Here is a 72,089-nt window from a genome sequence, read left to right as displayed (position 1 = left end):
AGTCTCCAGCTATTAATTTGCAAACTGCCGGATTTGTCAGGACGTTGAAATTGTTCTCGTAATTTAAGCTTTGATTCCAATCTGTATCCATAATACCTATGTTTGTACTAATGTCATTTCAAAATTTCAAATTCAGTTGTTGCGAAACTCTTCCTATACTTGATAATGAATGAAGTTGCATTCGAAACGTCGTAAAATTATAATAAAATGTCCCTTGGAAACCTGATATTTAGATTTTCACTTCCTATCAAGAGCCTAATTCGCCGAATCGAGGAAAATAATAAGAAAATTGTCAATAAGAAATACTCTCTGGTCTTCAATGAAACCTGAATATTAGTACATAAACGTACGAACGTAATGTTTATCGCGTTACGAATATTAGGACGCGAACGTAATTTTCGTCGCGTCACGAATATTAGTACACGAACGTGATGTTTATCGCGTAACGAATATTAGTACACAAACGTACGGACGTAATGTTTGTCGCGTTACGAATATTAGGACACGAACGTAATTTTCGTCGCGTCGCGAATATTATAGTACACGAACGTAATGTTTATCGCGTAACGAATATTAGGACACGAACGTAATTTTCGTCGCGTAACGAATATTAGGACACGAATGTACGAACGTAATGTTTGTCGCGTTATGAATATTAGTACACGAAGGTATGAACGTAATGTTTATCGCGTTACGAATATTAGGACACGAAGGTATGAACGTAATGTTTGTCGCGTTACGAATATTAGTACACGAACGTACCAATTACAAACCAATAAACACAACGCTGCAGAACACTACACTCAGAGCAATAAGCGAGACCTTGTCCTTGTCCTTTTTAGTGAAGCCATGGGCGTTTCGTGCGGATGCAGAAACGCCATTTACCGCATTGCTTCATTATTCATTGACATTTTTGTTGTTTTTAAAATCAATTTTTAGTGTTACCCGGTTAGCTTGGGATTATTTTCATTGTCATTTGTCATGAAACTTTTACATGGAATTTCTTTACTTGTTATTTGCCTGCGAGGTTTGGGCCAAGTTCGCTATTGCTGAAACGATGCCAATCTCATCGACTTGGCGAACGTCTACGTCTTGTCTTATTATTTTTGAAACTGTTCGAAGGTTTTCGATTATTCTAATAAAGTTTATATTTGTATTATACGTAGCTAATGTTTTACACATTTTTACACATGTTTACTTCACCTTTCGAAAAATCTCATCGTCTTTGAGTTGGTGTAGTGAAATGCTATCATTCAGGAATGAATATCATTCATTAGGATAATTAAGCGTATTCATATCAGTATTTAAAGAGCAATAAATCTAGGGAGACTAGCACTCCTGTGGATATATTTTTTTCTCAAGTTTACTGATTCCATGAATTAAAAACTTACGAAATTTCCGGAATATGCAGCATAACATTGGTATGATGTTATTTGCAAGCTATGGTTGCACAGTATTTAATGTCATAGATGAAAATATAACCTCGTGTATTCTAACTTTTTATTAATCATTTCTAAATTTAAATATTGCACGAAGTATGAATTAATACACTCATAAACCCTTTTAGCCTCATCATGGACTGTTTAACTCTTTTCCTTGGGATGATTGCTGTTTATATATAGATTTTATAAGTGTTGCACTTAGTTGGATTTTCAAGCTTAGCCAATTTATCTGGCCGTAGTTTTGTTTCTTTCTATTCGTTTTTTGTTTAACTAAATGAAGTGCTTGAGCTGCCAGGTTAATGTCTAACCTTTACCTTGGGGCAGGGTGGCCCAGTGGTAACAGTTCAGAGTATCAGGATTGTAGCAGAAGGCGCGGGTTCGATCCCAGCTACCTGCGAGAGTTTCTGGTCAAATCGGCGAGGAGGCCGGGCGGTACGTTAAGCACAGCAGAAAATTTTGAATAGTGAGTTGCGAATTCGAGACCCGCAACAAGCTGTGAATGTTCTGCGTTGTTAAGAATCGGCGACTGGCCAACGGCCTAATAAACACTGAATTATTATTATTAATAATAATATTATTAATATTATTACCGGCAGGTGACCTTAAAATGTTTCACATTCAATTGCTAAGAATTAATTCAACATTGTTTAATGGTAATTCATCATTTGCTGATTTATCTTTTATGGAGCAGAATGTTTTAGCTTGACTTTTCTGAGTCTGAAACGGTTGAGAATTTGGCCAGTTACAATCCGCAACATTTCCTACAATTCGATGTAGGCAACCTTCATCATTTCTTCAATTCAGACTTTGGAGATCAAGGTCATCTCAGATTTAAACTCAGTCCCAAGACAGAACGCCCGATGGTCACCGTTTTACAATCACCGGAGCACCACTTTGCCGCTTTCATCGATTTAGTCGAAGTTCAATCCCCTCCAGATTATCGCCGTCACTCTAATAAGTGAAGCATAGGAAGGGCAGCTTGATATTATAGGCGGATTCTGGCGTAACGTCGCCTTCAATTTTGCGTACAGGGTCTGGTCAATGTAAAAACTTTCGTAGGAACGATGGGCGTGGGCTGCGTTGAGGCGTTAGGGTCGGCTGCGGCTAGTTTCGCCGGACCCTAGAAGAGCTGGCTCAGCTTTCGACCCTACCTGGGGCTGGCTCGGCCGTTGAGGGGCTCTGAAGGTGCTGGCCTGAGGCGCTTGGGCCGATAGAAGCTTTCGTAGGACCGGCTGCCCGACACTCATCCGCGAACATATTCTGCAAATGTTTACGCATGTTAGGGTTGCTAACTCCCCTGCTTGTCAAAATTTAAAATCTTCATTTTTTAAAAAATAGAATCTTAGATATGACGATCGCTGGGCCTGTGGTGCCGTTATAAAAATGTCAGTTACTTCAAGCGAGGGCGGCGGAAGCGAGTACAGGCCGCCGGCAGAGCACAGGCTCTGGCTGCCGCAATTCTCTTCATGATGAATGCATCGGCCGCACAACGGACATCGTGGGCGCGATTGTCGTGCGAATTCATCGATGCCTTGTTCGCCATATTGGTTTCTAAACTAAATCCTAGTTGAAAGAATCTAGTGGTAGGGTATGAAGATAATGATGATTGTGAACTGCTAGGAATGATCAATGAGGGATTAACTCTGTTGTTGACACAATATAGGTCAAGAATACATAAGTTAATAAATATGGCTACACTTGTTCAAGATGTGTTAGAATCTATCTGATCGTATCAGACTGAATGTACAAGCGTCTCGCAAGGCGTCCACTAGAGCGTCCACTCGGTGCCGACATATCTGTGTAGTTTGCACAGTTTTGTGCGATCTTGTCATGGAAGAGGCAGTACTCTGGTCAATTTTGGCATTATGCCTTGTTAATGAAAGATTAGATCATTTAAGAAATGCAAGGAATCAAAGTACAATATGGCTTGTAGATGTCATATTCTCCAGCTCCAAATCTATTAATTATTATTAAATCGAATCTATTTATTAATCTTTCCCAATTATTTACGGTACACACTCCTCAAATTATTAGTTTCCTTTTCTCGCGCCTCCATCAATTTCTTTGAATTTTTCTACTAAACTCTCGTATGCTGATATGACTCCACCTTTTTGTCCCTATTCCTATAGTCCCTGGATTTTACTCGCCAAATGCAAGGAAAAATTTCGTGTAGAGTAATATATTGCTGTATAAATTCCTGAGAACATTACCTACCGAAGGTCCGCCATAGTCGCCAGACCAATTAAAACCGGGCACACATTGAATCGGGAAAATGTGCTACCGTCTACACGTTCCGACGTATTTTCGCAGTTCATGGAAATATAGGCTCTCGAGCTCAGATAACGCTGCAAGTCAGAATCTCCCAAAACTGCGACGTTTTCCCGTCCAAACTTAACGCTTTATCTGCACCGTATTGAACTGCGCAGGCAAATAGTTGAGTAAAACTAAGCATGTAGACCAGCCTTAATTAGAGTCATTGGCTATGCTCGTAGTGTACGGCAGGTCACAGTCGGACTATATTTGGGATCGCAATTCCTTCTCGTTCAGTTTTGTTGTGATCGCTCTGCTTCTTCAGCTCTCGTCGTTCCAGAGTAGAATTATGTTCTTGCCACTTCTAATTCCGCTTAGAGACGAGGATTAATCAGGTCAAAATCTAGGCAGACTTGCAAATATTTTTGCGTTGTTGACGAATATGAAAGTTGTATTGTATTCTTCTTGTCCCCTCTTCACTGCACCACTCTTCGAGACAACCAATTCGAACTCTGACGTGCAGACGTATTACCAGCAAGAAGAATAAGCTCAAAAGAAGCAGACGAGGCTCGACTCGCGTCATTCCTATCAGAGCTCTGCACAACGTCCATGCAGCGCTTCAGAAAATCTTGAAACTCAACAGGACTATAATTCCAGCGTTTGAGCTTAGAGGGATTATCTCGCTAGCCTTGTTGGGCAATTTTCTTATTTGATTTTTCCTGTGCAATGAGCTTGTATCTCGTTCTCTACGTCGATTACCTCTTTTTGAGGAGCTTGTCTTCTTCAGTGCGTTGTTCCAGTTTGCACTGAACCACAAATCAGGGCTCTGCAACAATTCATGTACCGTACTAGATCACCAAATGGTATGGTACCAAAGCGACAAAAGCTTGCTAAAATTAACGGTGTCTGGAATTTCCGTCAACACCGGTTCCAGAATTTCGGTAAGAGAAATACTTTCTTCCATCTTAAGTTGGTCCAATGTTGTCTGAATACCCTTGGCCAACTTCGGAACAACTAGCAAGATCCCGTGAAGTCTGCACGCTAAAAAAAGAAACCAACCCAAGATAAACACGAGCAGACAAAAATTAGAACTTTGTGTAATGGGGCTCAACTAAATCTGCAGGGAAGTCGGCACGTCCTCGCAAAGCTTCCGCTCCACTTCGTAAATAACCTTGAATCCCTTGCATAGGATGACTAGAATAAACTTTGCGAGGTCTCTTATACGTCTCCCTATTCAGCTTTACTGAACTCTATGGTGTCAGACAGAAATTCCTCTGCACAGCAAATTGATCACATCAATTTGGCTTTTCAGTCTTCTAGGCTTATTTTGTGGCTGCTGAAGAGGGTCGTCTAATGCAGCAAACCGTATGTATGTGCGTGCTCTAGTTTTTGCATAGAGCAATTTCAAAATTATACAAAATAAAGATTGTTATTCACGGTAAACTAGAGAAGAAAAGGTCTACAGGTGGGTACTGGTACCCTAATTGTAACTAAATGGCAATAAAAAAGCCTGGGTTACAATACCAAGCAATATTTTGGCATATTTTTGGCAGATTTCTGTTCACTCATTTCTAAATAATCCGTCCGTAAGAAAAACTGTTTTTCACCCAGTTTCTCCCCTTGAAGAAGACTACATCGGGGTGAACAGTAAGTAGTGCATGACGTAAAATGAATTTTTTATAATATCCTTTAAATAAATAGTTTAGAGCTGGAAGAACTGTCAAAAAATTTTGTCCGCCCTCTATGTCTAACTTCCTGCACTAAAGAAGTAAAGCATTCAGACAGTAATTCGGTTTCGATTGAATTAACAATTCGCTACACGTGTGACGCATTGAGGTAACGATATTTATCCTTGAGTTTGTTCCTTGCCAGTTTGCCTCTCAGAGACAAGCTCCTGGTTGAGCTGGTGTACTTCTTTTCTAGATAAGCGGTTGTCTTCCTTTAAATTGTTGAGCTCTTGCTGGAAGCGCAAAAGCTCGACGTTTTTGAAATTACTGACTATGTCTCGTGTCAGGTTTGCGTCGCACTGCAATTTGTGCAAGAAATGCCTGGCCCTATTCAGGCAAGGGATGTCGAATGGAGTGAAGGAATCTTGTAAGGAATGGAGTGAAGCAAGAACTTTTCGCTTGGTCATCTAATTTCGTCCCTTTCACACACTAAGTTTCCTGAGCTCTGTCCTTAAAAAGACCTAATCATTTAGTTGAATAATTATCGGCAGGTTCATGACCTGTTGGCAAAGAGTCGAGGAAAACGGCATTACAGTGGGTCGCCTGCCGAAGACCACCACTATTCTGGATGTAATGGACCATCATGATTCCTGCCTTCCGTAACGTAGCCTTCAACACGTCAGGGCAATCCTATCTAGGCAGTGCGTCGAACCAGCCCTCGGTCGAACGGCCACTCGTCGAAGGACGATAAATTTAGATGCGGTGAACGTAAAATTACGTAATTTAACGATGCCCGGAAGTCATATTCGATCCGCGGTCTGGCGGTGCACGGCAGGTTGGGTACGCAGCCGTGCACCAACAAATTTGTGCACCAATCAGCCTTGAAAGGAACGCCTAGCATATTTCAGGATGACCACCAATCAGCCGCGGATTAAGCAAACCGTCGGTAACCAGCCCGTGACATCGTCTTGCTTTAAATATTATGAGCTTTACGCCACCATATTCTGAAACGAATAGCCCAGAAAGTAATGGTTATGCACCACTGAACGTTGCATCGAATCATCACTTAATACCCTGACTTTAGCTCGAATTGTAACTTGCGGACAAAGGACTGTGACCAACCAGCCCAGGTCGCCAGTGGAACTGTGTGCATCCTGCCGTGCTCCACCAGACCATCACTTTTAGCTCACAGCATTGAGGTTAGGTTTCAGAAAGCATAGTTCTGTTCCAAAATCTATCGTCCTTCGACGAGCGACTTCTACAGCTTCGCTAAATTACGTGACTTATAGCTCACAGCATCTGGGGTTAGGTTCGAGATAGCATAGTTCTGTTCCAAAATGTATCGTCGTACGACGCGTGGCCGTTCGACCGTGGGCTGGTTCGACACCCGGGACAGATACGGACGGCTCCTGCGCGCTCCGTCCGGGTGGTGTAAAATTTTTTCGCGTGTTGGCAGACGACGCTGGGCCATACGACGCCAGGCTTATTTTCCTGTGAGCTGATTGATCTAATTCAATGGATGTGATCTGTCTGGTAGCGTGCGGCTGATAACGTTAGTCAAGATCTGTTGTAGGCTGCGTTCTTCAGGGAAGGTATCATGATAGTCCACTCGAAGCACGGCAGTGGTGGTCTCCGACAGGCGTCCCGGCAGGCAGGTTTTATGCAAGGCCGGAGGAGGACAGAGCCGAGTGGTTCACGGCTGATTGCATGATGTACGGATAGATCCGATGTGTTCGATTCAGGGCGAATTGGTGCACAAAAAGGGTGGTGCACGGTTGCGCTCCCAAGTGTGCCACTATTTGTACAGTATGACCCATTCATTTTACCGACTGTAGGTAGACCACCACGCGGCTTTTTGTCATAAGGAATATAAGTTCTGGTCTAAGCTGCGTATTTGTAAGAGAATATTATTTAGTCCTTCTTAAATTTCCCGTTTTACATTTGAAACGTTAATACCCTGCATGTCGTTATCAACTTATAATAATAATAATACCTTGATTCCTCCTTACATCGTGCCAATCTATATGCGTGTAAATTGCTGCTATCTTTTCTTATTGAATTGAAATCAAAAGCATTGGTTTCGTTTTCTGTGTTAGGTTCACTCAGGTTTTGAAGAGAATTAATCAAGAATTAAATAGAAGAAAAAATGCTTTACCACCGTCTTTTTAAAAACGTTTTCAATAAAAATATGGATCATTTACTTGCCATTATCTTAATTGCTTCTGAAAACTTACATTGGGATATATCATCTTATACAACTTCTTTTTTGTTAATCCTCATTATTGCAGCCGGCCTACATTAATCAGTCAATGAGTCCTACCTTATTTTAGACTCTGAGAAATATATCCTCCTGATTTCGTTTATATGTCGCACCGAAAACGTGGAATTGCCGATTCTAGGGAATCTGCAGCCAGTTTACCGAAACTGTAGAATCAGCATTTCGTTGCTGATTCAGAAAATCGGAGGTTAGAGTAAGAGTTAGAACATTGATCGACAGTTAGAGATAGAAAAGGTTAGGTCAAGTTGAGTCAAGTTCCTTTATATTTAAACATTGAAAAAAAGAGCTTGCCTGACCTAGCCCCCCACTTGACTGACCCAATCCCAGATTCATATAGTATTGAAATGCTGATTCTTCAGATTCAGCAAACTTGCTGCCGATTCCATGGAATTGGCAATTCCGCGATTTCGGCACGACATACATTTAGCTCTTGATTCATATCATATCAAAATATGAGACCGACATGCCTGAAGCCGGGAGACACATTTTATTCTTAGGTGCATCATTGAAGGAAACGCTCGTGCTGAATTTTAAGTGTTCCTAATTTCAGTTAGTTAGGTACATACATTATTATTCGTTATAATTTTGGCAATATTACCTATGATGCATCTTCATATACGATCGATTGGTTTTGAAATATAATTTTATGAAAATTCCCACCTTTCTTGTGATCTCAACTTGTTTTGATGCAGCTTTTTCCTTTGTTAGCGCGACATAAATCAAGGTTACTAATATAAACAAGTACGATTGTCATTGAGAATTCCCCTTGCCGTTTAGATTTTGTATCTATTTTGTTGGTGTTCTCTGCTACAATTTTATCGTTAAATTAGTGTATGATAATTATCAAATAAATTGAACTGGCGATTCCGCTGTCATATTCGTGTTATCATAATTGTTCTCAATTTGTCGTAACTTCCGCTGGAATTTACTAACTCTGATACGTAAATTTTATGGGAAGTTGGATGTTTTTTTAATCATATTAAAAAGTTAAGTGAAATATTACAGTCAGACTTGTATTAATATAATCGACTAAATTAAATAATTAAATATATAAATTAATTTAATTAAATGTTTCATTTTGAGTATGATAATTAATTTCGGTCTAGCGAATGATGCGATGCGATCCCTCTAAAATGATGATCATAGTCGACGCAGATTATGAAAACCTCGGTTGAGAGTTTTGCTGAAGACAATCCTTTTCAATTTGTCAGCAATTTTTTTTATAAGATTATTATAGATTATTGCTACCCTCCAAAGCAAGGTAAACATGAGTAGCTTAGAGTAGGAGCGTTCCTATAGGAGCCTATATATAGCCCTCATGATGACTGCATTCGTGAAATATATAGGATTTCTCCATTTCGTAGGTTTCAGTAACTCCAAATGAATCCATGATAATCGGAGAATTTCTTAGCAATTTTATTCCGGCGAATTATTTGCAATTGGTCAGCGTTAACATTAAATTTTAATGCTTCGTAACAATACTTATCACGAGGGAAAGATTTGCGCGTTACTATTCATACATTTTTTTACTAAATATTTTCAAACATAGGTGTAGTATATTTTTACTTCAAACTGACACTTGCGTTACCGTCAATAGTCCTTACACATCGGTGAACCAGACAGAATTATATTAGCAATCAACATATATTCAATCAACAATAGTTAAAATCGAATACTTTCTAACAAGGAGTGCCAATCCCTATTGCATGCAGAGGAAACTGCCATATAAATAATGTGTAAAAAACTGTCGTGAATCCCACTGATGTCGCATGAGGGGAAGTCTTCGTATCACAGAGGTTAATGTAGGCTTGTACGACGCCATTTTGACTGAGTATAGTGCAAAGACAGTGATTGACATCTGACTTTTAAATGAAGGTATAAAATAATTAAAGCGAAATAAATCATCCAGTGCAAAAAGAATGCATTACCCATGCGGCATTTTTGTCCACGAGAACATTAGTACACTTGACATGAGTACACGTGACAACTTATACAAATTTTAAATTTGTCAGCGTATTTGCAATCAAATTTGTATTTTTCGGATCGACATCAATATCCATAACAACATAAAACTAATTCCTTGAGATGTATTAACACAAGCTGATCAAACGGGCCCTCACTGCGTTAGTGAAGAAAGCACTTAAATGTATATACATGAGCCCTCCGCTTCTGCCACAGCCGAGTTATGCTATGCACTTCACCGTTGACAATTGCATTTTTTTCATGTATCCGTAATTATCTATAAGGTCTAGAACTTAAAATTTTTAGGTTCATGTGAAATATAAAAATTCCTTGATTTCGTACCGCTCCACTGGAATTATTTAAACGTTAAACGTGAAACAAGAACCAACACCAGGGGCCACGGCTATAAACTAAAAAAAATTGCGCTGCAACTTCTCCATTTCTTCTCGCTTCGAATCACCGACATGTGGAACAGCCTCCCCGATGACATCGTTGGACTCCAAGTATGAACGCGTTCAAGAACAGACTAGATAAAGCTACGGAAAAATATATGTCCAGCTTTGAAATGCCTAGTACAATATCGAACCCGGTGGAAGTCGAGTAGCTATCTCAAACTATCGTCAGTCATGAATAACTCCGGTCAAATGACACGATTTTAGATCTGTGAAAGAGGCACGAAAAGGAAAAAATCGGCGACAGGCCACATCAGGCCTACTCTTCCGCGCCGAGATCACTATGTTATGTTATGCTAATAATTATAATGGACGACAAATCTTTACTTACCATTCACGATACCCACGCTAATGTGCAGGAAGTATCGGGACTGGCCGAAGGCTGATCCAAGGTACCCAAGAGCAGATGCTATACCTGACATGAACAAGGTCTTCCTAAGCCCTATTTTGCGGATGATGACACCGGCCAGCGAAACGGCAAGTTGGTGGACAGCAGAATTGATGGAAAAGGCCCAAGCTGTCCGGGCTCGGGATTCACCTAAGGGACCGATCACCGATGCAGCGTTCAGTGGTGTATAACCATCACTCTCTGGGATATTCGCTTCAGAATGTGGTGGCGTAAAGCTCCTAATATTTAAAGCAAGATGATGACATGATGTCACGGGCTGGTTACCGACGGATGGCTTAATCCGCGGCTGATTGGTGGTCATCCATCCGGAAATATGCTAGGCGTTCCTTTCAGTTTCAAGGCTGATTGGTGCACAAATTTAGTGGTGCACGGCTGCGTACCCACTGGAACTAACCACTCCTAGAATCTGTGGGATACTAAGTGATTATTACTAACACAACCAGCGTATTCACGTTCACCTATGAATCAGCATTATTATAAAATATAAATGCTCACTTTGAGAAATTGAGACCAGCGTCCAGCAGTGAGCAGTATCAATCTATATTTTAGGAAATTAGGATCAATATGAGTTCATAATTTCAGGCACCAAGACTGCCTTGTAATTTGTAAAGACTGTTACTGCTTGCCATTAAATTGATTTTGATAGGCCTAGGGTAAACGCGGTATATTCCGACATCGTACTAGTATGGAATATATCTACTTGGCGAGCCGCGACTGAATTTTTCGAGCCGTGGTTTTATGGATTTGCCAGCCGTGATTCCATTTCTACGAGCCGTGATTTTCCACGGGGCTGTCCCACAGTGAGGAGACGCTGAGAGACGTGGGGAAGGTCAGCATAGTGACAAACCAGAGATTTTTTAGAATCAGTTCATTTTTAATTTCCTCATTTACTCAAGATTTTAACCAATTTCTCAAGTATGATAATGCTGGTATGATGGTACCGGTATCCATGATACTTTACTCTTACTGGTCTACTTATAGGGCTCAAAAATGAACTTGAGACAAGATTCTAAAAAACTCTCTGCTTTGCCACTATGGGAAGGCAGGGCAGACAAAGAGGTGCTGAATGGATTGGAGGGGATCCCCGCACTCCGGGCAGGTGGAGCTTGGGGAGCGTCCAAATCCAATCCTGGCAGAATAGGACGCCAGGGAGCTGCAGTATCCCGAGCGGAGCTGGGATAACGCTGAGCGGTAGGGGCAAGGGAGTGAGGTCTCCACTGAAGCAATCGGCGGTGGCGGGGCAGCAAGGACAGCGTTTATGGCTGCAGTCACTGCCACGCGGGAGGTAATCTCCCTGCGGAGAGACCGCTTGCTTCTCCGTATGTCCCGGCAGGCCGAATACCATTTGTCAAGAGTGGTGTGACAAGATGGCCGAACCTCGACTGTATCAAGGCTTTCATAGGGTGGTCACCCAGAGGGGCAGAAACCATGCGAAACGAAGCATGGGAGGGCGTTGGCGAGGAACTGGGTGCAGGCCAGGTCCAGGTGCTCGGGCAAAGGGAGGACGCCGGTCTCCTGGTGCAGATGGGAGATCCGGGCCATTTTGAGGCAGCCGGTGGCTAGTCTCAATGCAGTATTCTGTATGATCTGCAGGCTGGCAACTGCTGAACGAGAGGCAACAGGGTACCAGATGGGGGCCGTGTAGTTGAGAATTGGGTGCGTGATGGCACGGTAGGTGGCAACTATGTCCTCCTTGGAGAAGCCCCAGTTGGTGCCAGCAAGGGCTTTTAATATGCGGAGAGAAGAAAGAGGCCTCCAGCCTAGGTTGCCCCACCTGGCTGGACCTTCAGTAACTTGTACAATGTACATACTTGTGTCGCCATCTCTCTGAGGAGGTCCATGTGTATATAGATTATGATATAGGGTAAATGCAGTATATTCTGACATCGTGGGTAATTCCGACACTTCTCAACTTTTTTCCTTTATATTAAGCTTTGTCTTAGTTCCACGCATTTGTTGATGGTTGAAATAGTGATGTCATACTATTGTGCACCATACTATTACCAAAACGGTAGGTCTGGCCCATCTTGGCCGTGCCATCTGGCGGGAAAATGTTGAGATCCAAAGAGAAACAGTGTGCATCACCCAGTGAGAACATCGAAAAACATGTCAAAGTTGATAGTTGACCTTGCTCTACCAAATAGTGATAGGGGACCTAAACTGTTTGTGTAGAAAAAATATTATGGTTTGAGACTTTTAAATAAGTTTGTAAATATATTAGGAAGTTTTTAAGTAGGTATACTTGTATTTGCTGATTTCAAGTGTTAAATAAATTAATAGATGAATAAGTTAAGAGATGGTTTTAGACACATAAAAACTAATTCCGACCCAGCTTGGAATTAGACATTGATGCATTGTTTAAAGCTAAATTGCCTCTAGAGTGAAGTGAAATATTTTTTTTTTTTTTGATTTTCCATGGGTAAAGTTAAGAGTTCTTAATTTTTTCCTGGGTTTTGTTTCATACCTATCTATCATTTAAAAATATGAATCCATTAGGATTCATATTATATTCAAAATATAAAAATAAATCCATTAGGTACAGTTTGAAGTTTGTCTTCCATATCTTACAAGATGAATTAATAACTTTATGACTAAATTTCATTGTTTATGATTTTTTCACTAATTCATGGAAAATTGAGAAACTTGCAGAGCCAGCAAAACACTTGTCATGAAAATTATACATACGTACCATCAAGCGGGGTAAAAAGGGACGGTTTTGAGCATTTTTTGTTAATAACTTCTCACCATGAAACGTTTCCCAAACAAGTTTAGGCTCATTTTATAGCTCTTTCCGAGGGCCATCAAATGGCATCATCAAATAAATTCCATGTGCTATTTGTAAGGTGCTAGATGCAATATAAAAGGCTCCTGAATTTATCTGGTAACGGGATAAAAAGGGACACTTGAAATAAAACTCAATTTTAAATGTTTGAAGCGTGCAGAATGTACTCGCCTATTACCAGCAGTACTCCAAAGTCCTCCTTTTCCTTCTAGATGTAACATAACAACAAGGAGCTCAACAAGCTTCTTTAGGGAGTGACCACTGCATTGAGTGACCTGGATGTTAGGAGTTCTGCCTAACATTCCAGGCAGTTTGCTCCCCAATAAGATTTTATTTAAATTGAGATTTTTGCTTGAATTTAAAATTTAAGCAAAAATCTTTGTGATTAACTCATATTTATCTTAACTGTGGCCTTTTCTAACAGAGGATCTGCTGTAAATGTGTTTTAGGGGTTGTTCCTAATTACTCCGGGGATTGTCCATAATTACCCCAAGGGGTGTCCCTTTTTACCCCATTGCGCAGAAATGGCTGCCATTTTTTTTTTTGGAATGAGATAGGCAAATTCCATCAATTATGCTTTCAAGCCAACTCCTGTGTGCAACTTTTATGTAAGTAAAATTTTTTAATACGGCAAATATTTTTTTGCTCCAGACCTTAGTAGAAGTACTTTTCCAAAATCGCACTTTTCACACTTTTTTTCAGTGAGTTTGTAGAGATAGTAAACGTTTGATTTCTTGACTAGCTTTATACATAATATATGCTAGTAAAAATGTTGAAGTTTACACCACTATTTTTAGTTTTGCAATACTTTGATCAGTTTAGCTGCTGCAACATTCCTACGTAATGTGGGATGCGCATCCTTTTTTACCCCGTTTGACGGTACATATTTTACACACCTTGGACAAGACATATTGTTTTAACAAATATGTCTGTATTACAGCTTCCGTAATAGGAGAAAAATATGTATACCTAACAGTAAAGTGATTTATTTTAATGTACGGTAGTCATTAAATTGAAATTCTTTTCTGTTTATCCTCTTGCACTATTTTTATGTCAATTCCCTAATCATCCAGTTTCATTTCCAGGTCTTTGTAGATGATCAGTAAAAGAAGTTGGCTTAAAGATTGTTCTTGGCATCCCAGTAGAAGGCTGATACTAGCTATAATTTATGGTGAAGCATCTCATAACTGAAGGTTAGTATTTATTAATCTTCTACAGTGCTGCTGCCAGAATAATATATTGTGCACATTTATAATTTATATACGTTTATTTTGTATGTTTAGGACTTTTTTGGGTGGTTTCCACAAATTGTCAGTGAAAATTTTATGTATTGATTTACTTTTATAATATTATGTGAAGACATAGCTGTGTGGTGTTGCAGTCTATTTGCAGTTGGCTTCTACCTAATATCTTCATCCAGAACCAGAGGCCCTGATCTTGGGAGGGTGACATTTACAGTAGGTATCAAAAAAATATCCCATATGGGGGACATACCCTAAATGTGCTTCAAAAGACTAATAAATGGAAACATTTAGTAAACCATGTGGATGATCGATCCTAAGAGGATTCTAAATATTTGAATATTTGTCAGGTAGTTAGAGTAATTTTAGGAGCAAATGAAGCAGCATTATAGGGTTCATATAAAATTATTATACCAACCATATAAATTTTGTTTGGAGGGTGCAGAAGATATATATACATGTTTTAAAGGCTCATAAAATGCAGTTATTGCTATAAAAAAAGAACTATTTATTATGAGTGTGATGTGAGAAGTGCAGCAGATATAATAATATCTTTTTGAGAAGTAGTTTTTCATATTATTGTGGTTGGCCTAAGAATAACCTCTCAATTTCTGGAGGTTGGCTTGGTCTTGGGTAGAAATATGCCCAGCAATTGCACTGGGATGAATTTCTCTCATCAATAACTTGAGCTAATAAGCTACCAGAAAAATTGTTTTTGTGAGGGTGGTGGTGGCTATCAACGTGTGATTCAACTTGTCCATCAAACTAGTGTTTTGTATTGGAAACTTCAAAATAGGGATTGATAGAATTATGCTAGTATAATAATTTTGTTCAGTTCATGATAGTTCCTGTCTCATTTATTGATGATTTTCAGACTTGTATAAAGGTTTAGCTGAGGAGGTTTTGCAGAACTGCATGCTGGTGGAAAAAATGCATATGATGATGAAAAGGAATGTGTAAATACATTGTTAAAAAGGAATTAAAGTTTGCTCAAAATATATACATTGCAAATTGTTTATCAGTAGAGTAATAGTTATAAAAAGATATAAGATGGTATCCATGGTACCAGGCTCACTTGTTTTCATAGGGAATTCAATTAGATAGAATTTTATTCTACCCATAATGCCCTTGCACTACTACTAGGGCTTCACATGTAGAAATTATTAAATATGACTAAAAATTAATTTGAAATTCTCAAACATAATTCTTAATTATAAAATTGTCCTTTCTTTTCTGCATTCCATGGAATAATGGTCTTTTATCATATATTATGTAAGTATTTATCATAGTAAAATTTATACCCAGCTAATGATTTTTTGCTTGATCATCAGTAATGAATTTTTATACATGTTATATGTAGTATTAATTCAACTAATATAGGTACTATTACTTAATTACATTATCTACTCAGTTAGATATGTTATTCAATGAACATTTTTGAATGTAATTTTGTATTATATTATCTTCTAAATTCAAGATACATATAATACTGAACTATTGAAGCCATGCATTCATGTATTGCTTCTTTCTTTTGGTTTAGTTGACTTCTTTTACTATAATATTGAATGGGTCATTTTGTTGGTAATATTTAAATTAGTAGAATAGTAGTCAATAGGATCCCATGTAAAGTTCCTTGATAAAAGTTGTATACCTACAGACTCCTTGAAATTTTCATAATATTAAATGGGTCATTTTGTTGGTAATATTTAAATTAGTAGTCAATAGGATCCCATGTAAAGTTCCTTGATAAAAGTTGTATATCCTCTTTTTGAACTTTTCAGGCGGTCATGGAGAAAGGTCCTTTAAAACTGAAATTGAAGCTTGGCTCAACCCCTGAGCCTCCAGCCATGGAAATTGATTCCTACAATGCTGATGATGATGTTAGTCCAGCCAGCATTATTCCATAAGTATATTAATAATGTTGGATAATTGTCACAAATTTTGAAATATCATGCATCATTATGAATTATTTTTATATATATATTTAAGGAAGCTAGTGTTTATATAAGTTACTATTTTATGGTGCACAGTATTGCAGAAGTTGATTTGGGCTATGCAAAATATTCAACTTCAATACTATTATCATATCAAGTCCGAAATAAGCTTAATTCTTACTTTTTTTATAAATGTATTAAATTTTAAGAAAATATTCTGGTAATGTTTCTTGCCTTTTAGTCATAGTTTCAAGGACAAATTTTTAATTCAGTCATCTATTAAATTTAGCCATGATTTTGCCTCTTGGTGCGGTGCCGTATACTATGAATAGTGCGGATACTATGAATAGTACATGGTATACGAGACCATATGCTATGAATTTAGATGTGCAAATAATATACATAAACTGCTCACAGCTTGTGTCCGGTGAAGATGGGCTCCAGAGTCTTAGTGCAGGAGCTGAGGATACTGGCAGGTGAGAGTATAGTTATGTTCTCATATTAGTGTTTTACAGATCCTTAGTATGATGTTCTGCTGAAATATCCTGCATTCAATTACCTGGTGTGAAGTCAATTTTCAGACCAGTCCGTAGTGTGAATGAGGTATGTCAGATATTTCAAAATTTTCATCAAAACAGGCATTGAATATTGCAATTTTGTCATTTTATCTTCCAGAGAAAGACACAAGAAGTCCAAGAAGAAAAAGAAGAAGAAGGAAAGAGAGAAAGACCGCTCTCACAAACACAAGAGAGATCGATCACAAATAGTGAGACTCTTACTTTAACATATTACTTCTCTTAGTTTCTTGTTTAACATTCAGGGATAAAATGTAAGCAAACCTTTTCTCTGCAAAGAATGATGTCAAATTTTTTAATATTTTGTTATTTTGAGAGATTACTTTGCTAGATATAATTTATTTTAACCCATTTCATTTATTTGGAGTATTTATAATTTTTTTTATCTTTTTAGCTCATTTTCTCATTTATGTAAAAAATGCACTATTGTGCTCGCCATGTCCGTCTGTCTGTCCGTTCGTCTGTCTGTCTGTCCGTGACCTCAAGATTTCGTCGACAAGAAAATACGCTCTCTGTCGCTCACTGCTGTGAGTACTGAGTTATATTTTTTACATTTTCATGTGATTGGTGTAATATGGTGAATAAATAATTGGACTTTTTCTAGGATGCAAATGCTGATGCTGATGAGCCAAGCTACAAGAAAATTAGAGAAGCCAGTCAAATACCAGCCGCGCCCGCTGCATCTTCAACTGCTGTAGCTGCTGCCTTTAAGGAGTTATTGACTCATCTCCTGAAGCAACTTGAGAAAAAGGATATAAACCAGGTAAATAAATAGTTTCCTATTCAGTCCATTTTCCTAGTTTTCTTCATTTAGTATGTAAGCTTGTAGAGCCAAAGAGTTAATTGTTAATAGATCTAAATTGCACTTGATTGGACTAAAAAGAGAGGAAATTGCTTTGTGAATTTTAAGATATCTTCTTATACATGTAAAATTTCATTGCATTGTGTTTTCACTTTATTTTTTTCTAATGGTCAAAAGTCAAGTGACATGTAAATGGAGTTCTACTCCTCAAATTGTGCTAACAAAGATGACCCTAAGTTTATCCTAGGTAAAATTAATTATATTTTTATGTTGTTATCACTATTTACATGCATCGTATTTTTAGAAGTGATCACACAGGTAATCATATTGTGCCCTGGATCTGTTAGAAAAAAGTTCTTGGGAATGAAAGAAATTTAATTTTTCAGTTCTTCCTGGAGCCCGTAACTGACCTCATAGCACCCGGCTACTCCTCCATCATAACTGAGCCCATGTGCTTCTACACCATGAGGGAGAAGATTGCTCAAGGTGCTTACTCCTCCCTCACTGAATATGAGGTGAGTGCTTCTACACCATGAGGGAGAAGATCTGTCTCTTATACACATCTAGATGTGTATAAGAGACAGGAATATGAGGTGAGTGCTTCTACACCATGAGGGAGAAGATTGCTCAAGGTGCTTACTCCTGCCTCACTGAATATGAGGTGAGTGCTTCTACACCATGAGGGAGAAGATTGCTCAAGGGGCTTACTCCTGCCTCACTGAATATGAGGTGAGTGCTTCTGCACCATGAGGGAGAAGATTGCTCAAGGTACTTACTCCTTCCTCACTGAATATGAGGCGAGTGCTTCTCCCTCACGGAAGGAAATTATTTGATGTTTCAATTTATTTTCTTTGTTAATTATCATGTACCAAGCAACTTTAAGTCTTGTACTGGTACATCTTTCTTAATCTTGGAAACATAAAGTGGTTCTTGATGGCCCAGCTTTAGTTTATGGCCAGCAACCAATTAAATGGAGCAGGTTTAAAACCTAAAATCTAATAATAAATAAATCCCATGCGTGGACTTGCCTGACATTATTCGCTGACAGATTTATTTGATGCCTGCTTTTCATCATGTTGAACCATACTCCTCAGGATGATGTGAAGCTCATTGTGGCCAACTGCCTGAAATATAACGGACCAGATACCGTCTACTACAGTGCGGGCAAGAAACTGCTGGCAGCTGCGCAGTCTGTTCTCAGTAAAGACAGGCTTCTTGCCCTCAAGAAAGACATGCCGTCCATTGCCATCTTGCCTCATGAAGTTGTGAGTCTTGATTTGGCAAGAAATCTACTCATAATGGAAAATAACATTTTGACCTGTTATCTAGAAAAATTTACTGGGGTGTAATGGCTTTTTACTATTTTGCTAAATGAATGAAAACTTATCTAGTGTGATAGCTTTGCTTTAAAAAATTATTTGACTCACTCTATTCTATCTTATATCCATAGTATTTCTCATACTAATGTTATTAATCCGTTTTAGTTTCATATAATCTCTGCTGTATTTAGTGTACTGCAGTACTGTGTGGTACTACTTGAGTTGCCAGCTCAACGACTCAGTTGAAAGATGGTATTTGCTGCCCAGGATTATTCTCGTAACATATTATTATTATTGTTCAGATTGGGGTCCACTTGGAGAGCCCTAATGAGGCAGCTGACAGCGGGGCTGACGATCGCACTGACTCCCCCAACAGCCAGGACAGCAGGTAGTGTCATTCCCTAAAGATGAAAAAAATAGTAATTAGTAACAAGAGTAACACGCACAAGAACTTTATCCTGACTGCTCATTGCTTGCAAGAGTTTTTTGTCTAATTGAGATTGTGTATTTTGCTTGACGTACAATATATTTATTTTTGTAGATTAAAAATGGCTTTGCGTATCATTAGAATATCTTAATTCATCATTGTTGGTTTTTAAGATTATTTTGCAGCTTTCAAGAAAGTATGAAGACTTCATAAACTAGTTTTAATTTGTTCTTTTCTTATGGTGCTCTCTCTATTCATTTCGTTAATTTGTTGCAGATTTTTGTCTGCTTATTTTACCGTTTAATGAATCGATTGCTTTCCAAGTATGAGCTTCACTGTTGCTTGATTTTGGCCTACATTTGGTTTGACTTACGACCAGCCTCTTGCTGGCACTAATTCTCAATTGGTGATAGGTCGTAAAAATAGGACGTCTTTTACTTGTCACATCTGAAGGAAACGAAGGGAGGGTTAAAATTTTATGATAAGATGTGCAAGCGTTGATTTTTCTAGCGCATGTCTTGTCCTTGTCATGTCTGACATAAATAAGGAGGACAATTTGATGTGTGCTAGTGTGTATTTTTCTAGTGCATCTCTCATGCGTTTCAGGTCTGAGGGAGATGAGGAGGAAGACGGGGACGAGGGTGACGGTACCGAAGACTCTGAGACGGAGGCTGTCCACGTGGCTGATGTTGCGACCAAAGCCGCCCGCGCCGCTGCTCTGGCCCTGCACAAGAACAAGCCCACCTCCACTGTCAGTGTCTATGTGTTCCAGAGATTTGTACTTGTGGTTGTTGACAGAATCGTTCGTCTAATTGGCCAAGTGAAAAGTTTGTGTTGATTCATTGATATAAATATTTTTTCAATTACCTCGAAAACAATATAGAAAAACGGGTTCTTTCAAATAAATACTTTATCGCAATATTTTTTTATATTTGTTTTAAGAAAGGTACATTTTAAAAATATTTTTTAATCAATTTCAGCCTTTAAATTGTTGTATACTACTCTCTCTGATCTTTCGTTTGGATCATAAATCAGTTTTCCTAAGGATTATACCTTACAGATGGGCTATCTAAAGCCTCGCCCAGACGGCACTGTCGGCCTCACATTCCTGAGCGGCTGCAGCGGTAGCGCTGGTGGCGGTAGCGGAGGTGGCGGTAGCGGAGGATCTGCTCAGCAACCTGACAGCAAGCCCCTGAACCTGGGCCTGGTTCTTGGCAAGCTCACTTCTGGATCATCTACTCTACACAACTACCATGACGATAAGCGTACAATGGCTAAACCTGGTGAGTTACTCTTTTTGATGATGGAGTATCAGCACGATTATGAGATAATATTGTAAATCAACTGTACTTTCGTACATTGACGGTCTAGTGAAGAAATTTTAAATTGTTCTCAACATCTCGCTATTTTGTTAATATTGTAGGAACTATTGCCCACAGCTCTTCTGATCCAGTTGTGTTCGGACCTTTATGAAAAACCGGTTGCTTTTTCTTAAATAAAAACTTGATTGTTTCTTTCATTTCTCGCAGTGAAGCCGATCCATTATGGGTCGTACTCGTCGTTCTGCCCGAGCTATGACTCGACCTTCTCTAACTTGAGCAAAGAAGAGAGCGACTTAGTGCGAGCTACGTACGGCAACGAGACGGCCGTGCAGTATGCCGAGAGGTCACTACTAATAACTCCACATATTTATATGTATTTATTTTCATTTTAATTCATTATTTTCTGAAATTTTCTGGTGGTCAAGTATTATTAATAGTGGTCTCTCATCCTCGAATTTAATTCGTCAATAGTGTACATGATTTTACTTATGATGAATCTAATTGCACTGATTTTTTTTTAGTTTTTCTAAAGCCACGTTTAAATTTGATCTTTTAAACTGCAAAGCTCATGCATGTTACTCCGCTCTGACGATGGTCCCCACCATCCTAACACACTTGATCTTACCACGTTCTCACCACAACTCCTAATTTTCCCTAATTTCTTACCACGTTCTCACCACAACTCCTAATTTTCCCTAATTTCTTACCACGTTCTCACCACAACTCCTAATTTTCCCTAATTTCTTGCAGCATCTGCGAGTTCTCCCGAGACTGCAGCATGGCGACGACTCTGGTCGATCAGCTCCTCAACCTGCTGACGTCAGGACAGCACAGTCGCACCCGCGCCACTATTGCTGCTCACCAACAACAGCAACAACAACAACAACTGCACATGAAGTAATATAAATAATATGAAGTAGTAGTCGCCGATATACTAGTACGGCGACTACTTTATAAAGATATAATGTAGTCGCCTGTATTGAATCATTTATGACTTGAATTATCTAATTTATATAGTTTTTTTTCCACAATTAAAGTTGACCTCTTCAATATCAAAACGTTTCATCATTTATGGCCGTTATCAAATACGCAATTATTGAGTTTGAGTTAAGTTTGGTGATATTTTCTTACTAATTCTAAATTTCTTGCTTCAGATATGTTTATCTCACACCAAGTGCTTTATTTGTGATAGAATAGATAACTTGGAGCATAACCATTCAATAATCACAATGCTCAACTGAAATTTCATTTGAAATAGATATACGTGCAAAGGAACTAATATTTGTTGGAATAATATTTATCTTGATAAAAAGCAAATTCAAATCTTATATATTTTTATGTTATGTTGAGAGTTGCCCTTTTCCATCCCAAGTGCAGATTAATGAAGATCGTTCTATAACTTATGATGGCTATATAATCTATAATATATTTTACAATGACTCTATAATTCATAATATACTTTACTATGACTCTAATTAATAATAAAATTTACTATGACTCTATAATTAATAATATACTTTACGATGACTCTATAATTCATAATATACTTTACGATGACTCTATAATTCATAATATACTTTACTATGGCTCTATAATTCATAATATACTTTATTATGACTATAATTTATAATATAATTTACGATGGCTGCCTCAGGGACGCTTCACAGTCATGCGACGACAGCAAGAAAGCAGCAGATGTCGCTGACATCAGCAACTTACGCTCCCTCAGCTCCCTGGGCATTGATGTCAGCTTCCTTGACAGCTTTGGTGGGTTATCAAGTGCAATTAGTGATAAAAATATATATCTCTGTCAAAAATACTTTGTTGCCTACGTATTGTTCATGATAAGAATACCACCTTTTTCGTGTTATACGTTTTTGAAGCTTGCTTATGCCAATAATTTTGTGCTGGAATTATCAGAAAATAGCTGTTACATGTATTATCAATAGTAGGTATTGTGTTGGAATTAACTGTTGAAAATAGTGTAGAATATATTAATTTCGAATGTGATTAAAAATTTTAGTTTTGGGAAATATTAGTGATTGTTTCAAAATTTTATTACTGAGCTCGATAATGTCATCCAAATGAGGAAAAGTATAATATGATATCCATTGATATTTCAGAGCAACTATTATATATATAATACCCCATTGATATTTCAGAGCAACTATAATATATAATATAATACCCCATTGATATTTCAGAGCAACTATAATATACAGTACCTATATGATATAGTATCCCATTGATATTTCAGAGCTACTATAATATATATAATATAATACCCCATTGATATTTCAGAGCTACTATAATATATATAATATAATACCCCATTGTGAAGATTCTTAACCTTTTGGTGCTGGAATAGAATTTTGTTTGCAAGTAACCTCTAATTAGGTAAAGCTCCAATCTTTGCTGTTTAGTTTGAATCGAAATGAGTCAAAGTAATATCGTTTTTCTTGATGTTTTGTGCTGCATTATTTTTGATATGAGACGCTGTTCGTCAATTTGATCAAAAGTTACCGTGCATTTTTATTATCCCAGCTGATAAGCTGACATCAGAGCTCGTGTCAGTGGCTCGTCAGTTGCCCCCATCAGCCATTCTTCCCTCCAACGCCTGTTCTGGGTCCTGTTAAACAAGCCTCAGTAGCCCCAGGACGCCGTGTCAGCCTCAGGTAAGATCACCGTACTTTTCGAACAGGGATTAAGAGATACGTTTGTTTCTTCCAATTTTGTCATTTTATTTTGGTTTTTAGTTTTCTCATGGTGTTCTTCTGATTTTGTTTTTATTGTTTAAACATGTTCGATTTTTATTTGTTTCATTTGGAAGCTTCAGCAATTTTTATTTAGAACGCTTTTGAGCATTTCTTTTTTTTGCCAAGTTTCTCATTACACGTTTTTTTTTCTGTTGGTTATTTCCTAATATTCATGGGGCTATAGTTGGTCTGTGAAAATGAGAGCGTCTTGTAGAGTCATTTTGCAATTTTCGCTGGGATAACATTTTGCATGCAAAGTTGAGTTAAGCTTTACGAGCTGGAAGAGGGGTTGTAAAGTTGTTTATAATTTCAATAGTTGAAAAGATTTTTCGGTGTGAAAAACGTCGGGGAAGTTTGTTAGTTGTAATTTATTGATTGATTTGTACTCTCTTCATCGTTTCAGCTGTCCTTGCTCCGGAAGACGACCGAATCGCTGTCTCTCTCCCTGCCTGACCTAACGCTTGTGGGAAATTCTGTGTGCTCTGCAGCAGCATAATTGTATTAAATACTCCTCTTTGCTCTGATAGTGAATAAGACTAGTGAATAAATAGGCTATTTGCTCTGTATTTATATATGTAGTTGACTTTGAGTGCGAGTTAATCACATTCACTTCATTCTTTTAATCATAAAAAACCTAATTTTTTACCTCCTAGGCCTATAATTTTCATCTCATAAACAACTTTTTACTGTAGGCCATTAAACACCCTCATCGCTCAGTAGAACAAAACATACAAGCTCATCAAATACATTTGAGAAGGCGAATTCGCGTATAAAATGTTGAAGAAAACGTAATGTAATGTTGATCCTCCTCGTTCGTTTTCGGGATGGTAGCGCTTGATTTCAACATCACGATTTACGTAACATTTATATAATTTTTTGTTCTTTTGGGCTCGAACAAACGTCCAAAACACAAAATGGCTAATATTTATTTGATGCATGTTAGTAGTTCACTATTAAAAAATGAACTCTCTCTGATTTTGCTTATTTTATTGATTAGTTTTCCTTCAGTTTTGAAAGAGACGAAATTCTCCTAATAAAATGCTACCTAAAAATGTTATCTTCGACTTTAATGTGAATTTCCATGTTAGGCTGTTGACGCGTCGTTCGAATAGCATTGTGATTTAAAATTTAATTTTACGTGAAAATTATACATGATAAGGTTTTTTGAAATCTATTCATTTTACTGCGATCAGAAAAGTAGAATAGGAATTTAGAACAATTAAAATGAAACCGCGGGAAAATTTGTATTTATATCGCGAAATATTGTTCCACTTCACGGAACAAATGGCACTGTATTGGCATCGTTGCGGTCATTAGAAGCAATTGCGCAGGCACGGATGAACTGTTGCAAGAGCGTCTTGTGGACGCCTGTACCCATACTTTTTCTTTGACTGGAAGTCCTTTGATTCATAAGAACTGTGTCATTTTTCATCGCAAACCATTGTATCTCGGTGCAGAACTACGCTGAGGCCCCATTAGCGAATAAGATCATTTATTCGTAACCTGACCTTCTTCATGTGCCGAAAACATCGTCGTTAATTTGGGAACCGGGCCTATTTGCAGTGATAAATTAGTTACTTTAAATGATATGGCACAAACATGGTCGTCAATTTGGACATGCCTTGTGAAAATGGAGCCAACCTTAAGTCGTTCCACCTTTTAAATTAAAAAATAAGTGAGGATATTACCACTTTTGAGGTTTGGTGGATGGCATAGTGGGGGGAATTATGAGGAGATACTCTGGTACCTCCTAGATTTGAGTAAATAATATCATGGGTTATAAGAAGTGGGGCATCAGAAATATTTTTAATGAACTGTACATTGTGAGTTGTAGATGACGACTCTAACCAACACCTGTCCTGAAATCGGTCGGTTGATTACAGTCATCAAATAATAAATCAACACATGGAAGCAATAACGAATTAGAAACATAATTTAACTGAAGTCTAACTACGATTGACTTCATAGAGTGACTAAAGTCAAACTTCATCAGGATAACCATAAAAGGTTTCAGGAGTTCAGTTCAAACACATTGCTAGCCTGCTAGGGTTGCTCCAAGGTAAATAAGCTCGAACACAATCTGGTCTAAAACTTTACATTGGTAACTAACTCATTATTCGTAGGTACAGTTTAATCATGAGAGTACGGTAATTTATAAACTTACAGCAGTTGTTCACACCAAAGCGACATAAGAGAGATGATGCTCGAAACACGCAGACTGCTAACAGTTTTCAGCTAGAGCTTTCTGTAAAGTAAGGTTCTAAACTGAATCGCGCAATATTGAATTTAAATTAATTTCTATTTTCAATAGGAGTTTATTATAAGCATAATTATTATTTTAAATAAGCATGATTATTATTTAAGAATGGATTAAAGAAATCATTATGAACAAGCATTCAAATATAATAACATAATCGCAATCATCGGCCGAGTAACTAGTTGTGAATCTCAATCACGTAATTAGAAAAAAATAAAACTCAGTACTCACTGCAGTGAGTGACAAAGAGCGCATTTTCTCGTCGAAGAAATCTTGAGGTCACGGACAGACAGACAGACGGACAGGGCGATTACAATAGTGCATTTTTTTCCATAAATGAGAAAATGTGCTAAAAATAGTAGTATTAATGCAGCAATACACTATCAAAATAGACATGAATTTTAAGCTCCTTTATGCGACGAGGTAACTTCGAATTCCAGTTACACTGCATATTCCTTCTTGATAATTAAAACCAAAGTGGAAGGCAATTCCACTTTGGTTATAATTATCAACATAACATTATATAAACATTTTCCACCATAACATTATTTTATAAACATTTTCCACCGTGTACCCGGGCGACGACTGCACCGTACACTCAGTGGAATGAGCGAGTCCCTGTCCGAACAGCGATGCACTATTTTTGCCTCGTGTGGGCCACCAATAACATTAATACGAGTTAGTATAATATTTAATTAATAATTTATTACGAGTAAATTGCACTCGTAAATGAATTACAGCGTACAATATTTATACATAGAAAAATAAAAATAATGTAAGATGCTACACACATCCAAGACTAGCTCTTCTTAACGATATACTATCATTTGTACTAATTCGAAGCTCATGCATCCCAAGCGATTTTATCAAAAAAGTCAAACGTTATGCTTCTCTATTTGAACCTTAGACTTTTGAGAATCACTTTTATTGTAGACAATTTGGGACGGAGCATTTATCAAAGACCGTTTCCAAGCGAATTGGCTGACGAAGTCTCCAAATCTTGTAAAGTTTATGATTGGGTGAATCAAACAACCGAAAACGATTCGACTGAAATGCCTAACTACTAGCAATTATAGTTTTTCGTATTCATGGACATCAGTAATATAATATTAAACATTTCATTTGCAGACAGACTTAATTTTCAAATAGAACATCAAATACATTTTGTAAAAGTAGCTTCTGAATGAATAGCCTACATGTCAGAATTTTTTTAAATAAGAAATGTTCCTTATTCTCGTTCGTCTCTGGTTCGTCAAAGCGTTATTTTTTCATGGACGAGTTCCTGAATGTTTGCATTGCTATGCGATTTGACCTAAATAGAAGAGGCGTGCAAGGAGCAGAAAGTTGATCACGAAGTAACAATGAATCATCAATCCTGGATTTCGATGTACTTTTTGAGCTTGAAGCAGCACGATGAATCGAGCAATCAGAAAGGTGAGTTAAAAGAGGAGTATTTGGAGCAGAAAGGTCAAGTTGATATTGTTGGTTACTGATGCGCTGAGTCCTCGTCTCAATGTTTGAGTTCTGTCGGGTCAGCGTTTTTCGGCTTCTTTCTGGGTTTCGGCTCGAGTTCGATCTCATCTCGTCGCGCTCCTGGTAACTGCTAAACTCGCCTTCTGAGGCCTCTTCCGATTTTATTTCTCCCTTCAACCAGAATGTTTGTGTACCGACTCCTTTACCCTGTTCGAGGAAGAATTCAATACGTATTCATTTATGCGATTCGACCGAGTTTCAAAATGTTGTGATTTTTTTAATGCAGCTTAATTTAAATTTGACTAAATGAATTTCCACGTGTAGAACAGGGTGATTCACGGAAGCTTCATCTGTGATTCATCACAGATGAAGGTAACCTTATTCTGTAACCTTTTTCTGTAGTAAGCGCCAATCAGTCAGATTTTGTAGGAAAAAGGCGCGAGTATTCCATATGAAAGCCAAGGTAGTGAAATTTTGTGTCCCGCCTAGTCAGTTGCCACTATGCATTTGACAAGTGAGTAGCGTGCGTTTGCTGTTTAGGCGTACTTTTCTAATGGTCGTTTTGCATATTTGTCTTTGTCAGAGACAACATTTTGCATAACACCTCATCTCCTTGAGGGGAGACCTTATTTGTCCGGCCCCATCCTTCGATTTGGCTTCGTTTAATTTTTTTAAGTTATCTTAGAGACTTAGACCAATTGTTCTCAATGACTGTCCAAGGACCCTGCCTTTGAAGAACAACATACGCCAAGTCATCGCCAACATACCTGTCAATAAGCGTCAGAGAGTCGAACAGAACTTAAAAAATCGACTAACTGAATGCATTGACTTTGGAGGCCGTCATATATCCGATGTAATCTTTAAACCTAAGTGTAATGTCTTTTTCCATAAATTTATATTGTAATTATACCTTTACTAGTTATGTCTTTATTGAGCTTTCAAAGCAGGAAGTTTCCGTGAATCACCCTGGACAAATTATAAAAAAAATCACGAAGCATCGAAATTTTTAACTCCAATGTAAAAAACACACTACGTAAAAATGTAATTTCTGCTTAATTAAGTCTCGAACTTAATGGCGATTAATCGGGCATAAATTCCAGGGCATTAAATTTATGTCGTCCAGCATATGGTGTGCAGAATATTTTATAAATTTGAGGCCAAGCATTTCTTAAAAGACTAAAATATCTACAATTTATTTTTTATATATATATAAAATGAATAAAATTAAAATTCAGACGGATTTATTTTCAAACTACCAACTACCAAAACTTCCTGAACTCACCTCTATTTCTTCGGAGTTTCTGGCTTCTAGCTGAAATTGTGGAAAATGTTGCTCTAGAAGCTCTTGTGTAGTGCTCGACACGTGGATCTCCATCGCTTTGGGAATGATTCGGGATTTAATAAGTATAGTAGCCAGTCTCCTGTTTAATAATCCATGAACGTAGCTTAATTACTATGAATTTATGTACATTATTTTAACTATATATTACGGCGAGAATGAGATAAGCATGGTTGAACTATATAAGGTTGACCCACAAGTTCCGCCTTTCAGTTCAGCTTTCTTGTTACGTCACTGAGATCGAGAAACGTAAACAAACCCGTCATTCCCATGACGGATTGGTTGACTGGTTTGAAGGCATTTCGGTAATTGGTTTATGCCCGTGACGTCATTGAGATCAGTGACGTCATAGGAGAAAAACAAGCTCCATCCGCGAAAATGAGCTTCTCATGGGTCAACCTTATACTAGTTCAACCATGGAGATAAGCACCGACACTCACGCTTTCCGGTACTTTCCATCCTGGATGCGGTGTTGACGGTGTCGCCGAAGAGACAATAGCGCGGCATTTTTTGTCCCACCACCCCGGCCACACACGGGCCCGAGTGCACCCCTATCCGCAGCTGCAGCTGCTTCTCGGGGCGGTGAGGTATTCTGTAAAGATTTTGGGAATCTGATGATTTTTTCCCTAAGAATTTATGACATCGATTTAACATCTATGGGAAAGAATGAAATTTCAGAAAGAAAAGACGATGAATGGTTCAAATACTTGATTTGATGTAATTATTGTTGTTAAGATTTGAAATATTATTAAATTATCACTAAGTTGCATTGTAATTGACAACTATTGGGCTTGGAGTAAGAATAAGTTACAATTATTACTTTTTGACAACGTGACTACAGGGATTTTTTCTTACAGCGTCTCAGAGCGCACGAGTTGAATCACGTAACAATTCCATAAAAAAATTGCTGGCATGAATAAAATCAGCTTTTATGATTAAAATTTTTTTAGAATGTATCTGCTCGTTCTTGCATCGAAATTTGTTCAGTGGAGAAACACATCTCAGCGCTTCAATGCTTGTAATGCACTATAGCCCTCCTAAGTACCTCGCCCCAAACTCTAGCGTCCTTAAGGGACACGTGGCTTCTATAGAGTCCCTGCGCCGACGAAAGATCAAGCACCAATGTATTAGATGGACTAATATACTCACTGGAATTTCTTGACTGCGTCCAGCAGTGTGAGGGCCATCCTTGCAACTTCTCTGGCATGCCTGTTGTCATTTCGCTGAGGCGCACCAGACACAGCCATGTACGCGTCGCCGATAGTTTCTACCTAAATAAGAGATCTTGGTTGAAATCGACCTAAAAATTATATGTGGACGCGACTCTCGAGTCGTTTTGAAATAATTTTTCTGATTAATAATCACAATTAGTATGATATTCGCACAACCAACGAAAACGCCGATGCACAAGTGATATTAGCAACCTGCGCATTTGTTCAACGTTATAACTTTATTTCGTAATTTGTTAACTAACAACTAATAGCTCAAACTGGCGTTGCTTCTGACTTGTGATGTATCAGATTTGAGTTTATCCATCCCGTTTGTCCCAATCACGTTGCCAATGATAATTCTAAAACTAATTTAACGTAATTAAAAACAGGGCACTACTAAAACGTCTATTCGTGATAAATTTTCTCATCATTCTCCCGTTAGGAAGTTCTTTGGAAGTTTTGATAAATACCGTAAGAGGAAAGATTCACGCTAGTAAATTAGAACTGAAAATTTTGTATGTTACTAGCATCTACCTTCACCTTTCTGTGGTACCAATTATTACATCACTACGAATGAAATCAGAGATCCGGCAATGACTCGGCAAGATGGACGTTGCTGAAATACGTCTGAATTTCCCCCATATATTTATTTACAGGGCCAACACTGCAGTAAAACAAGCCCACGAACGCAAATTTTCAAAGTGCAATCTACACAGATTTGTCAAAGATTGTGAGTTTGTTTCAAGACTGACACCACAAACATCTAGGGGGCTGTTGGGGCGCGTATTTAGGATACCCTGGGCCTCACAGTTTATTCCTAGTGGAAGAATAGAAAGGCATTGAAAAACGGGCCGGGAAGGTTTGGATTGATTAAAGTAATTTTGCTATTTATTTGTTAAACAAATAAATTTGATGACGAATAATGCTTCTCCCTCATTTTTAAGGGATTTAAATGAAAATTTTTGTTAAATGTATGTGTGAACAGACAGGTCTTGTTGTAATTATCAAAACCGATCTTTCTTTAACTTTATTTTTATTTGCGAGATTCCGGATAACGAGACTCTTAAACGCAAAGGTTTACCGATCCTGAAAGATGCCGGGCTAATATGCTAGTAGTCTGATTTGATTTGATGCCGGTTTGAAGGTGAAGAAGTCATGCGCCGACCGCTTGTAACACCTGGACTCAGCAATGATTATTTAATTCTTATCTTTCATTTTCAATTTCTTTCCTATTAGATGAAGTCTATATTATATGAAGGTATATGGATGTCTGACACATTGAGTCTGCCATTACTTCCTGGCCGATATGTCAGTGTTTTCTCACGACACTCCGAGCACTCACCTTGTAAATGTCGAAAGCCTTGATCTTTGTATCGAAAAGTAAGTAGAGAGCGTTGAGCATTTCTACGATCTGAAAGACAATTTTTTCATAAAATAGTGATAACGGGAGCTTACTAAGCATCAATTCAACCTTAAAAGAATAGGAAATCATATTTTGCATAATCACTTCAGAGTTTAGTAGATCAGACCATGATTTTTCGTGAGATATCACTACAAATTTTTAGTAGTGTTTGCACAAGTGTGCCTTCAAAAAATTGGCAATTGAGGGAAAAATCTAATTAACAAGTATTTCATGAATTCTTGTATTGAAAAAATACATTTTTTCATGCTTGACATAGAATTTACAGGGCTTGCGTTAAGCTTGCTTGAAATGTGACAAGCCTGTGATCCCGTGGACGTGTTCATGACAACATTCTGAGCGCCCTTACGCATGCCTTGATTATTTATTCATTGTACAGTTAACGACATTGAAGGAAACGAATAGTATTATTTCTATTATTTTTCGGAATTTTAAAAAGTTTTCTCTCGCAACTCACTTGCATTGGTGATGATTCTGAAGAAAGTGATGTGAAACCAACTATGTCGCTGAAGTAAATGGTCACAGCGCTGAAATGCTCTGCCAAGACTGGCTGTCGTGCCACCAGCTTCTCTGTCACTGATCTGTCGGAGTCCGAATCCAGTCACATAATTATCAGATTGTTTATTCGAATTTTATCAATATTGGTGTTCAGTATTTTCAAGCAATTGTGTATTAATAATTTGACATTTTCATTTTAATTAAATGTCGTCATGTGAGCATAAAGTTCTACTTTAGAAGTGCATTAATTTGTATTATGTATCGTTTTATTTTGGGATCATGTACTTAGGCAGAAGTTGATAAAGTAAGTCTTCACATTTCGCCTTCTCTTCCATGTAGTCTTTCTTTCTTTCATCGACTTGTTTTTCCAATTCGTTGGAATATTCTTCCATTCTTCGTAATAAATTATCCATTATGTTTCCCGTGTTCTGTTGCCTGGTAAAATATTTCGTTCACTAGAAAAGTTTTGTATTGAGTAGGTACATAACATTGTTTCTCTAGTTGTAATATTTAATATTACGTTGTATAAGTTACGTATTATAATTTTGCTGCTGTTATTGCAATGAATCAATTACGAAAGATATATAGATATCAGCTATAGAATGTGTGATTGCCATCTATCTATTTCTACGTTATTCATTATTAATTCATGCAAATAAAATTTCTCACTTCTGGATGACCGACTTGATGTCGGATAAGGAAATGCGATCTTTTGGATTCCACTTCCATGTTTTTTCCAACAAATCCCTGATTTCATCCTCCACGTCTTCCCCAATCATCGGCCTCATTTGGGGTAGAGAACCTTCTCTTACTTTGGTTACGATCTCTGAAAAACCCACGAGCAATTAGGAGGCATTTAGAATGATTTGAGTTCTTTGGCATAAATTTAAGTGTACTGATCTTTTACGGTACGAAGATTTCTTTATCTAAATTGTACTGCAATATTGATGAATATGCAAGAATTAACATTTTAGTTTAATCTTTGTATGTTTCCATAAACAAATGTGAAACAAGAAGAGTAATATAAATATACTAGGACAATCTAAATTAAGGTTGATTGGAGAATGAGCAGCAGTTATCATAAATTGTTCACTGTTCAGCCTTGTAACATATCAGTTACGGCTCGAAACAATTGAACTTATTTCTCTCCAATACAGATCTGGGGCCATACTTTCAAAACTCGCAAAGTGAACGTAAGTACTTACGCTCTATTTTCTTGTCTATGATTGGTGGATTTTGCTTGAAAGGCCGTCAATGATTGGCTGATGAACTTACGATCTCGTAACTTTTTTTGAAAGTATGGGCCCTGGTTTTACCTGCGATTGAGATGTGTTTACTCTCGTCTGGTAGTGGGAAAGTTCCTCTCCTTGTAAAAATTTCGTTTATGATGATACCAAGAGAATATAAATCAGATTTCTGAATTTCACGGCTTGACAATTCATGACCTCGCCTCAGCATTTCAGGTGCGCTCCAAAGCTGACCTGGAAATTAATTATTGTTTAGCTGACCTTATTGTTAATTATTGTTATGTTTATCACTCCCTGAAGGTATGGATAAATTTTGATACTTCTTGAATGGTTAAATCCATTCAAGAAGTTATGGCACTGTTATGTGCCAATAAATCAGTTTAAACACTGATCAGTTTTCTATTAGTCTGATTGAAAGCAGGGGTTCCAAATATTGTGGTTATCAAGTATTGCTTGGAGAATCTGTCTATTCGCCACGCACATCGAGGCAGCATCAACTAATACTGCATATTAGGGGCTAATAAGTAGTATTGATTGAACTCTATCTCACTTAATTAATGCACTAACGAATTTTGCATTTAGTGCATAATGTATACAATTGAAGGAGAGACGGTCTATGGGTGGCGTATGATAATTGTTGCAAATTGCTTTCAGATTATCTTGTGTCATGCAATAAACATTTTTGCCAAGTAGCAAAATGAAAAAATCGTCAATGACTCCTAAGTTCGCGTACCACTCGCTAGGCGCTTTGGTACCACTAATGAAACGCGCGGCACAAGCCGGTAGCCACTGATTTGAAGAAACATTTAACATTCACGGTCGTATCGACGCACCTTCGTAAAAGTATTCAATATCAGGTGATTTTACTGAACATTTATATCAACATTCACTGTTCTAATGATTAACATGCGTGAAAGTCTTCAGTGTCCGGTGATTCTATTGAACATTTTAAAGTGACATTCACGATCGTAGAGTTATTTTCGTAAAATTATTCAATATCATCTGATTTTATTGAACATTTATTGGAACATCCAATGTTCTACCGACTTACCTGCGTAAAAGTCCGCAGTATCAGCTGATTCTATTGACTCGTCTCTCTCCCGAAGATCAAGAATTCCGAAATCCGTGAGTTTGACGACGAATCTCGCGTTGACAACGCAGTTCGAAGACTTGAGATTTCCGTGAATTTTTATTTTGCTAGAGTGGAGCTTCAACAGCCCCTTAGATGAACGCTTCGTATTATCACAATTCATTTTATTTAAAAACCTAAATGCATATAGCATTCAATTTCCAAATGAAATATGTGACATATCTTTCGAGTAATCTTAGCAAAATTATGGGCTCAAATTTAGTTATTGCATACCAAATGTAAATACGTTTGGTATGCGTAACGTTCATACTCACTTTGACGACGTCGAACAGAAGCGAGTATTTCATAATCTTGTCAAGTTTAAAGTTTTCCTTGCCTAATAAATTGAGCAGTGAACCTCGCGTGCAATATTCGTTGAGAATACAATTGTTTGGAGCTTCCAAGCATGCACCAAATACTTTTGTTATGTTTCTGCACCCGAGATCCTTCATCTGAAACAAGTTAGGTTGCTTGACTGACATCAAAGCAACTTGAAAACAAAGATTACTTTGAAACATTCTGCATTCGTGGATGCTGTCGAGGAGCCTTGTCTTCGAAATTCTTTCTTAGTACAAACTAGTCTATAAAACCTCCAAGTCAGTTTCCAGTTCAGCATGTAATTTATGATTGTCAGCAATTTTTATGTAATATCATATCTTCCAAAATTAATGTATAGCTTCATCATATATTATTTTTGAAAAGGAAGTATCCGCATTATTATTACATTACTATTATATTCAATAATTATTTCCATTCAATCTCATCATTGATACGTTTGAATAATTTGAATTCTAATAGTGGTTATTGCATTAGTGCAACTGGCCGTGCAATTGGTGCAACAGTGATTATAAATAAGTGCAAGAAGCTTCAACATATGCTATTTTTGAAAAGGAAGTATCCGCATTATTATTACATCATTATTATATTAAATAATTATCACCATTCAATTCAAAAGCTTGAATTCTAATTGTGATTATTGCATCAGTGCAACTGCCCGAATTTGACTCACCGCTTTGAGCTCCAGCAAGAGCTTCCTGGATAAACGAACTTGAGCTCGACTCAAGTACTTTACGATCACTGGATTGCCCTGATAATATCATTACTTTTAAACATGTTTATAAATTAAATTTTAGAATCATTATATTAAAATAAGTATTATAATCCAGCATCATATGTTCCAACTTGTAACTCAGGACGAAAGTTTCAAAATCATTGTTGGCATAGCGCAGTATATACGAGTATGCTGATGGTGGTAAGATTTAATAATTTTTATACCATTAGATTCTTAGTATACTTACTTTGAATGATGCCAACCTTGCTTTGCTACTGTTATTCAAAATTTGCTGTTGGAGTAGAAATTTTTTAGATTACTCTCGGTGAAACCAAACTAGAAATAATTTCTTAACCCCAAACCGACACGGGTTAGTATTACCCTCCAGGCTCGGGTGGTAAGGAATTATCGTTTCATAATCAGTAATTATTTTCACCCAATTTTTCTAGTTAATTACGGGTGTTAACTGCACTAAACATCAATACGGACGCATTATCGGTAATCTATTTCGAACATGCATTTGTCGACTCAATAATCGGCACATATGTAATGAATGCATGAATATAAGTAACGTGATCATCGCCGTGTACATAACTCATTCCTGCAATGTAGCGGCCGTGAGTAGCGGCATCGGCATCATTGCTTGGGAGTCATAGATAAGCTATGCCGGAGTATATGTTCAGTCTTGAAACATCAAGCACCTTATAGACCTGGCAATAAGTCCAGTAACTATCTCAAACCAACGTCAGTTTTGAAAAGATTTGGTCAAAAGGATACAAGAATCGGCAACAGGCCATGGGCCTATTTCTTCAGCACCGACACTTCTTATCTATTTTATTCTACAGAAAGTGACAGTCATCTTCGTTACAGATAACACGTCAATGTCACACAGCTTCTGCAAACTAATTGAACTATTATTAAATGTGATTCAATAGTTACGTTTTTGTTACTCTGAATGTCACACAGCTTCTGCAAACTAATTGAACTATTAAATGTGATTTAATAGTTAGACTTTTGTTACTCTGAGACTAAGAATAGATCACTCTTGAAGGTTGTTTACAGACAACACTGAGGATTTCTCGTAAAATTTTCATTAAATGTTATTTGGATTGAAAGGTTAACTGAAGCAAATGAAGAGGGAATGAAGGAAAGTCGACTTACCCGAAACTATAAAGACTAATTATGCGAAGGCTAATTAATAATTTACGTTTTTTCATAAGAAAATGAATGAAATATTATAACATCAAATGACCATCGATAGATTATATTATCTATAATATGGATTTCCCAACTTACTTCTTGATTGCTTATGAGGCTCACATTATCATTCAAATAAGTTGAGCCATTCTTGATGAATGTTGGTTTTTTCTCCGTTTGAAAAGTGAAATCGATTTCCTCGTACGGGACTTTCCAAGACATTTCTTTAATGCTTCTTTCGTTTTGATACATCCTGCACATTTTCATTAAAGATTAATAGGAAATTAGGCTGGGTTACATTTGCACAAATTAAATAAAACAGTTTTTATCCGGTGATGATGATACAGGTTTATCTCAAATTTTGACCAGAAAGCAATCGCTAAGAATTTATAATTGGTAAAGCATATAACGTATAAAATTACCAGGGATTTCGCCATTTATATTGAGCTTGTCTCGTGTGAGTGTTAAGTATATTTATTCAAAATCTGCTTTCCTGATTACTAGTTTAGTAGAGGAATTTGATTAATTTGCGTGCATTTAGTTTGACTAAAAACAATCTAATAAGCATAATTTTGACATAATAATAATAATTTTGGCTCATAATAGACAAGCATAGTAGACAATAGTTACGCTTTAATTTTGTTTAAACCGTGAACTTCTACTTGAATACCTCTAATATTGTGCTAAGCTAAGTTATTTGATTTCATAAAAAGAGCGTTGTATTTTTCTTTTCTAAATGTGTAATATGACCTTTTCAACATGAGCTTGATTGCTCATAGCAATGCCTAACAGATTTATGTTAGTCTCACCATATGCCCACTGCCACTGCAAGGAGAAGCAAGCTCGCAGCAACCGAGAGGGAGACATATACTTGACAACGCGCGTCACAGCCGCCTGCTCGAAAAACTCGATGAAAGCCTATATAAAGTACTCAATAAAGGCTGCTGTTTTCGTTATGACTCACTAATCTCTGATAAAATTTTCTTGAGCTATTCTGAGAGTTGACGAATTTACTCAAGCTCGTATGAATTGTTGGACCGTTTTTGGTTTGGGAAGGTTTTTGTCGAACTGTTTTTTTGCTCATGCACTAACTTCATTATTTGCTGTTATAAAATAATTACTTTTTTAGAACTAAAGAATTTTCACACATTTACATTCTCACAAATGTACATCAGTCTTTTATCGGCTTGCAGTTTACCAAGAATGAGTTTTTAATTCAATTCTCGCATCCTCATGTTCGGGATGATTTTTTATGGAAATAAATATTTCAGCATATGATTCAAATTCAACATTATTTTGATATTTTGATATTTAAACGGATGCTGTTGCATTTTGAAAATGAACATCATATCATAAATGATATGATATGCCATCAGGAGTCCTGCTCGATCTGTCTTGCCTGTTTTGGAAAGGTGTTTAGGTATTTCCTCCTAAAACTAAAAATCATTAAGATATCTATAATACAACTGAGCTTAATAAAAGTCAGTATTATCTCGAATATTTGAAGATGCATAAGAGCTTATCAATATATATAAATATAACATATAGTGATTTCAGCGTTTATTAGGCCGTAGGCCTGTCACCGATTCTTAACATTCCATAACATCCACAACATGTTGCGGGCTTGAACTCGCAACTCACTGCTTCAAATTCACTTTCCTTAACCGCCCGGCCTCCTTGTCGATCTGAACAGAAACTGGTGCACAGAGCTGGGATCGAACCCCCACCTCTCTGCTCCAATCTTGGTACTCTGATTTAACCACTGGGCCACCCTGCCCATCAATGACTTAAATAATAACTTTAAACCATTAAGACCAATCTCAGGGAGAATTTTTGTAGTAATAGTTTGGTCTTAATTCGAAGCGCTCGTGATCAGTTCAGTTTGCTCTTGTGTTTTTTAAACTCACATTTTTCTCCTTTGAATCCACATTCCGGGGAGTCTGTTGGTCGGGATGTTCTCCACTGCTCCCATGTATACGTCTTGCCATACCAATATATTTTGGCATTATTAGATTTCCATTCTTCAGTACTTTCAAATGTATCCATTACGACCACTTCCTGAAGAAATTTGAAATCATTAATTTCCGGACGTCAATTTGTTTTGAATTCTACCCTTTCAATTGAACCCTTGTCTGATGATTTGTGGATAATTTTTTTCTTTTGCTAGCTCACCTGGAAAGATATTTCCCCAGATAAGTTTTGCCAGTTTAGTAGCGAATATTGGTCGGGGATGGTTCTGTCTGTCAAAGTGTAATTTCTTTTCTTGAGGTGACCTGTTAATTATTAAAAAGGACCATTTAAAGAATCCTTCGTTCTGTGATTTATCATGTAACTTATCATTTAAATGAAATTATTGATGCAGAGAAGAGGCTCAATTATCGATAAAAATATTGTTATTTTTACTTATATCAATTCCATCGTACAATTGCTAAAGCTAATTCATAATACAATACATCAGAAATGTCATCAACTCACTGTAAAAGGTGCCGGTTTTCATTTGATTGAATATTTCAGTTTTCACTGAAATATTCGGATTCAATCGCTTCAACTTGAGGGTCCTGTTGAATGCTTCGACAAAGAACCAAACCCCTTCATAAAAACTCGCTATTAAAGGAGAGACCAGAGTGCTTGAATTCAAACTTGCGGGAGCTTTGTTGTTCGCGGTGAGGTTCTGAAGATGGTCGCGTAGCTCCTTTTGATCCGGGTCAGAAGCTAACATTCTCACCTGAATATTTATAATCAAAATTTTATTGATTTCTCTTCGCTCATAACAAGAATGAAGTGGATCTCAGCAAAATTTTCTACATACTTTGCCGAATTGCGAAGTAGGTTTCCATGTTCTATGGCTCTATGGCGATTCTTTTCAATTATCTTAGGTAATCCTGTATTTTTCGTATTTTGAATGATAAAAAATATAGAATCTGTCAAATTTAAAACACTCACTCGTTTGGTGAAATTTCTATAATCGTCACTTGCTGGTGTACGAGAAGTGATCACAAACATTGGTTCGAAATTTTCTGCAGTTGAATTCGGTTCCAACCACGAGTTGTCTTCTTCAGGACTAGAAGGAAAGAAAATTAGTTGGTAAGTGGTTAGTTTTGTGCTTCTCTCGGTCGGAATAAACGAATTTGGGTACAAAATCTCTGAATCTCTGTTTCCATTCACTCTGGTCATCGAAAAAGATCGGTAACCTCCAAGTGGCTTAATATTTTCATAGTTTCATAGGTGGAGATGTCGACGGCATTTAACAACGGGGTTCTTACTTGTTTCTAATGTCTACGTTGATGAAAACGTATTCCTCCGTAGAAGCGTAACTCGGATTTCTTGCCGCCTTCATTGTCTCTATCAAACGTGATCGATTTTCGAAACACATCAACACAACTGAAAAATGAAATCACATAACCTTTATTTACTAACAAAAGCGACATCTGTTAGAATTCATGTTTGTAAAATAATATTAAATTTCATAAACCTAAAACTAGATACTTGGCGTTTGAACTATTCATTCAAGGATAGAAACGAAGAGAATTTCTATATTCAGTAAAGACCTCTACATTTTTTTTTATTTCATATGTTATATAATTTCATGTTTTCAAGAAGCAGAAAATTGTTATACAGATAAATAAAGAGTAAGGAAGATTCTACCAGCCTTAAAATTATCTCATCTGATCGGTGTTGTATTATAAACATTTGTTTTCATATATTTCATAAACCTTGATAAAAATTAGGCGTAAATTTCTCACTTCTGGCTTTTTCTGCGATGGTTTTTATGAGTGTTTCTGGATCGTAATGCTTATGTGTTTTGACACACGAGTGATCAACTGTGTAGTTATACTTCTTCAGCTGCTCGTTGATCGAATTCATTACGTGGAAACAATCTGTTCTCCCTTTCACAGTGTCCTCACAATAATCTTCGAACAGAATGTACGTGCGGGTCCAATTCAATTCCTTCCACATTTTCCGTATGCTTGACGCCAGCTGAAGTTAGTGAATCAATATCAGTCTATTATTTATTTGCATGCTTAGTTAAAAAACGACAATATCGGGAATCTTCGAAAAGCACAGGTATTGTTATATTATCCTGTGCAAAACATAACGTAAAAATTTACATTGGTACTACAATTTGAAGTTTGCTCGATTCATTTGAGCAAATTAATTAGCTTTTAGAATTTAATTATTCATCTTTTAATCTGTAATTATTCATCTCGTTCTCAGGCTCAAAAACATAAAACACTTGCGATTTCGTCATCCTGGGAAATATGTGTATGTGTTACATGCGGCGATCCATCGTAGCCTGGGACTGCTATGTCCCAAACAAATACTAAGGATACTGAGGACTAAGGATACATGTTCAAGGTACCTGGGAATATCGTCCGTGTATCTTGTAGAGTGACTGGTCGCCGGGGAAGTCTTTACCAGCGGGGCTGAGGACTGGCGTGTTCCAGTGAGTTGACAGACGAACAAAGGTTGTCACAGAGTAGGTTTCGACAGGGCCCAGGAATACATCTGAACAGTAGGAATTATATTCTCGATAAAACAAGCGCGCTGAATATTCCACTGTCTTCGCTGATGAAATTTTTGGGATAGTTTCTTCAAATAGGAGTGAATTTTCGAATTACTCCTTTGTTTCCAAATTCAAAAAGTGTCGTAATATTACATAACTAACCAATTTGAGAAAGTTCCTCTTCGCCGCATTCCGCAGCAGGGACCTGTGCCACTGCTCGCTGACACTTCAGGCTGGCTGCAAGTTCAGAGAACTGGCCGTTTAATGCATGTTCTAGGAAATGGCTGCTGCCTTACTAATAACAAATATAATATATATATTATATTGATTTTATAGCAATATAATAAATACTAATACTCACTAATAGCATTAAACTGTCACTTCTGATTTTCATGTGACAGTTGATATTGCTTGTCGCATGTAGGAGTTATTATGTTTTTGATCTAGGAATTCGTGTCAATACCTAAAATAGACACAGAGATGGAAGAAATCGGAGCCGTATAAAAAAATCTTACTTTTACAATAGAAATTACGTAATCATGCGTGTAGTGCATAAGTTTATCATTCGAAGAATTTCACTATGCTTTCGTGCGTCTGGCCTAAAATTCTGAAACTATAATTTCCGTTTACAGGTAATATTTTTTAGAATAATTCGCATAATCCTGGTTAAATGCTCCTGAATCTAGTTATGCGATTTCTGCTCAATGCGCTTTCGATTAAACGTTACTGTATGAGAGCTCACCTTCGTGATGCAGCCGGAAAGCTTCGAGGGCTGCGTCCACGTTAGATCCTTTGGTATCTCTGTATTTGATTCGGATGCTCCAGTTCTGAAGAGGACCTCTTAGGCCCTGCTCTTCCAGGTCCTTCTTGGCCAGGTAAATTACTGGGAGAGCCTGAATTGCCGTTGAGTTTTGCATCAAGACCGCCATATCGATTGCTTTGTTACAGGTCTTGTATTCAGTCAATTTGTAGTCATATTCTTGCCCATGAGATGTCTGCTTGAAAAAGAATATCAAAGATTGAAGATGAATTAAATTAGAATTATATTGGTTAGATACAGTTGGATTTTTGCCTCGTTTTCGTCCCATTCTAGTTCTGAGTATTAGGGAACTGCAGAGCAATTTAGAATTTTTTAATTCTATCTCCAAATTTTAAAATAAATTTACGATGAAACAAAAGTGAAATGAATTTTGGCGGTTTTTCTGACTACAAGACCAAGGTGCTTCATAGAAGAACTATCGGTTCATGGTACAATTTATTATTTGCGAGGTTAAACTTACCGAAAATAGAAGAGCTACTGACAAGAAAATGATTTGATGGACCAGGGTTTGAGGCCCCATAGAAATAGTTATTCTCATGTTTGAATGACAGTTGCCGTGGTTCCGCAGTTCCTACTTGAATTTAAGATTTAATCCACGATTCGCGGCTAGTATGATTATCTTCACATGATAATTGCTATTACAACAGTAAAACAGAGATGAACATTCCTTGAAGCACGCGATAACGTTTAATCGCTGTTCTATAGCAATCAGAAAAATCTGGAACACGGGGTAAAATGAAAACATTTTTTTTTTCAATCTATTCTTCTTTCAGGAAAGTGGTTTGAGTATCATGAAGTGGAGCAAACTAACTCGTAGGCCCCCATTTTCTGAAAAATTAAAATTTGTAACAAATACAAAGCGTTGAAAAGTCTTATTATAGCCCTCTGAACTGGAGTCGACAATTCATACCATATATAAAATATGGAAGTGAAAGACTAATTTAAAATTTTCAAGTAATCAAATTACTTTCTGCGGCCAAATTGAATCCAAAACTTCCTAAAAATCTGACGTTAATTCTCATTTCATCTGAAAGTGAGGTTGGAATGCAGCAATGAATTGATTTGAGCCCCATATTTCCACTGAATAATCAACACATTGGCAAGTGACTTGGACAACCTCCAAGTCACTTTATTGAATTAAAATATATTTAGAATCGCATTATATTTTGACGCATATTCACGTGCATAGTGTATTACTGAAGCGACGAGGTCATTATCGTGAACCTTATCTTGTTAATCTGGCTATAAAGTTTCAGCTTCTGTTCAGATCTCCCGTCAATCAACTGACTAGTCATATATAAATAGATCTGTTTTATTGTCACACTGCTGTTATATTTAATAAAAAACTTCCGAGCAACTATATCAAGGTTCTTTGATAAATTGGGAAGCGTCGGATATTGGCTTACGTATGTAGTCAATTAAAAGCTTTATTATTTGTGAGCAACATTTTTGCTAAATCGTTTTCGTCGCTTTGTACGGAATTATAATTAGCTGCTAATACATGCAAGGTTATGTTTTTTCTGATAATTTTCAAGGTAGACCTTAAGATAAGGAATTTAGCCGACGTGATTGTACATTTTCAAGTTCGAAAAAGAATTAGATATGATTGTGTAGACGAAACTTTTCGAAATGACTGCTTTACGTCACGGTAAATCAGTAGAAGAATGCGAACTGCATGCGAGTGCTGAATGGTTGCACACTTCTCTAACGCAAACGATTTCATGAAATTAACTAGTATTTTCTGAGTTGTGATGAATGTTTTTTTCACACCAATACTAGTAATGAGTCCAGATGATCAATACTATTAAAGATTCCGGATGACCAATACTAGTAATGATTTCAGATGATATTGCTGCATGATACTTGAAACCTGCTGGCGCGTAACAGACCATTTCAATTTTTTGATAAACTTGCGTCACGTTCAACTTGACATGTCTATTTATGATTGCGCTCTGTATTATCTTCGCTTATCATAACAATCATAACTTATCGGCCAGGCTCAACGCTACAGTGTTGCATCCGTCTGAGTCATTAGCTTTGCTTGATTAATGACAATCGAATTGACGTAATTCACACGATGCAACACGATATTCAAAAATAAAACAGATTTTTCCATTATTTATACATTTCTCGTTGTGAACACAGGAAGAACATAGTACGTTATCAAAATCAAAGGAGTGAAGACGCCTATTAACCGTTAACCTGCACGTACTGTGGATAGATATCCCTCCAAAATGTCTCTAAGTCCAGGAACTATCATATCGCGTGTAAATTAAGAAATTAAAAATTCCTCATAGTTCGAATTCCTCATAAATTCGAATGACTGAACGTCGAACTAATAAAAAACGTTATTTATGAAACAATTATTCCTCTATTAGGCTAAAATATGGGAATCGATTGGAAGTCAAACTTTATTGATACCAATTAGCTCGAATTAATTAAAAGTAGTGTTTTAAACACTCTCCATGATTGATTGTAGTGTCGGAATAGAAATTTCTAATCACGTACTTAAATATAACTATATTAGAAGCACCAGAAACGCGGGAACTGAAAATTATTTCACTTTCATTGCACACATTTTGTTTAATTTGTTTATATAAAAATTTTGGATCTATTCACATCTTCTTCCAATAAGACTACATCGGACCTGTACTTGTGTAAGCACCACCACTACCAACTTTCCACTGACGTCCAAACGTTCGCACTCGAACTGAAAATTATTTCACTTTCATTGCCCACATTTTATTTAATTTGTACATATCAAAATTTTGGATCTATTCACATCTTCTTCCAAAAAGACTACATCGGACCTGTACTTGTGTAAGCACGACCACTACCAACTTTCCACTGACGTCCAAACGTTCACAGTCGATGCTCACTGCTGTGGAGGTATTTAATCGGAGATCGCAGCGAAATAAAATTACAAATTTAAGCGTTAACAGTGAAACGTTATTTCTTATCGTGTATCTGTGATAAAACATGAACTGTGACGGTGAGGTTATCTTGGAATGCGCTTATCCTAATCGAAGAGACTCTATTTGAAGTCGATCATGACAATATTTTTCATATCGTATTATTCTGCCTTCTGTATTTTTACTTAATTGCATCACAGACGGCCATTTAGATGTCTGTCACATCTTTCAGAGAAATAAACAGTTTAAAAATCGTCAATTATTTGACACGATACCAGGAATTGAGGCTATTTCTTGGTGAGTTAACACCTTATTCAAGTGTCCTGCTATCAGTTTGATAAGATTACAGCTGTTTATGACACCAAAATATCTCTTCGCGCGATGTTTTCACAATAATTGCAACGGAAATAACCTATCGGTAAATTTTGCTGTGGCCAGACTGATATGTTTTAAATTTGGTCAGAAATTTTTAAGCCATAACACCTACTTCCCTTTAGCCGATGTTTTAGATACGATCCCATTGATTTCACAACTAGAAAGTGAATGAGACCTGACAAACCTTACTCCAATCATTTCAAGCATATTTTCATCACTTGTTTGCTTAAAGAGCAAATTTTTGATGAATTTACCAAATCGGAAATTTACCAGAAAAATGCCCTGTCAATTCACCATATTTTCATCGAAGACGTTTCGAATGGGGACGTTTTTGCTGATAGAACAACGGCAATTGAATCAAGCCGCATTCTCTTACATTCTCTCTTTAAAATGAAAGTTGATGAGTAACTATTGCTGCGGCTGGCTACGTAAGAGCGCTGTTTTCTGCAGTCAGACTTCGTTGTTGAACTCCGCTTTCCGCTCGTATATATCTGACACATTAAGCTCATGTTGAGAAATCGCGAGATAAATTACAAATTAAGTTTGTCAGATGGGAGATTAACTATGATTAGGCTTGTTGATTGATTGATGCCTTTAATGTAATAATATATATTATGTTGTGAAGAAAGCTTATGTCAAATCTCATGATATGAATTTATCGACATCAACCACAATGATTTAAAGTTGATAATTATAATATATACATACACGATACTACAAATAACAATTTGAATAGTTGTTGGCTTTAAATTTCTTATATAGAAATGCAGAAAGATACGGGTATACTCGACATTCCTTTCAAAATGCGCGTTGTTATGTTAAACGGAAAAAATTAATTATTAAACACTCGTTTCGTGCGAGAAATTTCACGGTAGTTGAAAAATATTCTATCAATTTGACTGATTGCCAATCGCTTTCGTGCTCTTTCACTTTGATGGCGGTAAACTTTTGTTAACGCAGATGCTGTGCATATTGATCCATTGACATAGGCCGCTAATAGGAAGCGAAATATAAGAATTTCTGTCGACCGGTGCCAGTAGAAACTGTTACCAAAGCCAGCGCTGCAGCGAAGAGTAAGAGTTCATGTTAGAATACACTAACAATTAATTTCTTTATTGCATCAGCAGTATATTAAGATTAACGTACAATAACCAATTTAGTAGCACATAGAAGCTAAAATTAGTTGATTTTATTAAATCATGAGATCATCTGTGCCATGTAATCTAAGTTTAAAATTTGATTGGCTCGCGTATTGTGCTTTTGTGCTTTAAAATTAAAAAAAGTAAAGAAATACCTGCATCAACCTAGACTGTGAAACCTGTGGACTTACGAACCCGATATGACAAGCGAAGGCTTTGGATCAATAAAGAATATAATTTTGAGGGTAAAGCAGCGTTTTATACTTCGCTATGGTTAGGTTATTGTGTAAGCTCAATTAATGCAGAAAATATCACATATTGGATTTTAAAAAACCTTAATTTTTCACTATCACAGCCACTTTTAGCTCAGGAATTGGGGGTGTGCACAGGCCCCAAGTAGGAGAGTCCTACTTCCTTGCAGAACGTCTCATATGGGTGCACTCTCATGATGAGAGTGCTAATTAGAGAGAATTTCTCTCGTAAAAAGTTCATTTTTCCTAATTTTAATTTAAATAATCAAAGATTATGAATATAATATATTAACGATATTGTAATATTTCCATCATTACTTGCTTGCTTTTAATTTTGGCAGAAAGATAAACAGCCGCCAGCTCCCGTTAACGCTCAATAATTTTCTCTTCGGCCTCTCCGATCATCTGTATCGGCAGTCTGCCAGCGTATTGTGTTTGTTATGTTTGCGAAATTATTACTGGCACTTGTTTAAACGATTCACTGATATTGTTTCGTTAACTTAATGTTTGGACTTTAAATCCTAATGCAAATCTTTTATCGTAGGAAAGTAATTTACAGAACTGTATTAAGTATATATATATATATATATTTCAAGCGAAGAACACACGAATCCTCTATCAATACTTATTATATATAACCAACGAATAATATAAACCAACGAATTCTCTGGTCATCGGTCGCACGTGTGTAAACAATACTTATTAGCAAACAAATTCGAAATTATAAAAATAAATTCTTGCCAAAATCGAAACCAATCGTATCAATTCGATTATTCTCTTTTGTAATTCCGAGAGCAAATAATAATATGTATACCTATTGTTTGATTATAGATTTTCTAATTCTAGAGGTAGTTACAGGTACCAGTGAATACCACACGACTTATTTACATGTCACAGAATATCAATATATGCACGATGACATTCATTCATTCATTCATTCATAAGATCGCGCACAAATTCGGAGATGTTAAACTGTAAGATGCAGCTGAAGACCGTAACCCGATTATAAACATGTGGCTTGCTTATTTCTTCGTTTTGAAAGCTATAATCTATCCGTTACTTTTTTCTATGTTTTGGTTTGTATGTTGTATTCAAAAGCACTTATGCAGTATTTATCTCATGATTATAGTGCTAACCATACTCTTTATACGAAGAACTTAGGTCGTGTAACATCCGAAAGTCATTCTGTTTCTTATATTACATTCTGTTTCACCTTTAAAATGTAGCCGCACTTGCTTTGATCCCGATGGTTAATGCTACTTAAATTTATATATAACTTAAAATATATTTGCTGTCTTAATTAAATTATTCTCTTGGGTAATATTCTAAAATACAGGAAAATATTTTTACGGTAATTAATTAACTAGATAACATTAGATTCGTTCTCAAATTCCTACAATATGCTTCGTATGGCAGGTATGGACGAAGATTATATGCATGTGTGACAGCTAGATAACTTTGAAGAGTTTTTTTAGTAAAATTAATTTATTTATTTAGTATTCATGTACATGAAGACTATACTCTACTAATTAAGAATTCGAAGTAAAAATTCAGCGTAAAGGATTTGAAGTAAATAATGCTGAACTCATGAATGTATTAAATGTAATTATAATTTATAGTTCTTTTCTAGAAATAAAGAATGTTCTGGAGAAATTTACAATAGTTTTTACAACTTTAGAATGACGACGACGTAGGGTGCAATGTAGGAGCACCTGTGCTATAGAAGGGTTTATTACTAATGATCATGGATATACATTCACAGCTCTTGAAATAAGTTGGCACCAGTATATATATATATAGTCGTAACTATACCCATATTTTGGCTTAATTCCTTAATTCTGCAGAAAATACATCAATTAATACGGCTAATTCTCTGCGAGTAAATATATGCGTCCAAGAATGCAATCTCTTAATCTACACGGAAGAGTTTTCCTTGTTGTTTGTCAACAGAGGAATGTGACAATCACTGTCGAGGGACAGAATAACCTTGAGGTCACTCCTTGATGCGTTATTACTGCGACTGTTGGTTTGTTGTCGCGTTGCAAGATGAGGAGTAACTGGAGCAGAATAGTCGTGCCAAGTTTGCATGTCGAGCTCTTCGCTGCCTGACCCTGTCTCCACATTGGAGTGCAGTCTTGTTGCTTGCTCGTGACCGCCGATCGCGTTGTGGCTCAAGCTCGGTCTCATTCTGTCCGTTATCAGGAACTTGCTTTTCTCAGCATCCGTCGATGTTGCTGGCGTTTCTTCGCCGTTTAGCCAGTAGGTCGTCACTACACCTTTACCCTGTTGTATGAAAACATGAATTTCTTGCGAGGAACATGCGTCTGGGAACGTAGATTTTGCGTATTTTTTTTGTAATAATGAAATTTTAGAAAATGTTATTGTACATTGTATTGTATTGTGCCCTGCATTGGATGGAACTCAAAACAATCAGTCGATTTCACAATTGATATAATAAAATGTCAAGAAACAAATGATTTATGAACTATTGTCAATTGAATTTAAAAGTTCAAAATCAAATGGATGAAGAATTTAAGTGGCTAGATATTGATTCTCGACTCACGCCTCGATTGAAAATAAAGCCAAGCATCTCAAGCCTCACCTTCATTTCAACAGGTCCCCTCAACTCGAGGCGGAACTGTGGGTAGTGTTGCTTGAGCAGCTCCTGCGTGCTGCTCGAAATGTGAATCTTCATCGCTGAAGCATAAAATGATGCAATAAGCAAAAATTGAAATTGTCCGGACGTTAGGCTTTCGTATTCGAAACACTCGAATATATAATGTCCTGAAATGTTGAACGTATGCTCTTTTAACTAATCAAATGATCAACATTTACGATCGCCATTCAGTATCAAGTCTCGTTTTGATGGATTTTTTAACTCACGTTGGCCATAGCTTTCCATCCTGGATGCGGTGTTGACAGTGTCGCCGAAGAGACAATAGCGCGGCATTTTTTGCCCCACCACCCCGGCCACGCACGGGCCCGAGTGCACCCCTATCCGCAGCTGCAGCTGCTTCTCGGGCCGGTGGGGTATTCTGCAGTAAACCAATGATATAAATGTAATGTGCATTCCCGGCGAATCAAATAATTTGTTAAATCATAATTTATTCATGAAGTTTATACTTTGATGGGTACAGAGTGTTTGAATGGCGATGAAACCCACATGTTTAAAAGTTGAGTATTTTGTAAGTTTGGAGATTCGTATGAATTTGCATTTCCAAAGATCTGATCTAAATTTGGTAGAAAAAACAAGACATGCGTTTTCTTTAATTCTCAATGTTCTATCTATCTGTTCCATGCCTTAATTATGAAGCTCTGTTAGTGTGACCACATAGGTCATTCTTGTTCAGAAATTATTGAGCATTTTCTTTAGACCAAGAGTTTATTCATGGTTGCTTGTAACTTTTGAACATTAAAGGCTCATGATGCTCGTAAGGGACTAGCTTTAAATTTATGTCAAATATTACCTCTGCGGCTCTGCCTCCACAATTCAGCACTCACCGGAAAGTTGTCACGGCGTTCAGTAGCGCCAAAGCCATTCTTGAAATTTCTTTGACGTGACGCGTTCCGTTTGGCGTCGGCAAGCCAGACACCACCATGTAGGCGTCCCCGATGGTCTCAACCTGAACAGAGAACTGAGTATAATAGTGCTGATGAATTTAGTATCGGCTTTAATTGGCTTCTTTACATCAAGTAATAAATTTTGCTAATGTTTGCATAGTAATTGTTACTTTTCTTGATTACTCAACTTTCAAACCAAGTAATTTCAATGATTTGGATTTTCGTTATCATCGATCCCGATACATTTCAATTGAAGGATTTATGCGCCGCCTGGCGATTTTTCTTCCCCTAGCAGTTGAAAAGTCGCGAAGAATGCAGAGCGATTTGGTGCCTGTATACAGGTCAAGTTCTAGCAGCTATTATGTGCATGTGTCGAGCGGTAACCGGCACCAATTATTGGTATAGTCGCTTCGTGTAGAAGGGTATTGGCTGTTTAGTTACTAGCCAGCAGCGAGTAGCTGCTTAAAAGCACTTCCTTAACTGTCAAGCTTCTGACGCATATCCTCTGAGATATGCGTCAGAAGCATATATATATATATCTCAGAAGAAGCATATATATAGGCGTTATGATTTATCTATAGCCCGATAATCGGAGCTTTGATTACTACTGGTTACCACGATAACGGATCAAAAACCGTAACCCTTTTGTCTGTGATTTGAGGATTCAGTAACTTACCTTGTAGACTTCAAATTCCATGATCCTTTTGTCGAAGAGAGAGTAGAGAGCGTTGAGCATATCCACGATCTGTAATGCATTGTCCACATGAGTGCTGACAAACTCTTTAACGAATCAATGAATAGGACTGATGATTCGGAACGGAATATAAAGAATGTTCATTATTGTTCAGCCTGATAATTTGTACCTTTCGTTCTTTTTATTCTGGCGTAAATGTTCTTTCCAGAATTTAAGCGAAGTTTTTATGTGCTGTCTATGATTGTATGAAACAAAACGTGAAACTGCGTAAACTTTTGTGGATTGACAGCTTTTGATTTGCAGTGCATTAAAGGGTAAAGACACCTAGATGTCACTTAAAAACTGTTGACTATAGTTAGATAGGATGCCGCTCAATGTCTCCATGCATTCGTTGAGGCAGAGTAACATTGACATTCGAAGATACTAAAAAGCATGCTTATTACACTGTAATCAGTTTTTTCCCTTTTCATGATGTAAATACATATTAGGTTCACTTATCTTCACGGTGTACTTGCCTGCATCGGCGAAGATTCTGCTGAGAGGGAGGTGAAGCCCACGATGTCACTGAAGTAAATAGTTACGTTATCGAATGCTTCGGCTACCACAGGAAGACCAGAGATAAGCTTCTGCGTCACTGACCTGGGTTGAGATCAAGTTAAAAATTGAACAAAATGAAATGAATGAAAGTTACTTCATCGTTTTCTTCAGCCTTTGAGTCCTCTTCAACTAGCTCTGCTATCTGTAAGCGGCTTATGAGGTATATAGTGTGACCGAACTCACACCTCAGTTCAGGCGGCTTCTACCCTCGAACACGTATCCTCTCCAACCAAATCTCTTGACACCTTTGTTAAATGCAACGGGTGGTAGTTAGGTAGCCGATTAATGATCGGTGATCGGCCTGGGCCAATATGTTATTCGGCTATCAACGTCCATTACGCTTATGTAAACGACGAGGGATGAACAACCATCTCTTGGTCACCTCAAAAGAGATTCATGGCCGCCCTTACGTTGTAGGACACCAGCGTTCGTTTGCCGTTGGAAATGGCACGCTGCGTTTGGATTAAATACTTGTTTTAACTAGAGTTAAAACACAAATTACCTACGATAAATACTACGAGGCTACGGCAAGGAGGCTGTTTTTGGAATGCCTGGCTGCTCGATCATTTGAGAATATTTAGTAAAATAAATTCCGGTTTTCCTCGTTGTCATCATTTCGCCAACACAATTTGAGCTGTACAACAAAAACTAGGTCGATCACTTCGGGAACATTGAGCAATGTGCTCAATTTTACTTTGAAATTACTGTTGTTTGAATACAAAAACAACAAAAATCAGCCTAACTGTTATGTAAGCCTATTTAAATAGAATAGCTAGAATACCGAAAAGATGCAGACGTTTCTTAAATTACCAAGTGGTTTATGCAAATTAAATACTAGAAAGATATCACAGGAGCCAACCCAGCCAATTTGAGGGCTTATGGAGCCAGAATGACTCGGCTGCATTAGAGTAAGCTTCCTGATTGGCTGTCTTGTTTTTTTTTTGCATCCTATCACAATCGAAAACCAACTATGTCATGTTGGTTCGCGGTAACTCCTCTCGTAAACTGCGAAAACCGTCTAAATTTCGCATTGATAATCTATCCATTCATTAACAATCATTGGAGAGAAAAAATTCAACTTCAACTTGTTGCAGTATTAATAATTGGTTGATCATTGCACCAGTAATTTCTCAACCAGCTCCTTTGCAATCGATATTTCAAACAAAATTTAGCAAAGAATGGAAAAATTTAAACTAGGCGTGTCGATCCCCATGACTAACGGTTGCAGCTGTCTTATGATGCGAACAACGGCAATATATCTCTTTGGATGTGACTCCTAGAGGAGAGTTAATCTTCCTTTGTTTACAGTTTAGTGACAGAGAGCTGATGACCGAATATCATTTTGACTCCCAACAACTCCCATTTGACTCGGATTTGACTACCTAACAACCTCCCATTATGTTTCCCTACCGTCGAGATCTTGTTGGTGTGATAGAGTACGAGATAGATGTCACTTAACGACTGTTGACTAAAGTTAGATGGGATGCCGCTCAATGTCTCCATGCATTCATTGAGGCAGAGCAACATTGAAATTCAAAGAAACTGAAAGATCTCAGATCTTATGTAATTTAATGTATTGTGGCTGATAATATTTCAAAGATTAGGTTCACTCACTTTGGAAGAAGTTGATAGAGCAAATCTTCGCACTTTTTCTTTTCCTCAAGATAGTCTTTTGTTCGTTCTCTAACTTGAGTTTCTAGATTATTTGAATAATGTTCCATTCGTTGCAAGAGGTTGTCCATAAAATTTCCGGATTCGTTCTGCCTGGAATGTAAATTACATTTAAATAAGACCTGCATGTCCTCGTTACAAAAGTTATCGACACCCTACTGCATGCACTAATTCCGTTATAAACAAGATAATGTCATTCAAACCCTCCTATACCACAACATTGTTTCAGTTTTCCTCGTTGTCATCATTTCGTCAACACAATTTGAGCTGTACAAATTTTATTCTAACCTTGAGTCATCTCGAACGTGTAAAATTTTACACTTTCTACTTTTTCTGTCAAATTGAATTGACTAATTTCCTTCGAAAAGCCTAGTGCGCGATAGCTAGGAATAGTAAGTATCATGTGTCAGTGATTCGTTCGATTTTCATGTATTTACACGAATTTTCCTGGTATGCTTTCAATCAAAGTATAAAATTATCCTGTGAACACTTACTTATTCTGATTTGCAACGACATGTTTGATGCTTTGTAGAGGAAGTCGATTTTGTGGCAGCTCCTCCCAGCATCTCTGCATGAGTTCTTTCATGTCTTCTACCACGTCATTTCCGATCATTGGACGAAGAGGCGGTTTAGTGCCTTCCTTCACTTTAGCCACAATTTCTGAAAAGATCGGTATGATATCTTTTTAACGTTATGAATTCGTCAAAAAATTTCACTAATTAGGAGACTTCGGTTATCAGATTTCAAAATTTTTATTTTAGAATCTCTGCTGTGTCAGGTTATAAATTTATTAAACATTGAAGTAGCCAATCAGACAAAAAATTGAGATCATTTCATATACCAAATAAAACGGGATTATTTTACTCGCATCAAACTAGTTAGGTCGTGATAAAACTCACCTGCAGCCGAGTGGTATTCATCTTCTTCTTCGGAAAGTGGGAATGTGCCTCTTCTTGTGAATATCTCATTGATAATTATTCCGAGGGAATAAATATCAGCTTTTTGTATCTGATCAGTGGATAAATTCTTAAACCCCTTCCGAAGCATCTCAGGAGCACTCCACAGTTTCCCTGTTGAAAAAATTTCTAACCTTATAAATCAATGAGATAAGTGACCTGAGTATTCATCACTGAAGTATATTTTTCATCAATGATAACAGAATTCCATATTGCAAATTTCATTATTTTTCATTCTTAAAAAATCACCTTCGTATATCTTTTGTGTTTCTGCTGCCTCAACTGGATCCTCATCTCTGTATCGGAGGGAGAGGATTCCGAAGTCTGTTACCTTGACAACGAATCTTGAATTCACGACGCAATTGGAAGATTTTAAGTTACCATGGATTTTTATCTCACTCGAGTGAAGTCGCGATAATCCCTGAAAGATTGAGGAAATTTCCCATGTTTTGAAATCAATCCAGTTTGTTATTCAACTAGGAAGAATCGTGTAAAATTGCCTTTAATTTATACTGTCAGTGAAAATTGTGCAGAGGAAGCGGTTTTCACATCTATACGATTGGCAGCAGTTATATTGGTACTCACTTTAATTAAGTCGTGGAGCATTGAATATTTCATCATATTGTCGAGTTTCAATTTTTCCTTGTTGAGTACATTCTGCAGTGACCCTCGGGGGCAATACTCGGTTATAAGACAATTGTTGGGCGCCTCGAAACAAGCTCCCAGCACGCTCGCGATGTTGCTGCACACCAGTTCTTTCATCTGATAGAATTTTTGAGATACGTTTGAAAAGTGAGTGGAAGTGCATATGATTTTTATTATGAATAGATGATGTGAATAACCAATCTATAAAGAAAAGAAGACCGCGAACACTGGGTGTCACTGCGCTAGGTGTATCGCTCGACGAGGGGCCAAACTCAGACGCTGACGTGTAAGTGTATTTCCAATAAGAGGTATTATATTTACAGAAGAGGTCGAGAGATGAGCTTTGACTCTCAACTATATGCGGTACGGTCCATGGCTATGTGTTGCAAGTGCCATAATTTTTCAAATCTTTGACGCATTTTTGTTTTGAGGGAAAGAGTAGATGGAGTTTCGTTAATTCATTGATGTGTGAGTCCGAATTTCATCAGAACACAGATTCTGTTTGTATATCTTTTGTATGATACATAACTATAGCAATAATAATATTTATTCCGCTGTTGTTCGCGTTTTTTGTACCCAATTATCCTGGGAGTGTATTTTTGATTTTTGACGAATTGTATTGTAGCAGCAAAAACAGCATCGTTGCAACAATAAAGTGGTGTTCATTATAGTGAATTCTCATGACATTTACCTTGATATTAGTTCTTAGTCAATTTTGAGCGCAGGCAATCAAAGGATTTGTAATACACGTGTACTCTTAATATTAGCTGCAAAGTGAGAATTGTCCTATCGTACCGAAGCTGTTGACGTGGTAGCGCTGTGGTAGCGAATTGTGATGTGAGTACAGCAAAAAATGAAAAAAATTGCTATAGTTCCACACTTGATTCTCTTTCCTTCACCCAGTGTCCATTCACCTTGAAAGTTCTGCAGTCTATTCCCTTTTCCTTGAACTTACTTCTCATTCACCGTAAAAATTCTACACTCAATTCCTCTTACACGGGGACTTCTCAGCACAATTAATTGATTAATTTTATACATTTTAAGTGCATCAGAATTTGAATTTTGGATATGATGTGAATAAAAATATGCAAAAAGAACTACACCGCACAAACGAACAAATGTTGGGTTACCGCTTTTAGTTCCAGAAGAGGTCCCCTGGTCAGATTGACTGGCTCAGGAGTTAAACGTTTGACCGCAACCCGTTGCCCCTACGGAAACGTTTAGTATTGTTAGTATAAGAAACGTTTAGTATTTTTGTAATTTCATTGGGATTTTTGCGTTAAATCTTACACAAATATTTGATCAGAACTCTAAAATTTATGGTTACTCTTCAAAAACTAGTTGTACTCTTTGCTATTTTTTTCTATTAAACTGGCAGCACATGCTTTTGTTTTTCAATACAGTTTATCATATTCATGTGTAAAGCCCTATTTATTTTAGTTATTCGTCAGACCAATGAAGACCACTTGAATGGCTTCATTCTAAGCAATTACTCACCTTGAAATAAGCGAGCGTCGTGTATATCTCTGGATTTTGCAAACTGCCGCTCAGAAACGTCTGTGTGAGAAGGGAGAAAATACGAGAAGCAATTTACTGGTAAATAACAAATTTATGCGAACAGATTTATCTGAATATTATGTATGCAGACAATGTTTTGAATGTTATTCTTAAATTTCGAATTATAATCATTATTTTTTCGGATAAGAATGAATCGTCGAACCAAGATTATTCGGTCTCTTGCGTCAAAATTTTTCAAACGCTTACCTCTTGACTCGTGTAGCTCGAGGTTTCGCAAGAAATTCTTGATTCGAACAGTCCTTGCGTGCGTTTTTGATTTTCTTGCGGAGTGGGATACTTGAAGATTATTTCGTCGTAGGAAACTTTCCACGACATCTCTGCTATACTCTTCTCTTTGAGGTATTTCCTGTGCATGACTTTCTTGGTAAAGATTCCGATAAATATTTAATTGAATGTTTTTAAATTATTTGCTGCACTTGATTTTTAAACATTTCGAATAGAATGTCAGAAGTCTTTTAAACTTGAGGGAGTTTAACCTAAAAGTTTTTATGAAATTATCCTAAATAAAAATTTTTGCACGTTTGGCTGATTTAGTGCGTTTGCCTCTTTGCAGTTAGAAGTGATTCATTAATCGATAATTGTAGATGGCGTATAGTGATTTGAATCGGACTAAACATTCATTCCTGGTTATTTGATGTTTGGGAATGAACATGACTTTTATTTTCCGAATAATAAAATAGTAACGTCAAATTTTGTTAACATACGTATATGTATAATTTTGTCACAGCATTTTTCAAGGAATTGTTTATAAAATTAGTTTTTATCTGATCTCATCGATCTCATTGTATGGCCCTTCATTATTATCTCATATCAATGATCAGCTCTTACATTTTAACTTGAACTACTTCAAAGTGAGCGGCATTTCAACTGAACATTCTTATTTGAACTTTTTTTTTGCACTAATTATGTTTGGGTATCAATTATATTAATTTTTAACTGTACATTTTACAATATTAAGGAAAAATCCTTGGATATATATTTGCATTGATTTTTCGAGAGAAAAATTAATTTAATTTGGAAGGCTTTTACTGAAATTGGCCATCAGAATCTTTAAGAAGTCCAAAAATCGTGAACAAATGTAACAAATGTCACTGAAATATCACTTTCGTTTGGAATACCTGTCACTTCGTATAGCGATGCAAATGAAATGAACACGTCTAATCTTACCGAACTAGTAATTAGACAACTTGAACACTGTTGAAATTTGCTCGACCGTAATTTTGATAAAAAATTTGAAAATTTTCGATCCGCAAAATTTAATGTTTACAGTTTTTGCAACTCGATTTCACCATTGAATTTTGGTTTATTGATGCTTGCCGTGGTATTTCGGTATATCTACCTGTATTCAAAAAATTTTTTTGGCTAATTTTGTGTTAAATTTAACGAAATGCTGCTAAATTATTAAGTCGTAATATTGATATATTTTAGAAGTTATTCGTGTAAAAGTATAGTTTGGGCTTCTGGGGGGTGAATCTTAATGAGCTGTAGTGGAGGAATAAGGGAGAAGGGTTGAGGTAGAGGCTGCAAAATTTGACTCCACTTGAACTAAGTCTTCTTGACAAGTTCTGAAGTGATACATGACTTCGACCTTAGACCTCAGCTTCAACCATCGCCTGGAACAGACACACCGCCATTACAGATGCGCATTGATTCTGTCATGAATTTCTAAGTTAGGCGGTCCCTGAACTTGAGCATTTTTCTTCGAGAAGACTTTACTGTATTGTCCGTCAGTTTAAATATTTCGACGATCAAAGTGAGGTTTTGATATCTACTATGAATGTTCATTAAAAACGTTTTTTTTATTTCTTTTGAAACACAACCCATCTCACTCTACTCCTCCACACGTGCTTCTATTCTATGTCTGTAAGATCATGTTGTGTCAGCCGCAAAGTATTACCGACAATTGGAATTTTTTTGTTCTAATCATGTTGGTAATGAGTTTTAGTTTAGTAATATTTAGTAACATTGAAACACAGTAATTGCATAAGTATGGTTGGCCTGATAAGTTATTAAAACAAAGTAAATTGGACTGAGGTAGTAATACTCACCTTACGCCCACGGCTACAACGAATAGTAGTATGATGACAACTATTGAGAGGCCCACCACGAGATTCAAAACAGGATCTGTCTTGCCTGTTTATGGAAAAAGTTTTTAGGTATTTCATTCCAAAACAAAAGATCATTATGATGTCTATAATAAAACTGAGCTCATCAAAAAAATCAGTATTATCTCGAATATTTGAAGATGTATAATAGCTTATCAATTACTTAAATAATAAATTTAAACAATTAGGACCACTCTTAGCGAGAATGTTTGTCGTGATAGTTTAGTCTTAATTGTAAGCGCTCGTGATGAGTTCAGTTCGCTCTTTTGTTTTTTGAACTCACATAATTCTTCTTTGAATCCACATTCCGGGGAGTCTGTTGGTCGGGATGTTCTCCACTGCTCCCATGTATAATTCTTGCCATACCAATATATGGTGGCATTATTAGATTTCCATTCTTCTGTACTTTCAGATGTACCCTCCATTACGACCACTTCCTGAAGAAATTCGAAATCGTCATTTGTGTTTAGCAAAAATTTTCCTAATAATGACTTTTCTACTATCTAAATTTGGATTGTCAGAATAGCACAATCTTTTGCCTTTTGGTATTATCTTCTGTTTAGCTAGTCGTCTCAACAACGTGTTAATGTCACGGCTTTAACGAGTAGAGAAGTTATATGCTTAATCAATTGAGGTGAATCGTAGTCTTGTGTCAGTGGAGGATTTGTATTGCAAAGACTAGGGTGCAGGATTTTGGAAAAAAGGGAGCTGTCCTATATGCATTGTTAGAAGAGTATCACGAAAAATGCCTGGATGCGGAACAAGACACGATAAGTAATCAAAATTTTGAGAGCAAATAGACGTATATTCAAGAAATAAAATGTATCCTCGGCAACTATTGCGCCACACTGTTCACTCCCTCCTAGTAAGTTTTCATCATTGAAATTTAACAATGACTGCTTGCATATGCAATGTGGCTCTACGCCTGAGCATTTGTTTGTGCATCACCGTTTGCCCGACGATACGCTTATTTTTGCAAAATAAAATATTATGCAAGCAATATTGCGCAATAATGTTGAATATATTGGTTGTGTTCACCTGCTATAGAGAAGTATCGATCCTGTTAAGCTTCATCTTCAAATTAGAAGGTATTTGAAGATGAAGCTTAACTAGATCGATACTTTTGAACACGTTGAGTATAACAAAGGCACGAAATTTCGTATTCGAGTCAATGCAAAATTGTTACTATTATGTACACTTGCGTAAGATCACTGATATCTAGGTACACGAACTTATTTTCAAAATTGTTAACAAATGAAATTAATGCTCAAGACACGTGTTAGCGTGTTTTAAATTAATGTACGCACGCGCTATTCGAGCGTATTGCGGCTCCTTTTCTGAAGCTGCCAGGCGCGAAAATTATGAAATCAATGGATTGCAATAGGTAAGACGTTTTTAGGTCATCTTACCTGGAATAATTTTTTCCCAGAAATGTTTTGCCAGTTCAGAACCGAGTATTCGTCAGGTATGGTTCTATCCGTCAGAGTGTAATTTCTTTTCTTGAGGTGACCTGACAATGATAATATATCGCACTTAGGAAATGATTCACGTTAGGGTTTGTCATGAATCTTAGCATTCCAAGCGCATCTTTGATGCAACAGGAGATTATCCAATACGAATCTTCTTTTTGTATTTTTTAATATGTCAATTTATTCAAACAATGTGGCAACAAATTCGAAATACAAAACGACTACACTACAAAATTCATCCACTCACTGTAAAAGGTGCCGGTATTCATTTGATTGAATATTTCAGTTTTCACTGAAATATTCGGATTGGATCGCTTCAACTCGAGGGTCCTGTTGAATGCTTCGACAAAGAACCAAACCCCTTCATAAAAACTCGCTATGAATGGAGAGACCAGAGTGCTTGAATTCAAACTTGCGGGAGCTTCGCTATTTGCGGTGATGTTTTGAAGATGGTCGCGTAGGTCCTTTTGATCCGGGTCAGAAGCTAACGTTCTTACCTGAACAAATATAATTGCAATTGTAATAATTTCTCTTCACTCGTAATGAGAACGTTATGCATAATTTTTAGTTTTTTTCATAATATGACCTAAAAATTATTTGCATTGAGAAAACAAGTTTCCATAAAATGGAACGACTCTTTTCATATATGTATCTCTGACAATTCAGTTGTTTTCGTTCTGAGATTTTATAAAGAGAATGGAATCTTGTCAAATAGAATAATCTTACTCTTTTGGTGAAATTTCTATAATCATCAGTTGCTGGTGTTCTAGGAGTGACCACAAACATTGGTTCGAATGCTTCAGCAATTGTTGAATCAAGTTCCAACCACGGCCAGTAGTCTTCTTCAGATCTATGAAGAAAGCAAAATATTTATGTGAGTTTGAGGTTGTACAAAATTGGTAGTTATTTATTGATAATATGTCTCCATTTTAATAATGCGTCAACCTTACTCTTCGCAAAGTTCACACGAAAGCCAAAAATTTGTCCTTGTATGCAAAATTGCGTATATTTTAGTGAAAGTTATCTTCAATTCTGTGCTTCAAGCTGCAGTCTGTAAAAGGTTTATCGCTACTGAGTCTCTCTCGTATGGATGATTGATAAATCTTTTACATGAAGCACTGAATCGCCGTGCAACTATGACTTTTGATTTATAAGGTGATTAAGGCATTGTGCGGGCATCTCATTACTAATCCAAGTCATTTCACTGGTTTTACGGTTCCATTAGTTTGCTTAAATTTTTTGTTGTTTATTAAAAAACGACGGTTTTTTCGTTCTTACTCGGTTTTTATGTCGACGTTGATGAAAACGTAGTCCTCCTTAGAAGCGTATCTTGGATTTCTTGCCGCCCTCATGGTGTCTATTAAACGTGATCGATTTTCGAAACACATCAACACAACTGAAAAACAAATTACAATTATGGATCTTATTTTTAAACCACGTTTTGGACATTACAAAGGAACTTAAAACAATTCGTTAAATACCAATACCAAAGAATACCAATACCAAAGAATACCAATTCGCCTTCTTTTTATACATGTATTGTTAATTATAAAGTGTCTAATATTCAGCTTATAAAACTAGAACCGTACTTTTATATTTTTTAGCTCCAGTGAATCATGAACGATTACTGATGATTTTACCTATCTGAGAGTGATATGCAATCAGCATCGATTCGCGGAGTCAATTCATAAAATTTTAATTTCATCGAAATTTAATGGCTAACTAAAAAAACTCACTTCTGGCTTGTTCTCCGATGGTGCTAATAACTTTTTCTGGATCGTAATGATCATCTTTTGGGACGATAATGTGATGAACTGTGTAGTTATATGCCAACAGCTTCTTGTAGATCGAATCCATTCCGAAGAAACAAGCTGTTCTCCCTTTCACAGAGTCCCCTCCATAATCTTCGAACAACAAGTATGTGACGTTCCAACCCCATTCCGCCCACATTTTCCGTATGCTTGACGCCAACTGAAGAATATTCATGTTGATAACTGAATAAAAATCATTTTACCTCTGTTTGATGTTTTTTTTTGCATGAGGTTCAATATTTGAGGTTCCAAGACATTGATCTACCATCAGCTGCTAGTTCGATGTCAAACACTTATATATCTCTACTAATATTCAAAATTTTTAGATTCTAAATCTTTACGACGATTAATTGCCCATAATTCAGCTACAAATTTGTGTCGTTCTTGAAATTTTGAAATATAACCTTCCCGCGATTTCATCATGTTACGTAATAAGATTATGTGTTCCATGTTTAACTACCTGGGAATTTTGTCCGTGTATCTTGTAGAGTGACTGGTACTTTTCGTCGTCAAAGCTCTTGATTTTACCAGCGGGGCTGAGTACTGGCGTCTTCCAGCGAGTAGAATGGCGTGTTACGACCACCATCGAGTATGATTCGACCGGACCCAAGAAAACGTCTGTTTGTTCGGCAGAAATATTATTCAGGTATTATTCTATATCATGAACATCCTACAGATTTCGCTGCACACATTTCATGGATTGTTTCCTTACAAATCTGAGGGAATATTTGCAAATTATTTGTTTATTTACTTCAAAATCGAGACGTAGCACAAATATGATTTATCTCACCGAGTTGGGAGAGCTCCTCTTCCCCGCAGTCCGCCGCAGGGGCCTGCGCCACTGCTCGCTGGCACCTCTCCGTGGCTGCAAGTTCAGAGAACTGACCGTTTACTACCTGTACTTGGTAATGGCTGCTGCCCTAATGATGGCCAATTAAGGTAGAAAATACAGTCCAATGTGGGCTTACGATTCCAATGTGGGCAGTTGATATTGATTAGGAGACGTAAATATATAAAAAAAATGTTTTCTCAAGTTGAAATTTTGTGTTTCTGAGAAATTTATGCTTGGATAAAAAGAGCCAATAAATAAAATTACCTTTCATTTGAAAACAGTTGCTCAGCGTATCAACCACTTCCTGCTTATGAATTTCTTAGAACAGGTAATACTGTCGCTGTGTCAGTGATTTCAAATATCAAAAAGTTAATTTTCATTTACAGTGGATCCAATTTTTCCTCACTAAATACTCTAAAATACCTTCCTGTGATAACGCTCTATAACGCTTTGGTATAGAAACTTACCTTCGTGATGCAGTCGGAAAGCTTCGAGGGCTGCGTCCACGTTAGATCCTTTAGTATCTCTGTATTTGATTCGGATGCTCCAGTCCTGAAGAGGACCTCTTAGGCCCTGCTCTTCCAGGTCCTTCTTGGCCAGGTAAATTACTGGGAGAGCCTGAATTGCCGTTGAGTTTTGCATCAATACGGCCATATCGATTGCTTTGTTACAGGTCTTGTATTCAGTCAATTTGCAGTCACATTCTTGCCCATGAGAAGCCTGTTTGGAAACAAGTCTCTATCAGTGTATTGGACGGGGGCAATGAAAGGAATGTTACTAGAAACGGTGAAAAGCACCGTTGAATATTTACCGTAAAATGGTCATGTAGTCAAAAAAATTAGCAATTTAGTCAAAATAGGTCGCTGCATATTGTTTTTAATTTTTCAGCATACCCTATAGTTGAATTTTTTAGAAGTGATGTGCACATGGGCGTCATAAATTTTACAATTTGCCATGTTATCTTTACCGTGAAATTTCGTCAGCTTCGCCTATGCAAATATTTCTCCTAACTCCATATAATCTACGTATTTCCAGAACACATAGAACTCACGGAGACTAGAAGTGCTGCGACGATTGTTATTCCCACCGCCACCGTCGGAGAATTCTTGAGGTGGCTTAGCATCTTTTTCAGCTGATGTAGAGCTCTAGCCTTTTTACAGTTATTCTCTTATCTTTAGAGAACAAGCCGTTAGGCTCACTTCACTTTTCGACGTCTTCCGGAAATATTTCTAGTTTTTAATTCGCCACTAATTTGAAATAACTCACTATGTTAGATTATGCAAGAAAACGTCATAATTCATGCAACAGCTATGCATACTGACGGACTAATTGCTTCCACTCTGAAAATCTGAATGCATAAGTAATTACGTGTTGTGTTCATAGTTTAACCTGACAGTGCTTTTCCGACACGTGAAGAATATGAATCACAGAATTGTGTTTTATATGTATTTCCAGTTATTTATTAGTATGTACACAAAACCATTAATTATTGCCTTACGTTAAATGTTCGCAGATATTTTAATCCATTTTTGAATTTGTAATTGTGTGATGATCTAAGCAAAATGTTATCAGCAGAAAATGCTCGATTATTCAGGTCGAAAGATTTGCATAATTTGACGCTCGTTCTCGGAATAAATTCGGGAAATTTCATTTGATTATGGTACTAATTGTAAATTTTATCTGATTAAACACTGAGATCACTGACGTGGAAGCTCCTGCTTATTTACTTTTGGTCATCATATTGCTATGTGATAGGTGCTCGTCGACACCAAATCCTCATTAGGTGTGATGTTTAATTACAACGTTGACAAGTTATTAGTTCACATGTCAAGGGGGCTCAACGAATGACCAATATGCATGGGAAAGATGATTTCATTCTCTCCGATGACTCATTCCGATTTTTTTTGCCAAAATTCGAGTGCATGAGCAGGTTTGCGAGTATCGAAGTTTCGTACAATTATTTTATTAGCGGGAAAGGACACATGAACAAGTTAAACTCAAATTTACTATATCTAAGAATTGAATTAAAATTTGAGATTTAAATTCGATTATTTTAAATAATTATGAATTAAAATTGAATTATAATTGAATTGGAATTAAAACGGAACTATAATTAAATTAAAATTGCATTAGATTTAAATTCGAATTCAACTAAAACGGAAGGATACTTAAAATTAATGAAATTAAATTAAAATTAGACACAAATTAGATTAAAATTAGATTAAAATTAACTTGAATGAAATTAAATGAAATGAAAATGAAATTAAATGAAATTAAAATAAACTAGAATTAAATTTAACTTAAAATAAAATTAAATTAGAATTGAGTTAAATGAATCGAACAAATTAATTAATTAGGAATTAGAATTCTTTAAAGAAGATGTTTTAGGTTCTCGGCCTGATAATTGTCACCACATTGTGACTGATGAATAAATACAATGAAATAAATTAGCGAATGATGGGAGTGTTTTCTGTGTTAATGTGCTAATGTTACTGATATGCATCGCTCAATCATCCAAATTCACGTTTCATCTGCGGCGCCTTGATCTATGATGACATTTTTTTCTGCGTCTCATATTTTTGTTCGATTTCTTTGGAAGCTCGTCGTCGGGCGCTCTAGAGAATCGGTTCTAAAGTATCCCGAGACCTTCGAAAAAAATAATGAGTTATGAGTTGAAGTTGAAAAAAACTTTTTTTGTCCTTTGCTTCTTCTATGAGTTCTCGAAAACTTCAGAGCAGGGTATTATTTTACTGAATCAAATACATTTTTCGTTATAATTCAAAATTTTTTCTTACAATTTATTTTCGAATATTTTTAGTTTTATCTTTATCAGATTGAAAAAGTTTCCGAACAAGTTGTCAAGGCATGTTAAAAATTATCTTTATTCATTTGGATATCATTCAATCAACAAGAATATGTTGAAATTGTGATTTTAAATCAGTATTTTCGAAGATTTGAATTGCTTTTTTATATCGACGTTAAGCAAAATGCTTCTTGTCTTTCATAATTAATTTTATCTGAGGTTAACTATACTCGGACAATTACGTGCTACGTGCAATATAAAAAATACTAATTACATGTTAGAGCTCAACATTAATCACCCATTATTTGTGAATTCCAGAATTCCTCGACGATCATTGATGGCTCTGACGGGAATTTTGATGACATTCGAGTATGCAGGTTACCCACGTCTCGTAGCATCAGTATATGGCTGAGGACCAAAAGATCGAGGAATAAAGCGGATAACAAAATTGTAGATTGCATGCCTATAATTTTTTCCCTGAGATTTCTACGAGTAATTCTCAAAAAATTGTCTTCAAAAGAAACATTAAAAATAAACCTGCATCCGCATCCACTATCTAGTTCGAGTTCGGACACTTATTGCCCAGTTTTTCATATTCCATTCGGTACGTGCTGAAAAAATCTTCAGTGTACGTGCTTCTAAACTCGCCCGCGCATTAGTGATCGGATTGAGTTTTCTGATCTATAAAAATTGTTGTTTACGCCCACGGACTCTGAGTGAGCGGTACCAAAATCGAATTGAATTTGAAATTCATTCAACAAGTCTCCGATTCGCCGCAATGATGAACTGAGTGCCGATTGAGAGCACTCGGATTAATAGACGTCGACTTTCTTGCATATAATACTTTCTTTCAAAGATACGAATACTGCTAATTTCATTAGTTAATTGGTAAAGTATATTGCATTTGCCGAAGTGGACATACACGATGGGTAAATACTCATCATGTGATGATAATGGGTAAATACTCATGATGATGGGTAAATACTCATCATATACTCATCATGATGATGGGTAAATACTAATCATATACTCATCATGATGATGGGTAAATACTCATCATATACTCATCATGATGATGGATAAATACTCATCATATACTCATCATGATGATGGGTAAATACTCATCATATACTCATCATGATGATGGGTAAATACTCATCATATACTCATCATGATGATGGATAAATACTCCTCATATACTCATCATGATGATGGGTAAATACTCATCATATACGATGACAATGTTATTAGCAAATCCTGAGTACTGGCTGGCATTTTCCTGTTGTGCGGGTCCTATAAGGCCGCTTCGTTTGAATTGTCAAGGAAAATGCTGAAATAAAAAATTAATTTAAAAATTGATCATTGATGATTAATGATGATATTTCTTTCAAACTATAGGTGCTGAGATGCATGTGTGCATTTTGTTATATATTTCACTCGCTTACTTTTTTTAGGTAAACTTCGTATGCTAATGAGCGGTTCTATTTTTTATTTGATTTTAAATGCCTACACTGAGAAACTAGATGAAAATTAAGCCTTGTAGTAGATTCGAAAATATTAGAATACATATATTAGTGTAATATCTACGTGAAATCGAATAAATTTTATATTCTGGCGTTCGGTAGCACTTTAATTTATAAAAAGTATTTGAAGCAACATTGCTTCGAGCAATAGGAAATGCAGAGTTATAAATCAAGAAAAAACCACCGCATTCTCTTCCCACCATTGACTAGCGCTCTGTCCAAGGTTAAACGGCGTAATAAATTTTTGTGATTTGTGCGCCTAATTTCCGAAACTCGTATCCGTTTTGGAATGAAAATTTCCTCTTGCTTATGAATCAAAAGGAACTAAAAAGCTTAGAAGTCTTTGATTTGCCTGAGGAAATAGTGGACTCTAAACGGAACCTATTACGTTTGAGGAAAATAACGCTTAGATGCATGGGTATGAACTTATCAACTTAACAAATGATTGCGACTGGCCAAAAATCTGCAAGAAGTTTTTTTGTCTTGATAACTTCAAGGAATTATGGGATAATTGAATAGAAATATTTACATTTCAATATAATATTCCTTGATGCTGTAGAAATGTTCTAGTGATTTTTTTTGCTGAATTCGAATAATTCTATCTTCGAGAATGCTCCTATCCTGCCTTTTTACCCGTAATATTATTCACAGACGATTGCATCAAGCGAGTGTTGATGCCAAGTCATGATCTGCATTCATTAGACGGCAAATGCTACATCGAGTGTAAAATTACGGTTATTTTAAGGCCATTAAAATGAATTGGAAGTATTTTATTTGAAATTAAATTACAAATCATTGAATGGTTATTATTAGATCTAGCAATGTTTCCTGTAGTTTTTACTTGCTGACAATATGCTATTTATGACTTTTTAATTCAGCTCTGTACATGTAGTTTATGCATGTCGTACGACCTATGCATTTCGTACGACCTATTTCTGACAAACGACTTTTTCCGTTTTGTCAGAGAAAGTGAGATGGAAAAAAACGATAGGAAATGAAGTATACTTTTCGCAGTGAGTTTCATTATTCGAAAACGTTTTGCCTTGTAGAGCTACGTTACCTTTATTTCTTTCCGTTCGTAATAGTTTCAAGCCCGTTTTTTTACATGATCGATTCGATTTATTTTATATAGTAGATGAAATATTTATTGGTAAGTTTCAGCAACTTTGATTAAAGCTAAGAAAATTTAAACATGAATTGTTACGTAATTTAAATTAATCTCTCTTTTACTGAGATACGTATCAACAAAGACATGTGATGTCGCCCTTAAGTCAACGTCCATATTTATCCCTCTCGTACCTGCAACCCTAGGATCAATAACTTGACACTCCCTAGAACAGATTATAATTAAAATACTCATTAATACAACATTTAAAACCCTTATTCATTTAGTTTAGTATTTCACGACCTCTAAACTGTTTCCACATAAATTCACGTTGAATTTATTGACCAAAGTTAATGTAGATTATTTGGACGATTACAAAATTTGCGCTTCTCACTTACTAAAAACAAGTTAAATTCATCGAGGTATAAATCGCAGTCGATGACATTAGATGTGAATTATAAGCTGCAGTACATCAGTAAATAACCTATCAATAAGGATAAGTATGTTACATTTGTACATTTGTTCTCGAATACCGTAAACGATATAACATGTTGGTATTTCTGGCAAGAAATATGCTACCATCTGGAAAATCTGAATTAATTCAAAGTGAGCTTCATGTCTATAAGGTTTTCTCTCCAAGTTATTTTGCGTCAGTTTCTTATAGTAGCATCAAATTACTAATCATTGGCAAAACAATTTAAAGCTTTTCATTTAAAATCTCTAAAGTCTTCGGATTGATATCATACATGCAAAGACATGAGATTCAGAACCCAAGACTGCAGACCCGAGTAGAGTAATTAGCATATCGCCACAAGCGGCTGACTGTTCGGAGCGTTTTCACCGGATGGAAACTGCTGAACTATCAGCGATGTTAAAAAAACTCAGTAACGCTGCTTTTAGTTTTACCGTGACTTTTCGTAACATAAACGGCCTCTAGGTCAATGGATCCAAATCATCATGTTATGATCATGCAACCATTGGGACTACTGGTCACAATTTCCTAAGTTCAATCGTTTCGCCGGGTCTTGGCAGCGTCATGGAGGGGAGGTGCGTTCTGTGATGTAGTGAAGGCGAAGAGACGTGGAAGCATACGAGGGGAGTTAGGACGCGTCGTATATCAGAGGCGGCGGCGTGCTTGTATACCACACAGTGTCTGGCCACCCTAGCTCTCACTTATCATGTTCTGCAAACAAGCCCACGACCTGCGAACACTTGCGTTGAATCAGATCATTTATATTTAAAATTTGCTCAAATACGGAAAAGTTTAATGACGTATCATGAAATTGGTCGTGCTCAATCTGCGGGCATTTTTCCTTGTAGCTTTTCCATTAACGAAGAATTTAGGATGCGTTTCCTTTTACTTGGTAGAATTTCTTGTCAACGTGGTAAGCTTTCCAGCAAACGTTACTGAAGCGCGATATTATTTCAACCTCTGTCAATATTTAAAAAAGACTTTAAGCAACAAGGCACATTTTTTGTTTAAAAAACTGCATCCACAGCCTTAGGAATTTCGTCGTCAGATTTTTAAACTGTAATATATTGTCACTGTTAAATTGTGCTACCTAAGGCTTATGTATTCTTGGGCATAGTCACAATGTTATCGTACCGCGTGATCCCTCTGATCCCATTCTCCTTGACGCAAATCTGAGTAACCAGTTTCGACTCCGAAATGTGATGACTCAAGCTGAGCTTCAAATCCGAGACATTGAAGCGAACCCGACGATTGTGCAGCCGGTAGCCCTCGCTGTCAGAAATATATCTCTTCATTTGTCCTTAGTTGCAAAGCCGTGCAATATCATCGTCTCGCTCGTTTCCCTCGGGAATTTCCGGACTGAATTCTGCTTTGCAACGCTTATGTGCGATGCGCTCCTGAGAAGATCTTGAAGTTAGATGCGAGTTTAGTCTTTAGTGAGATTTAGGGAATCGTAAATTGATTCAAATATCGTAGATTTACGTCACTAAATGACGATAGTTTGTTTCTTATTGCACATGCTGTAAATTGAGAGTCTCAGTTTAATATAAATGAATAATGATAGCTCAATATTAAATGCCAGTTGTAAGGTCGTAGGTCATGCTTTTTTTTGCATCGAAACAAAGAACTTTTTACTGGCCATTAAGAAGAACATATTAATTCTAACACGAGGTTCAGTTTAAGCCATTGTAAATAAATAGTTAAACTATTGCTGCCATTAAAGTTCCTCAAAATTTTGTCCCTGAGAAAATTAATACAAATAAATTACAGGAGCAATAAATAAACAAAAATAAACTAATGCGTACTGTAGAAGAGTGTTGCCCTGAGTGCAGGTTCTTGCTGGAAAGCCTGTCCTAACACAGTTAATTGACTTTTACCACGTTTTACGATTTCAAACAATAAAAATGTATTGAGGCGAGCTAGACTCCAAACGACGTTTCACATCGTGCTTCCTTCGGTCGATGCATGGTAATGCGATTGCAGATCGTTAGATTTGCATTAGGATTTGTTGGGAATTGAGTTTTCAGTAAGAGAAGACGTAGTGGGCGAAATATAGTGGAGCCTTGTGGGCGACTATGCTTTCTAAAAACCGATGGCTGTGGCTAAAAACTAATGGCTAAATTAGTATCGAAGTCTTCTACTGGTGCGATTCAATTGTATAATTACAGAGGCTAATTTAAGTATGATATCTTTGGCATTTTTAAATCTTCCTACAAGTTAGATGACGTTTAAACAACGTTGACCAAAATTTGATTTCGCTTTTTTAGTAGTACCTGGTGGTTTCGCATCAATGACAGAACTTTGAAATTTTTGAACTATTTGTTAACTCTTTCATTCATTTAGAGATAGTTGAAACAAAAATTGTTCTAAGGCAGCCCCGAATTCTTGTAAAGAAACATGCGCCCGTCTAAACTGCATAAAATATCTCAAATGTCTTTCAGTCGTTTGGTTTCAGTGTGACTGTTCCAGTGTGACTGTGTGACATTCCATTCATTCGGGCGAAAACGTGGACGTGGCTCAGTTGGGGTCACCCTGTCGTCCATAATTGAGTATTTAAAGCAGCCTGTGTCCTGTCCAGGCTGCAAGTCTGCGGTAACGTACATCGTCTCACTCGGTTTTCTTGTGAAAATTTTACTCGCCATTGTCAGGGTTAGTTTGTAATGCGGACGTTGGTTTCTGTTGGTAAGCGAAATTACCTGGACGCAAATTACTTGATAACTTGAATATACTGTCTATTATTTACGCTGAAATGAGCATAATTGAATTGTGCAGAATAATATCAGGTATCCGTTGCAGGAGGAGATTATTCATTCATACAAATATAGAAAACTACTGTTTACGTGAAAAGGTCACCACTAACTGAATCTTGATAAGACTATCAAGACTTCATGAGTAGGGATATACTATGTCCTAGAAGTGTACAACTGAAAAAATACACCAATCAAGCGACATATTTCTAGAAAGCCAAAGAACTCCTCGTACACCATCATTTCATCACCAACACAATAATCCTGAGTTCCTGTGACACTATTACTAACATCGCAACTGATATCATTACAAACACAATCATTAAACTTTCAGACCCCGTGACCACATTAAAGGACTACGATCACGTATTCCGAAATCATAACTCATCACAATCATTACGAACGAGCTTTTCAGACACGACATCCTCATCACCAGCACTACAATCTAACTATTCCGAAACAATAACATCATCACAAGTATTAAAGATCTAACTTTTCAGACACCATAACGTCATCACAAGCTTACGGTCGCGCTCCTCGGACACCATCACCTCATCACAAACACAATCATCGAGCTCCTCGAACACCATCACCGCATCACAAACACAATCGTCGAGCTCCTCGAACACAATCACCCCATCACAAACACAATCGTTGAGCTCCTCGAACACAATCACCCCATCACAAACACAATCATCGAGCTCCTCGAACACAATCACCACATCACAAACACAATCATCGAGCTCCTCTAACACCATCACCGCATCACAAACACAATCGTCGAGCTCCTCGAACACAATCACCCCATCACAAACACAATCGTTGAGCTCATCGAACACAATTACCCCATCACAAACACAATCATTGAGCTCATCGAACACAATCACCCCATCACAAACACAATCATCGAGCTCCTCTAACACAATCACCCCATCACAAACACAATCATCGAGCTCCTCTAACACAATCACCTTATTACCGAATTCTGTCCGTCCCTAGAGGAATTCCAATGACGACCTCCGGTTATTCGATATCGATATTTGACTTCAATTAACATGGTAATCTTGAACCGTTGTCTT

At 36.8% G+C, this 72,089-nt stretch overlaps 3 protein-coding genes across 3 annotated transcripts; 1 reads left to right on the top strand and 2 right to left on the bottom strand.

Moving 5' to 3' along the window:
• The first annotated feature begins 14,322 nt into the window (after positions 1–14,322).
• On the top strand, positions 14,323–23,077 carry LOC108668537 (bromodomain-containing protein 7). The gene is made up of 14 exons (XM_018155771.2): positions 14,323–14,435; positions 16,265–16,363; positions 16,835–16,893; positions 17,093–17,183; positions 17,597–17,755; positions 18,181–18,309; positions 18,889–19,059; positions 19,416–19,501; positions 20,147–20,291; positions 20,601–20,823; positions 21,070–21,205; positions 21,613–21,759; positions 22,517–22,629; positions 23,067–23,077. The coding sequence occupies exons 2-14, from the start codon at positions 16,271–16,273 to the stop codon at positions 23,075–23,077; spliced, it is 1,563 nt and encodes a 520-aa protein (XP_018011260.1). The 5' UTR covers positions 14,323–14,435; positions 16,265–16,270.
• Positions 23,078–24,891: 1,814 nt separating this feature from the next.
• LOC108668536 (atrial natriuretic peptide receptor 2) lies at positions 24,892–42,388 on the bottom strand. Its single transcript, XM_047882511.1, has 24 exons — positions 42,225–42,388; positions 41,687–41,939; positions 41,107–41,181; positions 40,801–40,946; positions 40,184–40,418; positions 39,704–39,821; positions 39,384–39,501; positions 38,916–39,165; positions 38,613–38,713; positions 38,348–38,498; positions 37,250–37,334; positions 36,540–36,693; positions 35,491–35,535; positions 35,202–35,279; positions 34,468–34,644; positions 34,115–34,283; positions 33,133–33,297; positions 32,486–32,642; positions 32,102–32,251; positions 31,776–31,899; positions 31,241–31,309; positions 29,837–29,958; positions 29,128–29,279; positions 24,892–24,986 (listed from the first exon to the last, which is right to left on the bottom strand). Exons 1-24 carry the CDS (start codon positions 42,300–42,302, stop codon positions 24,892–24,894), a joined length of 3,267 nt encoding a protein of 1,088 aa, XP_047738467.1. The 5' UTR covers positions 42,303–42,388.
• Positions 42,389–47,742: 5,354 nt separating this feature from the next.
• LOC108668548 (atrial natriuretic peptide receptor 1) lies at positions 47,743–63,701 on the bottom strand. The gene is made up of 25 exons (XM_018155788.2): positions 63,412–63,701; positions 62,828–63,080; positions 62,319–62,393; positions 61,989–62,146; positions 61,454–61,688; positions 60,996–61,113; positions 60,444–60,567; positions 59,965–60,214; positions 59,658–59,758; positions 58,532–58,685; positions 58,192–58,276; positions 56,330–56,489; positions 56,063–56,122; positions 55,696–55,773; positions 54,506–54,682; positions 54,170–54,341; positions 53,864–54,034; positions 53,459–53,624; positions 52,908–53,057; positions 51,212–51,335; positions 50,679–50,747; positions 49,943–50,064; positions 49,325–49,476; positions 49,044–49,138; positions 47,743–48,724 (listed from the first exon to the last, which is right to left on the bottom strand). Exons 1-25 carry the CDS (start codon positions 63,481–63,483, stop codon positions 48,356–48,358), a joined length of 3,690 nt encoding a protein of 1,229 aa, XP_018011277.2. The 5' UTR covers positions 63,484–63,701; the 3' UTR covers positions 47,743–48,355.
• Between the last annotated feature and the right edge of the window lie 8,388 nt (positions 63,702–72,089).

The sequence above is a fragment of the Hyalella azteca genome, unplaced genomic scaffold (assembly GCF_000764305.2).
Source record: "Hyalella azteca isolate HAZT.00-mixed unplaced genomic scaffold, Hazt_2.0.2 contig10616, whole genome shotgun sequence".
Taxonomy (NCBI): Eukaryota; Metazoa; Arthropoda; class Malacostraca; order Amphipoda; family Hyalellidae; genus Hyalella; species Hyalella azteca.
This window is presented reverse-complemented; position numbering and strand designations above follow the sequence as displayed.

What these genes read in the sequence shown, in the direction of transcription:
- LOC108668536 (XM_047882511.1), bottom strand. Translation starts at nt 42,302, where the DNA reads ATGAGAATAACTATTTCTATGGGGCCTCAAACCCTGGTCCATCAAATC. An exon ending in AGAGGAACTTTCTCAAATTG is followed by an intron (nt 40,947 to 41,106) that starts GTTAGTTATGTA and finishes CCTACTGTTCAG; the next exon opens with ATGTATTCCTGGGCCCTGTC. An exon ending in TACTGCGGACTTTTACGCAG is followed by an intron (nt 33,298 to 34,114) that starts GTAAGTCGGTAG and finishes ATTAATTTCCAG; the next exon opens with GTCAGCTTTGGAGCGCACCT.
- LOC108668537 (XM_018155771.2), top strand. Translation starts at nt 16,271, where the DNA reads ATGGAGAAAGGTCCTTTAAAACTGAAATTGAAGCTTGGCTCAACCCCT. An exon ending in CCCAACAGCCAGGACAGCAG is followed by an intron (nt 19,502 to 20,146) that starts GTAGTGTCATTC and finishes CATGCGTTTCAG; the next exon opens with GTCTGAGGGAGATGAGGAGG. An exon ending in AGAACAAGCCCACCTCCACT is followed by an intron (nt 20,292 to 20,600) that starts GTCAGTGTCTAT and finishes TATACCTTACAG; the next exon opens with ATGGGCTATCTAAAGCCTCG.
- LOC108668548 (XM_018155788.2), bottom strand. Translation starts at nt 63,483, where the DNA reads ATGCTAAGCCACCTCAAGAATTCTCCGACGGTGGCGGTGGGAATAACA. An exon ending in TTTCCGACTGCATCACGAAG is followed by an intron (nt 62,394 to 62,827) that starts GTAAGTTTCTAT and finishes CTGAACTTGCAG; the next exon opens with CCACGGAGAGGTGCCAGCGA. An exon ending in AGAGGAGCTCTCCCAACTCG is followed by an intron (nt 62,147 to 62,318) that starts GTGAGATAAATC and finishes CCGAACAAACAG; the next exon opens with ACGTTTTCTTGGGTCCGGTC.